General features: G+C 39.1%; 1 pseudogene; it reads right to left on the reverse strand.

Annotated features, from left to right (window-relative positions):
- Window positions 1–25,469: 25,469 nt before the first annotated feature.
- On the reverse strand, window positions 25,470–25,588 carry Gm24850 (annotated as a pseudogene).
- Between the last annotated feature and the right edge of the window lie 46,501 nt (window positions 25,589–72,089).

Consider the following 72,089-nt stretch of genomic DNA (forward strand, 5'->3'; position numbering starts at 1 on the left):
TCAAGAAGCTGAACTCCAGAAATTCAAGTAACCCCATTAACAATTGGGGTACAGAGCTAAACAAAGAATTCTCAACTGAGGAATACCAAAGGGCTGAGAAGCACTTGAAAAAATGTTCAACATCCTTAATCACCAGGGAAATGCAAATCAAAACAATCCTGAGATTCCACCTCACACCAGTCAGCATGGCTAAGATCAAAAATTCAGGTGACAGCAGATGCTGGCGAGGATGTGGAGAAAGAGGAATACTCCTCCATTGCTGGTGGAATTGCAAGCTTGTATAACCATTCTGGAAATCAGTCTGGCATTTCCTCAGAAAATTGGACATAGTACTACCGGAAGATCCAGCAATACCTCTCCTGAGCATATACCCAGAAGATGTTCCAACTGGCAATAAGGACAAATGCTCCACTATGTTCATAGCAGTCTTATTTATAATAGCCAGAACCTGGAAAGAGCCCAGATGTCCCTCAACAGAAGAATGGATACAGAAAATGTGTTATATTTACACAACGGATTACTACTTAGCTATTAAAAACAATGGATTTATGAAATTTTTAGGCAAATGGATGTATCTGGAGGATATCATCCTGAGTGAAGTAACCCAATCACAAAAGAACACACATGATATGCACTCACTGATAAGTGGATACTAGCCCAGAAACCTAGTATACCTAAGATACAATTTGCAAGACACATGAAACTCAAGAGAAGGAAGACCAACCTGTGGATACTTCATTCCTCCTTAGAATAGGGAACAAAATACCCATGGAAGGAGTTACAGAGACAAAATTTGGAGCTAAGAGGAAAGGATGGACCATCCAGAGACTGCCCCATCCAGGGATCCATCCCATAATCAGCCACCAAATGCAGACCCTATTGCATATGCCAGTAAGAGTATGCTGAAAGGACCCTGATATATCCGTCTCTTGTGAGGTTATACCAGTGCCTGGCAAATACAGAAGTGGATGCTCACAGTCATCTATTGGATGGATCACAGGGCCCCCAATGGATGAGCTAGAGAAAGCACCCAAGTAGCTGAAGCCGTCTGCAACCCTATAGGTGGAACAACGATATGAATTAATCAGTATCCCCAGAGCTCGTGTCTCTAGCTGCATATGTAGCAGAAGATGGTTTGGGAAGAGAGGCACCTTGGTCTAGCAAACTTTATATGCTCCAGTACAGGGGAATGCCAGGGCCAAGAAGTGGGAGTGGGTGGGTAGGGGAGCAGGGCAGGGGAGGGTATAGGGAACTTTCGGGATAGCTTTTGTAATGTAAATAAAGAAAATATGTAATAAAATTAAAAAATTGAAAGAAAAAAGAGTTATGTTTAGTGACATAATTAAAAGTAAGGTATGAATTCTGTCCCATGATGCTTGAATACAGTACACATATGTCCATTTTTGTCATTCTCATTAAGCATTGTACAGAATATCATAACCACTGAAGTAAGATTAAAGGGAAATCAAAATTATAAGAAATCAAAGACATAAAATTATTAATAATTTCAGGTACATGATTGAACAGATACAAAATAAAAAGGATAAACCCAAATACAAAAACTGTTGTAGTTTTAAGCAATTTTACTAGAATCTAGGAACATGTAAAAATGTACACAACAGCAAAACATCTGACTTTTAATGCCATCAATAACAGCACTGATATTATTAAAAGCTTATGATCAGGGCTGGTGAGATGGCTCAGTGGGTAAGAGCACCTGACTGCTCTTCCGAAGGTCCGGAGTTCAAATCCCAGCAACCACATGGTGGCTCACAACCATCCGTAATGAGATCTGGCGCCCTCTTCTGGAGTGTCTGAAGACAGCTACAGTGTACTTACATATAATAAATAAATCTTTAAAAAAAAAAAAAGCTTATGATCAAATCTAATACAGGATGTAAGATATTTACATTAAAAACTCAAAATATTGCTGAGAGAAATTAAATATTTAATAAGTAGAAAGATATTAGAAAGTTAGACCATATTATAGAATATGGAGACTCAATTTTGCAGTCCCTTACTTTTGCTATACATTCAGTGCCAACACAATCAAAGTCACACTAGGGTTTTCATGGAAATTGACAACTATATTCTATACACTGTGTAGAAATGTAAAAACTCTAATAATAATGAAGGCAATAATGAAGAAGGAAGATGATGCTAGAAAACTCACAATAGAAAATATTCAATCATCATTAAGCCACACTAATTAGTACCATGTGGTATTAGAAGCCAGTAGAATAGAATAAAGATACTACATGCAGATCCAGATGCAAACATATCTTTTTTACCACCCTGCTGCAACTGTAATTCAATCAGGAAATGATGACTTTGAAATAAGCAATGTTAGGTTATAATTCTACCATTAGATTTATGGCTAAATCAATAAAAGCTAGTTATCAGGCAGAATGTGATTGTGTTAATAGCAATTATAAAAACAAGCATAACTTACTTGTAATTTCAAAACATACATACATACAAACAAGCAAGCAAACAAACAAACAAGAAACAGTAATTTCATTTGGTAAGGACATGTGTGATATTTTGCTTTGAATATAAAATGTCCCCAAAGGCTCTCTTATTGAACACTTGAACATGCTAGTGGCAATATTAAGAGGTACTTTGTTCACAATGATGCAACCTTCATCGGAGGGTTAATCAGTAAGATAAGTTCTTACTGAGTGGACTGTTGGAGAAAGTGGCTCCTTGATGGTTGGTCTTTGTGAAGAATGCATGTCACCTCTGTCTCCTTCCTGTATCTCTCTGCCTGTTTTCTGGCTGCCGTTAGGTGAACCTATGTGAAAACAGAACATTAATAGTTACTTCATACTGTGAATCAAATTGGTTTTAGAAGGATCCTAAGAGACATTGAATAGAAATTCTAAATGTAAACATGGAAAACTATTTCTATGATACCAGAATAGGCAAATATTTTCAAATTTGCTCACACAAAAAAAAATCTTATTTAAAATATTGGGAAGCTATATCTTATTAAAATTTCTACTATGGAAAGAGAGTTCCTAAAAGTATAAGAAAACACTATATAGAAGGTCACAGATCCTATCCATCTAAACATTTGACAAGAGATTCTATCTAAGTCCAGAAGTATGTATATGTATGAATGCTTGTATGAGAGCTTGGAAATTGACATCAGTTGTCTTCCTCCACCTCTCTCTGTGATATGTTCTGAAACAGGACCTCTCATTGATCCTGAAGCTTACTGATGTGGCTAGGCTACCTGGTGCCAGCCTTGGAACTTCTGTAGTCATTGCTCTGTCTTTGGGATTGCAGGCATAGAACACTGCACTCAGCCTTTTACGCGAGTGCTAGGGAACACTCAAGTCCTGATGCTTGTATGGCAAGCATAGACTGAGACATCTCCTGCCGCAGACCTTCTAGGTCCCAGTGTCTGCGTGGAACGGGGTCTCTCGACGCGGGTGGGCAAAGCGTGGATAGATGACAGACAGATACACACGCAGGAGAGTTTGTGTGGAATCTGAATGTAATTTTACAACTCAAGCATCAGACTTTTTATGCAGAGGACAATAAGGAAGTTGGGTGACATATTCGCAAGGTACAATTGAGGTAACCGGAATCTTACATAAAACAGAGGAATGCAAACACAAAAGGTCTATTGGGAACCACCCAGGATAGAATACATTGATAACAGCTGGAATCAACAAGGGCTCCACCTAAAATTTACTAATCTTAGAAGCCAGGGTCAAGGGCTTCGCATCCTTGCCACAGTTCCTATTTTAGTCTCTTGTATAGTCCACCTTCCCCTTAGGCCATTGTAAATACGTGTGTATGGGTGTAACTCTGCTATAGTATCTATTTTGGTTTCTCCTTTGGTCTGAAACTTCCTTCTTTTTAAGTGATGGTAAATCCCTGTGTAAGGGAGTGACTTAGCTTTTACAATCTTGCTGAATTCTAAACCCTTGATCTTGGTCAAGGACACCCTTGGACTGTTGGAACACTGGCGGAAGGCTTTAGCCATGTCAGAGCACTTATAGGAAAATACTGAAAGAGAGCACGTGGATCCATACTCTAGACTAGCGTGGTACTGGAACTCGGGAATGAAAAATTAATGTATGGGTAGAGAACACTAGCCTCCAGGAGGAGAGCTTCCTTGAAACTCTTTTGCCTCATGAGTGACTTTTAAGCCTTTCGGCTTGTCCAGTTGACTCGACCAGAGAGTGTAGCAATCTCCCAAGTCCCTAAGACCAGATTAGGAACCCTTATCAATTATAAGAACATTATTGATAGGGGACATAGTGGCATCAAAAAGAAAAAGCATATTCCAAGTGATTAATGAATTTGTCAATGAATGAATATATAAAATCTTTTTGTTTCTGGTTGTGAGAACCCTCTGCCTCTTCTTTATATTCTTATCTTCTGCTGATAGAGCATACTTCTCAAATACAAATACTTATATCACATGAGAATTAATAAAATCCCCAGTACAAAACTGAGTACTTAGCACCAACAAATATTATTTCCTTGTTTAGACATTAGAAATGCCTTTTATATTGCTAGTGTATGCAATGGTGTCAGCGTTTGGAAGCTGATCATGGGATGGATCTCTGGATATGGCAATCACTAGATGGTCCATCCTTTCGTCACACTTCCAAATTTCGTCTCTGTAACTCCTTCCATGGGTGTTTTGTTTCATATTCTAACAAGGGTCAAAGTGTCCACACTTTGGTCTTCGTTCTCTTGAGTTTAATGTGTTTAGCAAATTGTATCTTATATCTTGGGTATCCTAAGTTTCTGGGCTAATATCCACTTATCAGTGAGTACATATTGTGAGAGTTCCTTTGTGATTGGGTTACCTCACTCAGGATGATGCCCTCCAGGTCCATCCATTTGGCTAGGAATTTCATAAATTCATTCTTTTTAATAGCTGAGTAGTACTCCATTGTGTAAATGTACCACATTTTCTGTATCCATTCCTCTGTTGAGGGGCATCTGGGTTCTTTCCAGCTTCAGGCTATTATAAATAAGGCTGCTATGAACATAGTGGAGCATGTGTCCTTCTTACCAGTTGGGGCATCTTCTGGATATATGCCCAGAAGAGGTATTGCTGGATCTTCCAGTAGTACTATGTCCAATTTTCTGAGGAACCGCCAGACTGATTTCCAGAGTGGTTGTACAAGCTTGCAATCCCACCAACAATGGAGGAGCGTTCCTCTTTCTCCACATCCCCTAGCAAGATTTTGCTGAAAGGACCCAGATATAGCTATCTCTTGTGAGACTATGCCAGGGCCTAGCAAACACAGAAGTGGATGCTCACAGTCAGCTATTGAATGGACCACAGGGCCCCCAATGGAGGAACTAGAGAAAGCACCCAAGGAACTAAAGGGAACTGCAACCCTATAGGTGGAACAACAATATGAACTAAGCAGTACCCCGGAGCTCTTGTCTCTAGCTGCATATGTATCAAAAGATGGCCTAGTCGGCCATCACTGCAAAGAGAGGCCCATTAGACTTGCAAACTTTATATGCCCCAGTACAGGGGAACGCCAGGGCCAAAAAGGGGGAGTGGGTGGGTAGGGGAGTAGGGGGGTGGGTATGGGGGACTTTTGGTATAGCATTGGAAATGTAAATGAGCTAAATACCTAATAAAATATGGAAAAAATGCCTTTTAGATAAGCATTAAGGAAGAATACCTTCTTTAGAGACCATGGGAAATGCTTCTGATATTAACCGAGGATATGAGTCAAGACTTAAAGAGGGGAATGATCCAAGGTAATTCCTGACTTCTGGCCGTCTGGGGTATAGGTTATAGCTAGGTCTCTTCTTTGACAGAGGTAACCTGGATGCGTATTTAGGTATCTGCCACACTCAGAGGGACAAACCTCCCAGGAACTTTTGGGACTTTGGTTGGTGAACACACCTACCATAACTCAAACACAATTCTCAGTTAAAGGTTGTAAGCTCAATCTGATGGAGTGAAGAGCAGAAAGACTGGTAGTGGGGCACAGCTTTAGAAGGGAGATTCTGTGAGGTGTTTAGATCTCCAACTTTGTAGGCTTCAGATGGTATAGCATAGAATAGAGTGTATTTAGGGCATGGGTAGGGGAGTTAAGAGAGTAGCAGAGGCAGAGAAAGGCAGAGAGAAGGAGAGAGTAAAAAAGTAGAAACTTCTTTCCAGCTATATTCTGGGGGAAAAAGTAATTGAAGAAAAAAATAAAAGAAAATGCAGAAGAACCCCAATTATGGGCTTTTTCTGTTTTCTTATTTGATATTTATTTAATTACATTTCAAATATTATCTCCTTTCCTAATTTCCCTCTCCCCAGAAACCAATCCAATCCCCCCTCCTCCTGCTTCTATGAGGGTGTGCCCCTACCCACCCACTCCCTCCTTCCCACCCTTGCATTCCCCTATACTGGGGCATTTAGCCTTCAGGGAACCAAGGGCCTCTTCTCCCACTGATGCCCAACAAGGCAAACCTCTGCTACATATATGGCTGGAGCCATGGGTCCCTCCATGTGTACTCCTTGGTTGGTAGTTTAGACCCTGGGAGTTCTGGTTGGTTGATATTATTCTTCCTATGGGGTTGCAAACCACTTCAGCTCCTTCAGTTCTTTCTATAACTCCTCCATTGTGGACCCCGTGATCAGTTCAATGACTGGCTGCAAGTGTCCGCCTCTATATATTTCAGGCTTCTTTACTAATAAACTTCAGGTAGGAGGAAGGAGCTCCCAACTGGGATGAGCAACCACCCAGCTAGATGTGTGATCTCTAGTGCACAGCAGGAGCCCCTTATCCTTTCTTGCTAGCAGCTTCTCCAGTAACTACTTGCATTCTTTAAATCTCACCCTTTGGGATTCATGGACCATCTAGAAGTATTCTAAACTTTATGGATGGCTAACAGGTAACATTCAATATCTTTGCCAGTTTTCTGAAGAAATGAGCTAAAACACAAGGTTTTTAGACAGATATCAGCATGTCAGTTTAACAATTAAAAAATGTTAATTTGGCTTGGTTTGTAAGCCAAGTAGACCTGCTAAATATGCTCCAGAAATAGGAGGGCTCACCAGCTGTTTTAGTAATTTACTCTGTAACAGACTGCCAGAAATTAGATAAGTTATTTAGAAATTTATTTTTTCACAGTTTTGAAGCAGGAGGTCAGGCTGCAGATTCCAGCTGGGCTCTTTTTGCTGCATCCTCAAAGGGAAGAAGCTGGGAAAGTCAAGATAAGATAAGAAAATGAAGCTAGGCAGTGATGGTGCACACCTTTAATCCCAGCACTTGGGAGGCAGAGGCAGGCAGATTTCTGAGTTCCTGGCTAGCCTGGTCTACAAAGTGAGTTCCAGGACAGCCAGGGCTATACAAAGAAACCCTGTCTTGGAAAAAAACAAAAAAAACAAGCAAACAAAAACAAAAAACCAAAACAAAAAACAAAAAGATAAGAAAATGAAATATAAAGTTTGAAATTTGTTCCAGTAACAAATGGGATCCCTTGCATTGAAATCTACTTAAGGCTCCATCTTTTAGTAATATCACACTGGCAACAGATGACTTTTGGAGAGATCATTTCAAACTAGAGCACCAATAAGCCATGTTATATAGCTCTGGGCTGACTGGACCCCCAGCTGTTGGCACAGAGTTGCTGTAAGTGAATAGATGCTTCTCTGGGTAGTTCAGACTCAACAGGAAGAAAGGTTGTTCTGCCTGTAAAGTTCAAAATATTCTTCCCCATATTAATTTCACAACTGAGATGCTTGGGGAAGAAAAACCAGATAAGCCTATTAAAGAAGGAACACACCAGATTAGAGGAAAAGAGTAGTCCCTCCAACCCTGAGGACTTTTGCTCTAAAAGTTGTAATACTGGATCCCTGTTATATTTAGCTGCTTTATTTTCAATACAAAAACCAATAGTAGTATCTTGTAATCATAGTTCTTAATAGGAAACTTATAGTGACTTTATATTTATATGCTAAAGGGATGAAACAGAACATTTGAATCTGTCTATACTTGGAGGTACTTGAGATGGAGACCTAACTTGGGCCTGATTCAACTGATCTGGTCAGGGATAAAAGGGAGTAGCAGAGAAGGGGCATTGAATTACCATGGTACATAAATAACTATGGCAAAAAAAAAAAAAAACTGGCTTAGAACAATTGCATTTCTGTCCAGTGGGATACCAGAATGGAGAGAGAGAGAAGCACATGATATGCCTCAATGTTCACATATGGAATGTTGGTGGACAAGGTATGAACAGCTTTTCTTAAGTCCCTCTCTTCTTCACTATGATACCAGTGCCCAGCCTGAAGCTATGTTTTCACAGTGAAATAATCAAGGAGCTAAACAAACACTAACGCTTCCCAGCAGAAAGTTTGCCATCCAATTCTTCATCCTCGGCACACCTAGAATCAGCCTTCTGAGGTCCTCCTCATCCGGGCATTGAAAGTCAACTGTCCTCCAAAGGTGAGTCTCTTGGGAGGATAGTCCTCAGTATACAAACTGTGGGCTTGGCTTCCGAGGGTGAATAAAACGCTTAGCTAATTTTACTTGGAAGGAAGCTTTAAGATAGGTATAGCTTTTCTATGGATACTTACCTATTTTTAATAATACTATCTGATATTTTAATTGTTCGACCAGAGCAGCAATGCCTTGATTTTGTTGTTTAAATACCATTGATGCTCTGTCATAACAAATTAGTTTCTAAATGTTGCCAATTTGGCAGACAAAGCTGATTATTTCTTTCAATCACACTGCATATGTGCACAATTAATGATTAAGGTTTCTAGCCATACTTTAATAATAATCTGTCAGTGGTTAGGAGGTGATTAGATCAACTGATGTTTGTGCCCTCTACAGGGCAGAAGCAGGAGAGGCTTTTGAGCTAGAGAGATCTGCTAGCATCAGAGAATCAATGGTTGATTTTTGTTATAAATTTGAAAATTCTGGGGGTGCTATTGACAAAGCTGCCACTGTGGATATTAGAAAGTGTTTATATAGCCTCTATTGGAGGAATGCATTTCCTAATTAGATTGAAATTCATCTGTTGGCAACTTTGCAATCTGTGCTTCCTCTGTGTGCCAGTATGCTAACATGAGGACTCTCAGATGGGTGAAGTAGTTCAGAATTATGTGAGTAAGAGATGGCAAGCTATCAAAGGTGTTTCATCATAATGAAATAAGATTCATCAACTCTCACTAACTTGAATCTATACTTTATAAAATACCATATCTGTCCATATCTTGGCAAAAATGTGGCCAACAAAGGACTGTCCAAAAGAGATGATAGCATTAAAGACTTGAAAATAAAAGAAGGAGGGAACTCAAATTTTTATAAATAAAGTTATGGAGTTATTTTAAAACATAATACAAAACAGGATTTCCAATGTTATTAAAATTTAAAGTGATTCTATGACTAATCTAAAGATTGACCTGAGAGTTATTTCAGATAAACATTTCTATACTATTAGGGCTTTGATCTATTTGCCTTGTATGACTTCCGGTTTAATCCAGATGCAAAGTCTCCTGGGATCTTCCTGAGAAGCTTCCTGCAGTGATGTTGCTCTCTCCCACCTATTTTTTTAATTAGATATTTTCTTCATTTACAGTTCAAATGCTATCCCAAAAGTCCCCAATACCCCCCCTCACCCCACTACCCACCCACTCCCACTTATTGGCCCTGGAGTTCCCCTGTACTGAGGCATATAAAGTTTGCAAGACCAAGGGGTCTCGCTTCCCAGTGATGGCCAACTAGGCCATCTTCTGCTACATATGCAACTAGAGACACGAGCTCTGGGGGTACTGGTTAGTTCATATTGTTGTTCCACTTATAGGGTTGCAGACCCTTTTAGCTCCTTGGGTACTTTCTCTAGCTCCTCCATTGGGGGCCCTGTGTTCCATCCAATAGATGACTATGAGCATCCACTTCTGTGTTTGCCAGGCACCGGCATAGCCTCACAAGAGACAGCTATTATCAGGGTCCTTTCAGCAAAATCTTGCTAGTGTATGCAATGGTGTCAGAGTTTGGAGGCTGATTATGGGATGGATCCCCCCCTGTGGCAGTCTCTAGATGGTCCATCCTTTCCTCTTAGCTCCAAACTTTATCTCTCTAACTCCTTCCATGGGTGTTTTGTTCCCAATTCTAAGAAGGACCAAAGTGTCCACACTTTTCGTCTTCGTTCTTCTTGAGTTTCATGTGTTTTGCAACTTGTAACATGTATCTTGGCTTCTGGGGCAGATCTCCCACCTTCTTGAAGTATCATGCAGTACATAATCCCAAAGCAAATTTCTTTCCTTTTAACTAAAGGGCTGCGATGGTCTACCTTCAGCAGGGACAAGGAGAAGTAGGAGACCCAGTCAACTGACAAGGAACATCTTTTGTTTTGTGCTAATGAAAAATAGAACAACTATTGCCAAGGCTCTGCTTTCAGAACACAGCAGATGAGTCCTGCACCTGAATTCTTAGCTGTGAGTTAGGTGATAGACTGGGATTCTTGACAATCAGATTTTTAAATCAGAGGAGAAACACACACACACACACACACACACATACACACACTGTCTTTCTGTCTGTCTGTGATGGGAAAGAAGGATTTTGATTTGTGTTTGATCTTCCAGTTTGACACAGATGTCAAAATGAGAGAAAGAAATTAGGAACAGATATTTTCTTTCACTCATAGCCAGATTACACAAGAGTATATGCACAGAAACTGGAAACCTTTACCAGGGAGACACAGCTATTGTCTATTCATCTAAGGCTCAAGAGACAAAAGGAGGAGGCCTTTCAATAGATTCACCAGCTGGTAGGACCTATCTAATAGTACTTTTTAAGCTTAGTGAATATTCAGTGGAATATACTCTTCTTAAAGGCTGGAAAAATGCATGGTCACTGAAAATCATTGAAATGTAGATCTTTAAATAAATTATTCTAATTCCATGAATTTCAGAGAACTAAGAAAGTCTGAAGATTTCACTTGGCTTTAGTCATTCAATTAACACTGAACTTTTTACTGGCTGCAGTGTACAAATTGTATAAGGTAATTTTAACTGTCAAAAGATTTGGCAAGGGGGTGGTTCACAGCTTTAGCAGTCATTTTTTAAATAGTATTTCTAGGGTAGCACATTATCTGTTGACAGCATAGCAATTAATCTAGTTCTTCATTAAAGAGAAGGAGATATGTTGGTTTTAAGTATCCTTGGCAATGAAATGATTTATTCCTAATCAAATTGAGATATAATATGTTAGTGATGGATATTATAAGGTTTACTATTCTCATTTGCATTAAGCATTATCTACAGTCTCAAACATCTTATTATGTGTGAAGTAATGTTTACTGAAGTATTGCAGTGACCTTTGATACATTGTCACATCTCGATTAATGGGAAAAACGCTTAATTTAGTTTGATGTGAGTGTATCTGTGCTTATTGTTAGCTTAAGGGCAGGCAGTTGGACTTATCTCAGTAGGAAAATAAGTAGGTAACCAATAAGTAGAATTTAACCAATATTCTGATTTATGTTTCCTATTTTAGAAGTTAGTAAGTTACATTTTAAATGGTGAGCTAGTCCACAATGGTGAAACACACTCAGTAACATAATGACATAAAATGTATTATAATCTCTAGTCATTTCCTCTCCTCTTGATTGGACAAGGGCATTGCAACTGGTTCCCCAAGTCTCTCACTCTGTGACCTGTATCACTGCTGTAAAACTGTGAGAAGAAAATTCATGTTTTACGAGAAAATAATCTTCATCTCTTCTCATTTCTCTCCTAGAAAATAATCCAAGTAGCTTACACCTTAAGTTTCTTTTTCCCCAAGAATAAAACATCTCCCATAGAAATGCATATCGTATCCATTGCTATCTTCACAATTAACCAGGAATACATTGAGGTGGTTTCTCAAAAGCAATGGTAGGTATAGAGCTTTATTCCAGGGAAGTACAGTTGAAAAGTCCTGTGGATTTTGATAGAAATAATGGGTCAGACTTCCCCGAAAATTTTCTATAAATTCATAATTAAATTTCAAACTCAGTCTCATCTACAGCTTGTTTTTGTTACTCTTCCATGGTACCCATTCCACACCTTAACATGTTATGACAATGGTAATAATTGTTTCTTTCAGAACCTTATCTGTTAGTGTTGCCCATGCCAAAATATTTAAATTTATTATAAATGGAGATTATTAGAGTTGTTCTTAATCTTCCTTTCTACCTCACAACTGTCTATTCTGAACTGCAAAATATGTAGAAACCCTTAGTTTCTATCAGCACCTCCTCTCTGCTCTTTTGCAAAAATCTACATTTCACCAGTATTGCTGGCCAGCTCTGTCTGGTACTAATGAACAGATCTGGACTTCACCTTTCTGTCTGTCTGTCTGTCTATCTATCTATCTATCTATCTATCTATCTATCTATCTATCCTTTGATTATTTTTACACTCCAGTCTTTATCCCCCTCCCAGCCCAGCTTCTGACTGTTCTGCATCCCATACCTCCCCCGTGTCTCCAAGAGGATGTCCCCCCACACACACCCTATCAGAACTCCCTACTCTTTGGGGTCTCAAGTCTCTTGGGGGTTAGGTGCATCTTCTCTCACTGAGTCCAGACCTGGCAGTCCTCTGCTATACATGTGTTGGGGGCTTCATATCAGCTGGTTTGTGCTGCCTGGTTTATGGCTCAGTTTCTGAGTGATCTCAGGGGTCCAGGTTAGTTGACACTGCTGGTCTTCCTATAGGGCTGCTCTCTTCTTCCAGCTTTTCTCTAATTCAACCACAGGGGTCACCAGCTTCTGTCCATTTGTTGGGTGTAAACATCTGCAGTTGACTCTTTCAGCTGCTTGTTGAGTCTTTCAGAGGACAGCCATGTTAGGTTCCTGTTTGTAAAGACACCATAGCATCAGTATTAGTGTCAGGCCTTGGGGACTCCCCTTGAGCTGGATCTCAATTTGGGCCTGTCATTGGACCTCCTTTTCCTCAGGCTTTTTTCCATTTTTGTTCCTCCAGTTCTTTCAGACAGGATCATTTCTGGGTCAGAGCTTTTTGACTGTGGTATGGCAACCCCATTACTACACTTTAAATATCTAGATATCTGTCTTTCTACTGGAGGTGGACTCTACAAGTTCCCTCTCCCCACTGTAAGACATTTCATCTAAGGTCCCTCCCTTTGAGTACTAAGAGTCTCTCTCACCTCCCAGGTCTCTGGTATATTCTAGAGGATCCCCTTCACCTTCTATCTCCCTAGGTTGCCTGTTCCATTCTTTCTGCTGGACCTCAGGGCTTCAGTCCTGCCCCCCCATCCTGATACCTGATCATGTTCCTCTCTTCCCCTCCCTGGTCCCTTTCCCACCCAAGTCCCTTCCCCTCACTCCAGTGATTGCTTTTTTCTCCTCACAAGTGGGATTGAGGCATCCTTACTTGGGCCCTTCAGTTTGTTAATCTTCTTGGATTCTGTGGATTGTGTCTAGGTATTCTGTACTTTTGGGGCTAATATCCACATATTAGTGAGTATAACATGCACCTACTTAATGGCTTCTGTCTTCTTACAGTTTTCCCCCATTAAAACCATGAGTAATCCTCCATCTCCTATGACTTCCTTTCCCAAATTTCTTTCAGGTCTCTAAGGCTGACTCCTGACATCTTCTCTTCCCTTGGCTAAAGAAATGTTCTTTGTCTTCATTAAATATATCAGACAACTTCCCTTTGAACTCACTGACCTAAATTCTTTTCTCCCAGGGATCTAGAGGGCTTGCTTTCCTCTCTTTATTCATGATTATGATCAAAAGCATCTCTTCAACAGTCTTTCCTTACCCAGTAATACCCCACCTCCAGTCAGTCTGTTCACTTCGATTATCCTTCCACTACTTTTTACTTGACTTTTTATTATACATTATTTGTTTAGACTTTTGTTTGTTTTAATAAATTGTCTTTCCCCACTCAAATGTAAGCAACCGGAGGTTAGGCATTTTATCTATATTTACTGCTCTCTATCCGTTTCCTAAAATAAGCCCAGGCACAGAGAAGAGGCTAAATAAATACTTGCTAAATGAATTGATGAAATTTAGAATAATTATGCAAACATTCAATATCCTCTTTGGTAAAAGGATTTTGAGATTTGGCAGTAGGTTGTGTTAGATGGAATAAATTAAGAAATCATTAGTTCCCTGCTTGTCTTCTAATTTCGAAGGCAGTCAATTATAAACAAGGGACAAATTAATTTTATCTACAATGTAAAAATTGACTCTTACCTTACTAGCACTTAGAAGATAAGCTGTTACAATGTTTGCATTAAGTCAACTTTTAGCAAATTCCATACTTCATGCATTTGTTTATCATATACTTAAACCATTATTTAGCAATGCATACTTTATTCGAAAAGTTACTTATGAAAAAGACATTTAACAGTTTTAAGCAGCAATGGATACATAATGTGAAGACAACAGAGGAGAACATTTTTATCTACTTAAATCATGTTCTGATAATGCCACAATGCTATCTAATAAAGCTTTGTTCACTGGTTACTGAGGAAAGCATGTGTCCTATCCTATACTTCCATGGCTACTTAGTGCATTCTGTTGCTTTAGCAATACAATTATATCCAAGAGTTTGCGTGGGAACAAAACACCCATGGAAGGAGTTACAGAAACAAAGTATGAAGCTGAGATGAAAGGATGGACCATGTAGAGACTGCCATATCCAGGGATCCACCCCATAATCAGCTTCCAAATGCTGACACCATTGCATACACTAACAAGATTTTACTGAAAGGACCCAGATGTAGCTGTCTCTTGTGAGACTATGCCGGGGCCTAGCAAACACAGAAGTGGATGCTCACAGTCAGCTAATGGATGGATCACAGGGCTCCCAATGGAGGAGCTAGAGAAAGTACCCAAGGAGCTAAAGGGATCTTCAACCCTATAGGTGGAACAACATTATGAACTAACCAGTACCCCTGAGCTCTTGACTCTAGCTGCATATGTATCAAAAGATGGCCTAGTCGGCCATCACTGGAAAGAGAGGCCCATTGGACACGCAGACTTTGTGTGCCCCGGTACAGGGGAACGCCAGGGCCAAAGGGGGGGAGTGGGTGGGTAGGGGAGTGGGGGTGGGTGGGTAAGGGGGTCTTTTGGTATAGCATTGGAAATGTAAATGAGCTAAATACCTAATAAAAAATGGAAAAAAAAAAAAGAGTTTGCAAGGTTGTTCAGATATTGCATAATCTGAATGCTCACTTAAATTTTTTGTTTATTGTAATTTTTAATTTTTAAAAACCATCTATATATTTATGAGCTGCAACATGAAGTTTTGATTAATGCATTTATTATCTTATGATCAACTCAAAGAAATTAGTATATGCTATTTTTACATTTTTATGATCTCTCCATGCTTTGTACGTTCAAAATCTTTTCTATTTTAGGGATACTATGCATTATTATGTTATGTTCACCATCTTCTGTAATAGAATTCCAGCAGTTATTTTTCTTGTCTAATGTTGTACCTACTAACCAGTCTATCCATGTAGCTTTTAAATAATTCAGGAGAGGTATCTTTGGTATGTATGATTATACTGGATTCTACCACATCTTTCCACCTGATCCTTTTCCCTGATTTTCATCTTTTGTCACCCATGAAATTTTTCTTTTCATTTATTTTTTAGTTTTTTAGTTAGTTAATTATTTTGCGGGGCTGGGGGTTGAAATGGGAGCCTTATGCTAGCATGAGCCCTATCATTGAGATACAGCTCTAGCTCTTGTAACTTTGAGGCAGGACCAGGACCTACCTTTGTAGCACTATCTGGTTTTGGTGACACTGCCCTCCTTTCTTTTTCTCTGAGTCCCATGATTATAGTCATGTGTCTAGGTACATTTTAAATTCTTATTTGTGTCAGACAAGCAGTTTTATATCCTAGGGAAGGGAAGTAAGGTATTACTAGTACTTTACTGATTGCATGTTGACCAACTCATGATCTAATATATGCATTTAAAAATGATTTCTAGTGGTAAAATAAAAAGACTCTAAATACTTTAAAACCTCATGTCAGACCTTAAATAGTATTATAAAGCTTTATAATTCAAACCTTACCTTTATGACTTCAGGAAGGAACCTTTGGTATTAAATCAGTATTTCTTCTAAGTTTATCTAATTTAAATGTGATATGCATAAAACTTTCATTAAAACTACAGTGGTCATTTTCTATGATGTTAACAAAGCTACTAATAATTTTCAATTCTTACAGTTGTAAATTGACCCTAACCCAAAAAGGTATCCATTCCTTCCTAGACGTCAAAGTTATTGGTTTGATTTATGTTTAGAACCATCTATGAACACTACCCTAGTTGTCTCTATGCTTCCTACTTGTTATTTATTTTGCTGGCATGATCCAAGCCAATATTACTACTAGTGTTTTAGTAAATACTATTTTTAACTAAAATACATCTGAAGCATTCTATATTAATTACTGTTCTTTTAAATTTAGTTTTTCTTATAGGAAATTGAAATACTAAATAAGTTTTTAAAAGTTTAAAAAATGTCCCTAGGTGAATTAACTATGCCTTTTTATTTTAGTAACCATTAATTAGGACTTTCTGAAGAATCTTTATGATAGATCAGTTCTTCTTTCTCTCCCCACACCTCATTGCTGATATTTTATACTAAAAGATATAACTGTATGCCTATTGCAGTTATGTTCTTATCCTATTTCTGAATTTAGTCTGCCAAAATACCCATAACCGAATTGACTTACAATAAAAGAGTATTGTGGTGTGTATAACTATTCTGAAGATCCAAAGAGATAAAATCATGGAAGCACATGTATAATTCCATGTCCTGTTGCAGCCAGCCATGGTGGCAAACATTTTAATTTCCACACTTGAGAAGCAGGGGAAGACCAGTCTCTATGAGTTCAAGTCTCGTCTGCTCTATATAGCAAGTTCCAGGTCAACCAGGGCTACATAATGAAACCCCATCTCAGAAAACAAAACAAAATCAAGCAAAATTCGCAAAAGAAAAATATTTCCCAATCTTGCTGCTCTACATAGCTTCCACTTTTCCTCTTTATTTTACTCCCTGCCTAGAGAGACTGATGTGGTATCTAATCTGTTACCTTTGATGATGGTTGGGCTTGGTTATTTGGGATTCAGAGTAAGAGAAGGTGATGTAGGTCTTGGTATTGTGCCTATCTACCTCTATTTCTTTCACCTTCCAGGATCTCTTGAATTAAGATAACTAAGATGAGATAATTGCTTCTCTCTGTGCTCCATGCTTCCCTTCTAGCACTGGTAATGATTTCTTGCTTTGGCATGTTTAGCTAGAGGAGTTATAACAATGCATAGATATTACTCTTAGGTCACTACATTTCTTGGCCAGTTATTCACAAAGTGGTGAATTATATTTAGTATAATCTAAGTATGCCATTTACTTTTGGGATTTTGATTGGTACAATTACTTTTGAAACTTTGTATCTTTTGAACATCATGTTAACCTACAGCTTGTGGAAGTCAGTAGAAATATATTATTTATCATACAAGATACTGAATTGATTCTAGGATTAATAAAAATTAAGTGGTTTCACAGTACTTTTTATATAATTTTATGTATTTAACTTTATATTTCTCATATATCTGTGATGCTTAAATCAACCTTTCGAAGCACTCATGGCTGTAAGATTGAGTCATACTTGACTACTAGGCCACCATTCACACATATAGCTGAAATAACAAGAGTACAGTCATATATGCTGTCATGGTCCAGGTTTCACAATTCACTTGTACCCAAAGGTAATCTTATCAAACTCTTGTGAGATACTTTCACTGTCAAAACAGGACCAGCACCATTGGTATAGAACCAGCAGTTGTTCAATCCTAAGCCTTCTGCACAAGGCCCTATAATGGTTTCCTGCTAAACCTCAGAGAGGAGTATCAGATCCAAAGTGTGTTGTTCCACATTCAAGTAATCTACCTGTTTCTAGAAGTTGGTTAATTTTTCTGTATATAATAACAGAAATTAATTTTCCCTTTATAGTATTACTTGTTTTTTTTATTTTGGTAATTCAGCTCTCCTTCTCTCAGCTAATGGTTTCCAAGTTTTCTTTCATACTATTGATGACTGAGTGCAACCTTTGCTCTACTGGAGAGGTGCTAGCTTTTCTACTATGAAATTTTATTAAACTTATTTATATATTTCTTTGTATATGTTTATGTATGCTGTGTCTGAGTGAGTTAAGGAGCCTATACAAATAAATAGCCATAGAAATAAATGGATCCTAGAAATGAATTTATATTGTCAGGGTTGCATGGAAAGAACTTTTACCCACTGATATTCTTAGTCTTTAATTGTGTTTCTAATGAGTTCTGAGTGAAGTGAAAAAAAAAAAAAAAGACAGACTTTAGCTTCTGAAGTAACTCAATACACATTTACTATAAAAACTCTAAGCCCTTTAGTGGTGCTAGTGAACCATCTTGTTATGATTGCCCATCTGCAAAATGAAAAAAAAAAAGTCTAAGTCCAAACACCATTTACTCATTGAGTTGCTAGAAATTTTCCCTAGAGGATGAGGAATGAGACAAAAATGTTTTGTCACCTCTTCTGGTGCTTGCTAGCAAGAGGAAGAGAAAGAGAAAAAGAGAGAAAGATATTCCTTCTTTCATGCCTTTTATCTAGGTTGCCAGCATTAAGTGTGGCCTAGATAGAAAGTGTAGCCCATTTCAAAGCTCTGTATGAGCAGTGGTTCTTCACACTTAAAATGATTTAATTAAGAAAAAGATCCCGCAGGGCTGTGGTGGCGCACGCCTTTAATCCCAGCACTTGGGAGGCAGAGGCAGGTGGATTTCTGAGTTCGAGGCCAGCCTGGTCTACAGAGTGAGTTCCAGGACAGCCAGGGCTACACAGAAAAACCCTGTCTCAAAAAAAAAAAAAAAAAAAAAAAAAAGAAAGAAAAGAAAGAAAAAAATCCCTCAGAGGTGTACCTAGACATTTGGATTTTAGTTAATTCCAGATATACTCAAGTTGACAACCAAGAATAAGGATCACATGGTTATACCTTATTTCTAACTAAGGATTTCTTCCTGATTCAAATTATCAGTTCTATTTCTTCACATTTAATTCAATGACTTGTAACACCCAGATAAAACTGAAAGGAGTTACAATGTCATAGAAAGCCTTAACTATGTCATTATCTGCAATATTTTGGATGATATAACAAATGTCAGTGAAAAGCCGGGCGTGGTGGTGGTGCACTCCTTTAATCCCAGCACTCAGGTGGCAGAGGCAGGCAGATTTCTGAGTTCGAGGCCAGCCTGCTCTACAAAGTGAGTTCAAGGACAGCCAGGGCTATAAAGAGAAACCCTGTCTTGAAAAACCAAAAAAAAAAAAAAAAAAAAAAGAAGAAGAAGAAGAAGAAGAAGAAACAAAATGTCCATAGATAACAGAGGTGTATCAAATCATATGAACCTCTTAAGGTGATGGTGGAATTTAATACAGGTAATTGCAAAAGGAGTCAAAATATATCATAATTCATAATTCATAAATTTTCAGCTGAATGAGGCAAGTGAACTTCCTGGTTTACCTAATTCATATTCAAGCTTGGTTAATAGTCTTGTTTAAAAAAACAAAAACAAAAAATATGCAAAATAGATATAGAAACAAAGAGCAAAATGTACCCATAAAAGCTATTATTATATATGCCTATCAAAAACACTTGCCAAAATGATGATATGAGATATATTTTATGAAAATAGGGTTTGAATTATTATAAATGCAAACATACTCACCTAGAGTCACTGTGTCTCTCCCTCAAGCATCAGGTTGCCCTTGATGTGGCCATTGTGTGTGGCTGTCTCTGTCACTGTGCTAATGGTCCCATGGTATTTGAGAAGTAGGCTGTGGTTTACTCAGAATGACTCTCTGAATCATTCTTCATTGTTTCAAACTTTCTCATTTGTTCCTCTTTTGTTCTGAAGTATCTGGACTTGGGCCTAAGTGTATCCAAATGTTCTATGTGTAACAAAGAACTGTTTTCTGATATTCTATGATAAAATTCATATGGATTATATTGAGGAGGCTATATGAAGAAGAAGCCACAGGCAAATCAGGTGACTGCCTCTCTCCCCTGGATCCACTGTCAAGTCTGTTTGTCATCCATGCTTTCTTTATAAGAAGAAAAAGAATAACAGAAAAATAGAGGGAAATCTTTCATTAGTCCCATGATGGATTAATTTGCTTATTCTCATGATATTTTATCCTAATTTACTATAGAAAGGATCATATTCTCAACAAATATATCTATTCCTAATCATTTCTTAAGATCTGAACATTTTTATTGAGTTATTTACACTCATTCTATATTTCTTTGTGTTTAACATTTCTTTGTATTTTAACACTCTATGTATTCTGCCTCTTGTAAACTCCTTATTGTGTTTCTAAGCACATGCCTAGCTGTTCTTTCCTGTAGGGCCCGTATCTGTTTCCTCCCTATTATTTCACTAGTATTTTCATTTCTACTAGGATGATGACAATATCAAGTGACTAAGGATAATAGAAGTTACTGTAAACCCACGTTAGGGTTTGCAAAAGATCTCAAAATTTTACTTGTCAGATTACAAGTTATGTGTGCATAAATAAAGGGCTGTGAGGAAACATGCCGAGATGGTAACCATGGCTACTGGTGATTAGTATAGTCATTAATAGTTTGTATTTTATTTATTACTTCTTGTACTTTCTATATAATTTTAATCGAAGAGAATAAAGTCCTATCAATGTATGAACAATATTTTGTAATGGGGATATACATACATAGTGTTCCATCATAAATTGAATAATAGTTTGATATTTACTTACAGTAAATGCATATTATCTTAAAAATTCAGAATTATGCTCACTTAGAAATCCATATGTGTTTGTTCTTTTGAAATATGAAATTCTTCAATAAACATAAGGAATAATGAAATCAAGCTCAAAAACACATTTTCATGCTCAAAATGCAACACAAATAGCAAAGTAAATTCCAAGGTAATTTTCACATTCTCAACTGAATATATTATTTTCTTGATCTTTCTGTTATGAAATCTTCCTGTTGCTGAATATCTTACGGAATTATGCTAAGCTTCAGCTGCTCAGCTCTGGTGGCATAATGCTTGCAATCCCTTTCTAAGCCAAACCACCTCTATTATGCTGTTCACTGCACATTAGGTGCCATTAAATATCTATTTCATTTATCACAAATTTCAACATGTCTGCTGCAAATTGAAGACCTGGTTTAAAATTGCTCAATATGAGGCTGTCACTTAGTACTTGGGCTGAGGAAAAGGCAATGAGCTCACACATAAGGACCTCAACAAACAATTTTCCTCTGTGGCTAAGAAAACAGAAATTGGCTGTCATGTTGTGAATTTTAATGAAGAAAAAAGAAATTATGTGGACTTTGCTTCAGAAAAAGTATTTATGGACTAGAGATTCCATTCCTAATTTTTTTGCATGCTGCCATTTGTCAGTTTTCCGAATCAATTTTAAAAGAATTTTGTAAGGGCTAGAAGTGCTGAATAAATCTTGTCTGAAACTCCAGTTTAACTTCATGTATAGTGCATCTGTGGGAGGTAGAGGCACCATGCTTAAATTTTATGTTTGTTGTGTGATTTCATAACAATAACTAGAAATGGACAAAACTGTTAATCCAAATTTTCCATAGGTATTTCAGCTGTCAGATTAACAAGATATGCGCAAGTGAAACGTAACTGTTCATTTTTCTTGTTTATCCTCTAATTATTTCCAGTTCTCCAACCACACTATCTAAAGGGGAAAAAAAGAGAAATATTTGTTCCTAAATTTTATATATTAAGCCTTACTATCCTATAGTCTCTTGAGAAACTTTCCTCACCAAGTTCATTTAATCAAATGCCATCTTTGAGAACTTCCAAGCCCATTGCTTCTAAGGTGCCTATCCCTTCTTTCTGTGATGCTCTGAAATGCCTTTTCCCTCCCTCTTTACCCCCTTCCCTCTGCCCCTCTTTACCTTCCTATTTTATATCAGTGACAATTTATGGATTCAATATTTCTCACATTCTACTTTAAAATTGTTTCTTTATCTAGAGGTTAACTAATTCAGGAGCACAAACCGCCAAATTTTCTCCATTGTTGTATTAGTCAATGTAACTAGATTCAGTACTCTCATAAATCCATCAATATTTGGTGTATAACTGTGTAATCTGAAATCTTGTGGATATAAATGGAATTACTAATTTTCAATAAATCCGAAGTAGTAGGTAATAGTGTAATGGGATCCAGCTCTAATCATCTTAGCTATAATAATTGTAAACTTAGGAGAATCTCGCTCTCTTCTTCTTTTTTTTGGGGGGGGGGTTGGTTTGGTTTTTCTTTTTTTCTTTTTCTTTTATTAGATATTTTCTTTATATACATTTCAAATTTCAAATGCTACCCTGAAAGTTCCCTATACCCTCCCTCCCATCCACCCTGCCCTGCTCCCCTACCCACCCACTCCCACTTCTTGGCCCTTGCAGTCTCCTGTACTGGGCATATAAAATTTGCAATACCAAGGGGCCTCTATTCCCAGTGATGGCCGACTAAGCCATCTTTTGGTTTGGTTTTCAAGACAGGGTTTCTCTGTGTAGCCCTGGCTGTCCTGGAACTCACTCTGTAGACAAGGCTGGCCTTGAACTCAGAAATCCACCTGCCTCTGCCTCCCAAACGCTGGGATCAAAGGCATGTGTCACCACTACCCAGCTTAGGAGAATCTCTTAAACTCATAAAATTTACTGACTAGGGTAGAAAATTCATATATAAAAAGAAAAAATTAATTAAATGAATTCATGTTAGTATTCCGTTTACGAGGGAAATAACAATTAGATTACATTCATAGTTATTTCAGATATGTATCATCATGTATGTTGACAACTTACAATTTACAAATTTACAAAAACAAATTTTATTTTTATCATGAGCATTTTACAACATAAATGTGTCCTTTGAATATTATGAATACCTTTGAAATATATGTGAAGTTCTTATGCTCTTAGAATAGTTATCTAACTATTCTGTTAAATGTTTCAGTGATTTTTAGTAATTGCAATAGATTTTCTTACTTTGCTTTAAAAAGAGGTAATATACTATATAAGCTTGATATTTTTATGCCTTTGGTGAAAGCATACCAATTTATGTAAAGCAAACATTATGATATTGACCATTCATCCATGCAATAAGATAAAGTAAAATTAGTTCCTTGATATTTTCTTGATAATAAACTTTGTAGTTGTTTAAATAACATCTATTAAATAACATCTAGAACAGTATGACTATTGCTATCTTTTTAAAATTTTTTTCTATTTTATTTTTCATTTTTTATTGGTTATTTTATTTATTGACATTTCAAATGTTATACCCCTTCCCAGTTCCCCCTCCACAAAGCCCCTATCCTCTCCTCCTCCCCCTGCCTCTATGAAGGTGCTCCCCCACCTGTCCACCCCACTTCTGCATCAGTGCCCTAGCATGCTCCTACCCTGGTTATAGAGCCTCCACAGGACAGAGGAGCTCCCCTCCCAGTGATCCCCTATAAGGCAATCCTCTGCTACATATTCAGCTGGAGCCATGGGTCCCTCCATGTACTCGTTGGTCTGTGGCCATACCACCCTGAACGTGCCTGATCTCGTCTGATCTCGGAAGCTCAGCAGTGTCGGTACTTGGATGTGAGACTATAACTACCTTTTAAATAGAATTAAATTGGATAAAATGAAATTATTGAGAGTAATTACTTTTAAATTTTTAAAAAAAACTTCCCTCTCATCTCCTCTTCCCCCGTTATACCTGCCCTCCACCCTTGCAACCTCCCCACCAACAAAGAAAAAAAATCAGTCTTCTCATGGAAGTTGTAATGTGTCACATTGTGTCCTACAGTAAACCTTTTTGTCCACATATTTTTGTTTGTAAATGTGTATTGCAGTGATTTATTGGTCTGCTAAGAGGCCTCTGGCTGCTGCTACTTTATCAATACTGGAATCTCACTGGGACTCCTCTTGGATATGCTGTTGTCCTGTGCAGTGGAGATAGTGTAGTTTTGGATCTGAAGGACTGGACAGGACTCTTTATGGACTTCAACAGTTCACTGATGGGGTAGATGTTAGGGTGGGTTAATTCAAAGCCCTAGATCTGTACCTGAGAGGTATCTGACCTGTTCAACCTGCTGGCTCTTCCTCTTTCATGCCCTCTGGGGATGGCTCACCAGCCACCCCTGTTACCAGGGACAGTTCTACTCTGCTGCCCAGGAGAGAAGATGGGCCTGCTCTCCCAAGTGCTGCAAGCAATTGAGGAGCAGGGACAGCTCTCCTGCTCTCATGACCTCCGGCCTAGCTATCCTATCTGCCATTGGGGGTAGGGGTAGGGGAGTTGTAGGGGACCGGACTCATCTCTCCTTCACCCATATCACCTCACAGCGGATATTTTTCAGGGCAAGTTCTTCCAAGCTCACACGCTCAGGGCCAGGTCACTCATGCCTCTACCAACAAGGTCAACTCTACCCTGCTACTGCAGCAAGTGAGGGGCAGGGCCAGCTTCATGGTCTCATGACAACAGGACCAGATATTCTGCCTGTTTCAGGTGATGAGGAGTGAGGGGAAAGGAGAGCATTTCTGCCTTGTCCATGCTACTGCATGAGAAATGAGTGGTAGACTCAGGTCTCCCATGCTCTCATATCCTGGAAAAGGAGCAGCTCACCTGAGAGGCCTAAAACGTGCAGGCAGTTCTCCTGAGTACTAAGGGTGGTGTCAGCTCTTCCGCTCTCATGCCTCCAGGGCCAGATTTTCTACAATGTGCATGTAAGGGGGAGGGCCACTTCTGCACAGCCCTCAGATATCAATAAGTCCCAGATAGAAGCTCAGATTAGGAACCAGATCAGGGATATCATCCTGGCCTTTGGTGGTTAATGACCCTGATGCTGCATGGTCATGGAGCCAGATATTCCCTGGTGGCAGCACAGTCTAGGAACCTACCATAGTCCCAGGTGGCATCACTACTCACATCAGGATGTTCATCACTGCCCTCAAGTCTCCAGTTCTACCTCTCTTCTTTCTGTTTCTTTCTCTTCCATTTCTCTACCACATACTTGTTTTTTAGTGTGACTCAGGGACGCTGAGTGTCTAGGGTCATCCCAGGAGTAACCTCAAGAGGGCTATGACCTGTGTGTGTATTATGGTGCCCAACAGGGTCCTTTCAGGCCTGGTCTGTCTCCCCACCCCAGGTCTGCATGCTGCCCTACTGGTGGTCATCTCAGGGTATCTCCCTGCCCAGGCCCCATGGCACTCAGTCAGGTGGTCACCTTGGGCTCACTTCTTACCTGGTCTGCCTGAATGTTCCCATGTAAGGGTCATCTGTCTTGGACTCACTCCTACCTGAGCCCTTAGTCCCAGGCAGGGTCCTTCTAGTCTCTGGTTTGCTCCCTGTCCTTGGAGCTCATCAGGGCCTGTGTGGCACAGGATTGGTCATCATCTCAGGCTCACTTTCTTCTGAAAATATTAGGCTCCTGATCATTCATATGTTCATAGGTCAGAACACCAAACATAGACATAGCCTTGCTCCTCTCTGCCACCTACTAACTCACATGTCATTTGCAATGCTTCTAGGAAAAGGTTTTCTGTTTTTGTTTTTATTAGATATTTTCTTAATTTACTGTAGTCTCCCCTCTTCCAGCCTGAAACCTGCTTGTTTAGGGGTGGAGCTTCCCGCTCAATCTTTCTGCCACGCCCACTGCTGGAACCTACTTTGCTGTTCTGAAGCCGTCACGTGATCACCCTGCTACTGGACCCCAAAATTATTTGGCGGGAATTGGGCCCCTCCCCCTTCCTTTATAACTGAGTGCCGAAATAGTAAAAATTAAACCTTAAGCAGAGAGCTTTGTCTTGGTTCCTTCCTTATCTCGCACGGCCCAGCCCCTCTTCTCTTCCAGGTTTCCAAAATGCCTTTCCAGGCAAAAACCCAGATTGTGATCTACTGGCCAGACTCAACAATTTACATTTCAAATGTTATCCCCTTTCCTAGTTTCCCCTCCAAAAAAACCCCTATCTACCCTCCACCCCCTGCTCACCAACCCACCCACTCCTATTCCTGGTCCTGGCATTCCCCTATACTAGGGCATAGAACCTTCATAGGACCCAGAGCCTCTCCTCCAATTGATGACTGACAGGCCATCCTCTGCTACATACACAGCTAGAGCCACAAGTTACACCTTGTGTTTCCTTTGATTGGTGGTTTAGTTCCAAGGAGCTCTGGGAGGTGCTGGTTAGTTCATATTGATGTTCCTCCTATGGGGCTTCAGACCCCTTCAGCTTCTTGGGTACTTTCTCTAGCTCCTTCATTGGGGACCTTGTGCTCTGTCCAATGGATGATTGTGAGCATCCACTTCTGTATTTTCCAGGCACTGGCAAAGCAGAGCCCCTCAGGAGACAGCTATATCAGGCTCCTGTCAGCAGGCTCTTGTTGGCATCTGCCATAGTGTCTGGGTTGGTGGTTGTTTATGGGATGGATCCCCAAGTGGGACAGTGTCTGGATGGTCGTTCCTTCAGTCTCTGTTCTGAACTTTAGGGACAGGTATTTATTGAACTAAAATTAAATCAATTCCTTCTCCATTTTCTCTTCCAGCTCTTACAAGGCACCCTCATCAAGCTCTTTTCTATTAGTCCCATTCAAAAGTTGATAAGCTTTTGTATCATTATTATTATTGGTGTGTGTGTGTGTGTGTGTGTGTACAAATTTGTAGATACAGACTACTGAGTTCACTTTTATTGTTTCTGTATATATGGTTTCAGGGTTAACCACTCTGAACTGGACAACCAATTAGGGGACTTGTTGCCAAGAGAGACTAATTCTTCTCCCAGAAACCATTCGTTGCCTATAGTTTTGGGTTTTTTTGTTTTATTTTGTTTTCAGTTTGTCTTGTTTTTGTTTTGTTCTGTTTTGTCTAGGGGTAGAACCCTGTGAGAAATTTCCCCTTCCTCATTAATATGTGTACCAATATCACTAGTGTTCCAATTTTGTTCATGTGGCCATTTCTAGGAGAGACTGCTTCGTGTTTGACTTCCTGGTATTCTTCCTTCAGTCTTTCTGGCCATCTCTCATGATATCCTAAGGTACACATGCAGGAACTCTGATGTAGATGTAGCCACTGGAACTAGACTTCTCACCATTCTTGTTTGCTGTGTTTTATCCAGTTCCACTTTTGTTGTAATAGTCTCTACTTGCTGTAAAGAGAGTAATTTAAGTCTTCATATTTTAAAAAAATATATTGTGAAAGGGCTGGGATTGAATTGATTGTAAACGAATGCTTTTACAATGTAGTGCTAAGATTTTTAAAGTCTTTGGGTTACATAGTATGAATTTGGGATGTTTTTCTTCATTAAGCTTCAAGTGGACAGAAGGTGTTGATTTGTTGTACTTTTGTCTTGTTTTTATAACTAAAATGAAAATGAGCAGTGTACTATAGATTCTAAATCACTATCTTCTCTGTCATCTCCTCTCACATACATGTACATACAACTTTTGATGGAGTTCAGACCTTAATGTTAGGTATCTGGTGGCAGAGTAAGTCTGAGACATCTTCCTTTATGGGAAGCTACTTTTCTCCTTCTCCTTCTCCTTCTCCTTCTCCTTCTCCTTCTCCTTCTCCTTCTCCTTCTCCTTCTCCTTCTCCTTCTCCTTCTCCTTCTCCTTCTCCTTCTCCTTCTCCTTCTCCTTCTCCTTCCTTCTCCTTCCTTCTCCTTCTCCTCCTCCTTCTCTCCTCCTCCTCCTCCTCCTCCTTCAATTATACCATTATTTTTTCTATGCAGCAAACTCAAATTTGTAAGAGATGTGAAATAAGCCGCAGAAAGTAGTCTGTAATAGCTTGGACATAGCTCATTTGATATAAAAACACAATCTGGAAAGTGATCTGGATAACTAGAAGTAATAAAAGGAACTCTCCGCAAAGTAATTTTATTTTACACATAAAGGTCTCTTGAAGTATCGGCAGGAAGATTCATTTAACTGGGTGGTTTGGTGCCCTAATCAAAGTGGAGTACTCTGCAATATGACAGAAGACAGGCTAAAATACAAGGCAGATCACAGCATACTAAAAAGGATGTGAATGTACGCCTTTGCTCCATATAAATATTTATTTACAGAAGACATGGATATGAGAAACACATTCCAACAGCATCTCAAATATGTCATATTCAAGGCATAGAATAGTGGTGTATGGCTTCTGACTGACTCGCTGATGTAGGATTGAGAATTCCAGGGCAAATTCACTACTACCACTTCTAACTTTACCACCAAGTAATGAACTGAAACAATTTAAATTTGGCAGGGTAAGTAACATCCTGTTGACTTTGGGGAAAGGAAAACACAATTTGCTCATTCTGGTGCTAATACTATATTTGGGTATAAGAAAGCCTTTTGCACTTAGAGGACCATATGTGTGAATACCACTTTCCAAACTTTTCACGTGCATGAATTATTCAAGTGTTTATTGGTGCCCAGTCACTTATCTATTTATGTAGTCCTTAACCTTCTTCCACAAGGCACTTGGAAAGCATGATTATCTTTGAATTTGGTAATCTGATTCTACCAAGCTTTTGGAAAGTCCTGCAAAAATTCAGTATGGAAGAGAGATTTCAGCTATGCAGATGTTCTACTAGAGTGGTGCCAAATGCCTGCTGGGAAGGTAGACATCTGGGGGCTTGAAACACAATGCACTCTTCTCATCACATTCCTTTGCGAAGCATACATTGTATCAGTGGCAAGATTTTGTCCATCTGTTTACTTTTCTGGTACACATGAATGCACATAGACAGGGAAAATCGACATATATCTGATTTAAACCAGTATTCTCAAAATGAATGCTTTTAAACATATTTTGAAACTCTTCCTCCAATAACAAAAACTAAGAAAATATATTCAATTCTACACACTGACATAAGAGAATAATTCCAAAAGACCTAATTTTCAGATTTCTTTTTTTTTAGACAGGTTATTTTCTTTGAATTATTATTTTAATTCATGGATTAGTGACAAAAAGAATGTTGGCTATGAAAAGATGCTTCAGTAATTGTACGTTTCCCTACAGACTGAAACAGTGTATCACATTGTACACATAAAAACATGAAAATGCTTTGAGATATTATTATTTTATATTGAGAAACAGTTTAATTATTTAGAACATAGTTTTATTTTCATATGCAGCCAATCATATTCTATTATTAAAAACTGTTGCTATGGTTTCCAGCTTGGAAAATTATATTTATTGTATTATGGCAACATATTGGAGATTTTGCTCCCACATTAAAAAGAAAAATTGTGAATAAAATTATTTTTCTAATAAATTAAATCATGTCATACAGATATATTTATAATTTGATCATATTAAAAATATTCTCTTGGTCCAGTTTACATTTTGAAATTTTTCAGGTTACAGCAAGAAGGAGATTCTTTGTCTTCATGTATTTCTGGTTTAGTTCTGACTCATCTTTCAGCTAGAACATCCAGGAACTCATTGCTGGTGGGATTGCATTAAAGATCCAGGATGGACAAAGGGAGGTCTGCCATGATTCTATTCAGTATAAAGGGAGGAGAGCATGAAAGAGAGAAGAAATAGACTTGGTATTTGTTAACCTGGAAGATCCTTCAGAATGTGCTACTTATGATCCATCTAGCATCAGGGCTTTCCTATGTACCAACTATGTCTCTACTTTACAGAAATGTATAATGAGTATATTATTTCATCTCACTTTAACTAGTAGCTAGTTCATGGGTGAGTCAGAACATGGCTGATGAGATGGATTTTAGATACCCATTTCAGAACCTTGGAAAACACCTTTAAGAGAGGTAGAAACAATTCCCAGAAGTCAGAAACAGTAGGTGGAATTTGACTGGATAAGTGTCTTTTCCTGTGTTAGTTACAATTTTCCTGATGCGTGTCACTCTGATATCCTTTCTTTAGTCAGTGTGAACTTTAATGATATAGATTATTAGGATAAGTGTGATTGTGACCTATTTCTTAATTACATTTTGAATTCTACATTATTTTTCTCATTTTAAAAGATATTTTCCAATTAAGAAGTAGGGATGTTACAGGGAACACATCAGAAATGACAACTCAGACAGTTTACAGCCAATTGAAAGTCTTTATTTTGGCAATCTGAGGGTACACTCAGGTACCCAGCATCACAAGTGTTGCACTGAGAGTCCAGAGCATGGGGATTTTGAGTAAAAATCCATATCTTAGCAACTCGTTCAATAGCGGGGTGTGTGTGTGTGTGTTGGGGGGGATGTTTCCACAAGCAGGCAGTTTTATAGAAGCTAAGATAAGTTTATTGGTGAAGGCTGGGAGTATGTGGTATGTGTGCTGAGTCTGACTGTGGTTCTGTGTGGGATGAAATGATGAGGTGGAGTTGGGGATGGATGGTTTCTTCAGGGTCCTTGTCTGGTTGTTAATAAATTTGGGGTGGGATGAGGTGAGGATGATTGTCAAAGAAAGAACTCTCTGAGACAAGTTTGTACACATACCCCTAGTCAGGGTGGGCTTGTACACATATACTTTATTTGGTGAGAACCAGGGCCACATATATATGAACATTAGCGAATGGGAAGGGGGTTTTCTTAGAGTAAGGTTTCATTGGCTGGAGCTTAAGTTACTGGAGATACCTCATTTACATAGAGAGGCATTCCAGGAAGTTGAAGGTGTAATTTCTCCAGGGATTAAGTGACATTCCACAGAAAGAGTATGGGTCAGGCTCTCCAGAGCCCATAGAGAAGAGGAAGCTCCACTAAGAAAAGAAAGTCCTCTATTTTGCACCAAACTTAGGAAAGCTGTTAGATTACACCTTATTAGTAAGGTGAAACAGGGATGGGGTATATAAGGGTTGGTATGTAGGGGTGTATGGGTGTGTTGGGGTGGGGGTGGAGGTGAAATATGGGTGGTGGTGGTGGTGTTATGGGGTGGCTCTCTGCAACAGGGTTGGGATGTGTAAGGGTGTGGTGTGTAGTAGTGCATGGATGTGTGTGGGTTGGGGCAGTGGGTAGAATTTTGGTGGTAGTGGTGGTGGTGGTTACGGTGGTAGATGGTTCTTCACAAGGCGGCAGCTTACAGACATTAAGATAGGCAGTTAGCTGCTTGTCCTGTACAAGCAGGCAGTTTACAAAAGTTAAGACAAGTTAGCCGGTGCATCTTGACCTTGGGCTCCTAAAATAGAGTTGGGTAATTTTATAAAGGCTTCTCATCAGGGAGATCGAATTCTAGTCAAAGCTTAAAATGGTGGAAACTCTGCACTGTCTGCCCCATCACATTCCCCATTGATTCTGTAGACATGATTCAAATCATTGACTCACCCTTGTATAGGGAGGCATAGTTGCTCCTAAGGACCACTAGCTTAATTGAGTTTATTTTGTTTGAGGTAGTTGACCATGCAATTGAAGATGCAGGACCATTAGTTCCACTTGGATAAGAATCATTAATTCAACTTATGCTGACAGTAAGATGTTCATCCATACACAACTAGTAAACAGAGATTGATATCAATAATCCTTATGCCTCCTTTATTCCCTTTCTTTGAGGTTTTCTCTGAAAATGCAAGGTTTTACATAATTACCACTGAGTGGTTGCATAAATGTCTTAGTTTGGGTCTTATTTCTGTGAATAGACACCAGAACTAAGAAAACTTTTTTAAAAGTTTATAAAAGACAACATTTAATTGGGACTAGCTTACAGGTTCTGAAGTTCAGTGTATCATCATCATGGCAGAAAGCATGGTTGCATCCAGGCAGGTATGGCATTGGAGGAGCTGAGAGTTCTACATCTTTATCCAAAGGAATCCAGGAACAAACTGTCTTCAGGCAGGTAGGTGGAGAGTTTCAAAGCCACCTCCATAGTGGAACACTTCCTCCAATAAAGTCACACCTACTCCAACAAGACCACACCTCCTAATACTGCCACTTCCTGGCCAAGCACCCGCAAATCAACACAGCATTAAAATAGCAAGTTTCTCCTAAGGCAATGAAAAAATTCTGTTTCATAAAATGGAAGTCTAGCCTTCTTTAATTCTATAGTAGTCAACTCTCTCTGTGAGGAAATCAATTTGACTCTTCAGCCTATAAATAACATTCTCCAAAGCACAGCTCTTTGTCTATCTAAGAACTGAGTTCTCTAAAGTGTTTATTCCCAATGATCAATCAAGGCTGAGGTGCCTAGGGCAGTTGCATCAGCTACCCTATCCCTACTAGGATTGGTACCAGTACTGAGCCCTTTTCACCACTGTTAACATTGAGTCAAGGCCAATAAAAGTTTTTACTCTTCTTTGTTATAGGCATATACCTGGAGAATAACATAACTATTATACATATAATGGGGATGTGATTATCCAGTAAATTGGAGGAGAAAATTTAGTCCAACCATTAGCATGAAAAAGCCAGGTATTTGAGGACTTGATGCTGGTATTTTGTCCTTGGAAAAGCATCTATAAAAAAATGTAATCTCTGAAGTCCTTTTTCTAGCCTACTCCAGAATCTGATTTACTATCATTCTTCCCCTAGACCCATTTTATCCCACCCCTGGACCTCTGCTTTCTTAGGTCTGCACAAGAAAGATAGAGTTTCCTATCCCTGTTTTTTTTCTGAATTCTCATGTCCAGGTTCAGGACTGATGGGAATTGTTTATCTTGGTTAGTAAACTCTGGTCAGTCTTATCTTTATGAGGTCTGTGGTGGTTTGAATACAAATGGCACTATTAAGTGGTATGGCCTTGTTGGAGAAAGTTTGTCACTAAAGGAGGACTTTGAGGTCTCAGAAGCTCAAGCCAGGTCTGATGGCTCACTTTCTCTTCCTTGTGCCTATGGATCCATATATAGAAGTCTTGACTCTTTTCCAACATCATGTCTGTCTACATTCCACCATGCTTCCCACTATGATGATAATGGACTAAATCTCTGAACCTATAAGCCAGCCCTATTTAAATATTATATTTTATAAAAGTAGCTTTGACCAAAGTGTCTCTTTGCAGCCATAGAAACCATAACTAAGATAATATCTGTCCAAATGATGGGACCCTGTAGGTACAAGATAGCCCATCTGTTTAAGAGCTTTGGTGATACTGATGGTTTAATTAAAAATAAAATAAAATAAAATAAAAAAGCAAACAAGCTAACTCTGGATCAAAATCTTATGCTCACAGTCTAAAGTCCAAATAATGGTCCATTTGTCATCATTTTTGGTGATCTTTTTTGCTTTTTGCTCTTCAAGAGATACCAGTTACTTTGACAGCAGTTTAGGTGGCATGTTAACTACCCTGGGTCCCTTTCAGACAGGTTCCAAGGTCCAGGCAAGTATCCACTTTATATAAACCAATTTTCCAGGCTGAAACTGGTTGGCAGGCTCAGAGGTGGCAGGTGGCACGATTCTCTTTACGGTCTAGTCAATGTTCTGTCAAGTTTCCTGAAAAGCCTGTAAGAACTAGAGACAGAAGTGATTAGACATTTCTACCTGGAAGATTTCAAAGTTTGGGAAGGATGGGAGGTAGTCTCCCAAACATAATTTCAAAAGGAGTAACCCCTTTTTGGAAATGTACATTGACTGGTCCTTAAGCATAGTAAAGGGGAGGAGATTGGCCCAAACTCTCACCAGTTTCCAGAACCAATTTGGTGTTCTTTATGCTTTCTACCTGGCCTGAGTTCTGTGGCCTCTACACACAATGTGATTTGCTATGGACTGCCCTCAGTTGGGCCCTCGATCCACAAAGGTTCTGGTACAGGTGGGCAGGGAGTCGGTGAAAAGGGTGACAAACAGACATGGACACAAGGGAGTGTTGTGTCTGAATGTAATTTCTCAAACGCAAGCACCAGACTTATAATACGGAAGAAAAACAAGAAAGCTAGAGGAATATATCGCCAAAGTACACTGAGATGCATAATGGTTCTTTACACAAAGCAAAGAAAATGCATACATAAAAAGCTAGGGAGAGGCAGGCAGTGTTTACAACTGAGATAGGAACAGCCCTTATTTAAGATCAGTTAAACACAGGAGCCAGGTGAATGGTCTGATGCAATACTAGTCTATTGTTAAACCCACCACCAGGGTCCTTTAGTAAATACATGATTATGCTATTCCTCTGGGCCTAGTGAAAACATGCACCAGGGGAATTCCATTCTACTCACCCTTTCAAGAATAATACTTCAGTTCCTCCTAAAACCACAACCTACCTTCTACCTAGGCCATTGTAAATTCCTGTGTATGGGAGTGACTTGCCTATTGTACTAAGTATTTACTATGTAGACTAACCCTGAGATTTCTAGCTCTGTTCAAGCAAATTGTAATGCCTGATTTCTTTCACTGTCTCTCTTACAATACTAGAGGTAATTTTGAATGTTACTGAATAGGTAACATCCTTACTGAATTCCAAGCTCAAGGTCGGCTCAAGGACTGCCTAGGACATTGGAATACTGGTAGAGGCTAGTCTAACTTAGCTATATGTCAAAATCAATCCTTAAAGGCACTTATAATAAAACAATACTGAAAGAAAGCACACAGATCCATACACCCAACTAACGTGGGGACAAGTTTGGAGCATTCGGGCTATGGGAATGCCAAGGTTCCAGAAGGCTAAGTTTCTGTGAAACTCTTTGCCTCAGGACTGCATCCAGGCTTGTAGGCCTGTCACACAGAATTCACTGGAGTGGGTATGGCAGTGATTTCCTATTAGTGTTTAATACCTCTGTCAGATTTTGAGACCCTTTGGTTGTCAAGGCCTCAGAATCATTGGACTCCAAAGCTAGGACAGTCCAAACCTAGGAGTAATTACCTGAAGAAGTTTCTTAGTTACTATTATAACAGCCTCTGTTCTGGTGTTTGGTCTCTACTCATTATGAGAATGTGTCTACAAACACCAGCCAATATTTACAGTGAAAACCAGTAAGCATGATTTCAGTAAAACTGAAGCCCAACTCCCAGTGTCCCTAAACCCATTTATCCAAGCCTGGATCCTTTATAGAATCTTCCTTCCCCATTTGGGTATTACCTGAGCTCATGCAGCACATCTAAAACTGGTGTCTTTAATCGGGATTTCTAAATTTGGAATATAATATCAGGTCTGAGGAATTCAGCAGTTTCTGTGGCTCCTCAGTGGGTGGCTTAGTGGAGATTCATAACCAGTAGCCTGAAAGTATCCACCATTGTATCCACCATCCTTGTTTTTACTGTTTAGTCATTTCTTGTTTAGCATAGTCAGCCTAGCCTTGGGAAATCCTTTAAGCTGGGCTCAGTAGGGCCACTAAGAATTTGAATGCCACACAGGTTTTAGGACCACTTCCCCTGTGGTCAAGTCAGGTGCTTGTGGGGAATTCCCTTTCTGGTGCCATTTCTGGTGGACACCCTCTTGGATAACCAGTTAGCTTCTAATAAGAAATTAGATCCTGCCCTGTCCCTTCCCTTCCCTTCCCTTCCCTTCCCTTCCCTTCCCTTCCCTTCCCTTCCCTTCCCTTCCCTTCCCTTCCCTTCCCTTCCCTTCCCTTCCCTTCCCTTCCTCTCTCTCTCTCTCTCTCTCTCTCTCTCTCTCTCTCTCTCTCTCTCTTCTGTTGAGGTAAGCAATTCTCTCCCTGTATAGAGCCTCAAAGGCATGGGCCACGGAAAAATCATATATATGGTGATTCCTTTACTGGAGTGTTTGGGTGAAAGCTGAAAGCTCTGCATATTTATCTGAGGTACCCCTGACTAAGATCATGCCCACATGGTCTTATCTCAAATCACTGACACTGCCTTTTCATACCTGATTCAGTCTTGGATGAAACTGCTCATCAATCAGTGACCAATACTGTTGCCATCAGTGAGACATTAGTCAATTCAGGCCTAATAGACTGGATCAAGTTAGTTACCTCCAGACAATCATGCAAGTGACCCATGGGGTCATCTTCTTCTGGCAGCAGGATTAAGGGCTGATATCCCATGGTATATTAACAGGGCTTGTTTTGTATTGGTACATTCCCCTCAAGAGAACCTCAACAGAATGTGGGGGAAGTCAGGAACAATTTGTTAATTTGTCAGCTTCTTTAAGCAGCATGGGAGGTGGGATCTATGGTCTTTATACCTGCTGGCCATCCAGCTAAAACTGGGTCAAATCTCTTGGACAGATATACTATTGGTCTTTTTCAGGGTCCCAGAGTTTTTGTGAGGACTCCATAGGCAATGTCTCTGGTTTTATCCTCATACAAGTTGAACAGCTTAGTAATGTGTGGGAGAGCTAGGATCAGGCAGACATCAGATTCTTTATTTACCCCTGGAAGGCTCTCTGCTCAGTTTCAGTCAATTCCAAAAGCTGTATACCCCAGTGATAGTATAGAGGGGCCTGACCATCTCAGCAGTACTAGCATCCACAATCAGCAGCATCCAATTGTCTCAGGAAGTCTTAAGTATAAGAGTTCTTTTGACGTGGGGCATAGACTTGGCAGATGGCAGAAACACTGTCCTGGGATCTAACATCTTTCCATCCTTTGTGATATAGCCTACCATATGACCTGAGGACTGTACAATTGAGCTTTCTTGGCTTAACAACTGTACCCAAGGGCTTGCAGGGCTTCTAAAACAGGCCTGTCCACATTCCTTCTTAGTGGTTGGAGTCATTTGTGGGGGGGCTTCTACACACCAAAGTAGGGTACTTTATGGACATTTTCTCTAAATTCCAACAGATTTCCACTCAGGGTTCCATCAAATGAAGCTGGTAGTTACTGGACCCATTCTCTTGGTCTATCATTCCCATTCCTACTCTTGTCTGTTTCCCTAAAGGCAGCAATCACTACATGGGAAAATTTCCTTCTCAGACTGTCGTTGGTTAAATCTTGTCTGCTGTATACATTCTGAGCAATTTCTAAAAGTTTATACCCCCTCATCCTTCCAAATTCCTCTAGTTTTGGGAGAGTTCTTTTTATGTATGGGCCTAATTACATATAAAAGGTATTATTATTGATTTTCTGGTTGGAGGGGGGACAACTGGGTCTATGGAGGTAAATATATAATATGTCTCACAGAGCCTGCTAAGTAACCCAGCAGGTGATTCATCAGATCCTAGAGTGAACTGAATTACCTTAAGTTAGTGTGTATGATTTCTGGCTATCCTTTTAATTCTCCCAATAATGTTTTTTGTTTGTTTGTTTACCCCACTACCACCACCTTGGGTAAAAGCACCCAATGACCTCTTGCCTTAAAACAGACTAATAAGGGCCTGTGGCTCCTCCAAAACTCCTAAAGCCAGCTTTAGGTCTTCTAATTATATGAATCACTGGTATAGAAGTATAAACCACAAACAGGGAAGGAGCTGAACATCAATACTCTTTCTATTCCTTTCACACGTAGCTTTCACTCTACTGGAGTAACTATGTCCCCATTCCTCAGGCACAGCCAGCTGTTTTGCTAAGGCAGGCAGTGGGGAGCAGAGAGAAGGCAGCTTAGGGACCCATTTCTTCTCTCTTTGTGCTCTTAGGCCCTCCTGACCTCCATACAGAGAATAGAACCAGGACCACAGGCTGTAGTCAGGTGTTTAAACAGCCAGTGGTGAGTGTTTGGAATCATGAAGAGGGGAGGAAGATTTTGTCTGGTGGGACTAAGAGAATAGAGGGAGATTTGGGGTTTCTCTGGGTGACCTACCTGGGCCAAAATGATTTGGGTCTCTAATAAGAGAGCACAAAACTTAAACATGCATGTATAGGTTCGTGCATGCATGCATGTATGTGTGCATGTTTGTGTGTGTGTGTGTGTGTGTGTGTGTGTGTGTGTGTGTGTGTGTGTGTGTGTGTGTGTGTTTTACACTAAAGAAAATCATTGGTTATTACAGGGAAACTGGCAGCTACCACTGTAGCTCAGGACCCTCAGGACAGCAACCATCCACCATGATACATGTACTAACTAGTTTTGTGTCAACTTGACACAGCTGGAGTTATCACAGAGAAAGGAGCTTCAGTTGGGGAAATGCCTCTACGAGATCTAGCTGTAAGGCATTTTCTCAATTAGTGATCAAGCAGGGAGGTCCCCTTGTGAGTGGTGCCATCTCTGGGCTGGTAGTCTTGGTTCTATAAGAGAGCAGGCTGAGCAAGCCAGGAGAGGCAAGCCAGTAAAGAACATCCCTCCATGGCCTCTTCATCAGCTCCTGCTTCCTGACCTGCTTGAGTTCCAGTCCTGACTTCCTTCAGTGATGAACAGCAATGTGGAAATGTAAGCTGAATAAAACCTTTCCTCCCCAATTTGCCTCTTGGTCATGATGTTTGTGCAGGGATAGAAACCCTGACTAAGACAGTACACTTGCCACTGGAAGGGAGCTAAACAACATTATTGGGTAGTCTGTCATGGCCTGTGAATCTGTGGAAGATCCTGTGCTGTTTTTCGTGCACAGCTGTGGTTGCAGTCTTAGGACAGTGTATTCCCACCTCTATTTTAGATCTGTTTCTCCAAGCAACAGAACTGACAGAATCACACACACACACACACACACACACACACACACACACGAGAGAGAGAGAGAGAGAGAGAGAGAGAGAGAGAGAGAGAGAGAGAGAGAGAGTAAAGACAACGAGGGGTGGCCACCCATATTCAGAAACCCAAACATACCAAAAGAATGCAGTGATGTCTCACAAAGATCTGGAACAAGGGTTCTATGGTCACCACCAATATTCCCTTATGTGTCCTACCAGATGGTACCTCCTATAAACCAAACTGATCTCTAGAGGTATTCAGACGAGATCACTTTGATTCTCTTCTTCCTTTTTCTTTTGGATGGTGGTGGATTGCCTTCAGAGCTCTCAATAGCAGCAATTGCTCAGAGATTTTCCTGGGGCCCTGGAGCCTCTTATGATGAGCATCCCACAGGAATCCTCTCTACCTTTTTGTTTGTCCCCATTCCTGGGGGTCTTGAAGCCCCTAAATGCCAGAATCAAGTCTCAGGGAATCTCACTGGGGACTCCAAAATGTTATAGCAAGGCTATCATTTAGGCATAGTATATAGCCAAATAAGTTTTTATTCCAGTTGGCTAGAGCTACACTTAGGAATTTGGGGACCAAAAGCACTGATTACCCAGAGAATTGGGTTTTTGAAGGCAGAAACTATGTACTGGCATCTTGCTCAGTAGCTGTAGGGCACAGGGTGCTTTGTACAAGCAGGTAGTTTACGGAAGCTAGGTTAAGCTAAGTTATCCTGGTGTCTTATCCTTTGTTCTTTAAAGAGAATATGGTAATGTTTCAACAGGGTTTTTCATCAAGGAGATAGAATTCTAGTCAAGCCTAAAATGGCTTCAGCAAGAATACAAGATGGAGGAACCTCTGCACCGTCTTGACCTGTCACTTAGAAATACTAAGATGATTGTAACTGATGGAAGACTTTCATGTCAGCAACTGTTCCAATAAGCAAATTAAATAATTAAATTAAATTAAGCAAATAAATAATTAAATCAAAACTATAGAACTGACATTTGAAAACAGGTATCTTTCAATGTTTCCTTGAGCTTTACTGATGCTGACAATGAACACAAATAATTTAATTTTTAATTATTTACAAAATGTGAGACATGATGCTAAGGGTCAAACTATAAGTTAATGTATTCAGTCCATAAAGCAGTATATAAATTTGGCAATGTATTCCTTATAACTTAAAAAAAATCAAGTTTGTTCAGTGAACACTGAGATGGCTCTGTGGATAAACCCAACCTGGCAACTGAATTCAAAAACTGGTAACTGAATTCTGCCTCGAGAAACTATAATTTATCTCAACCAATACACCATGGAATCTGAAGCACACACACACACACACACACACACAGCAATACCATTACATACATAAACATTAGCAGTTTTTAAAACTCATGTTATAAAATCAGTAACAGGCAAGGGTATCTAAACATTGACTTGTATAACTCTGCTCCTTACAGCAAATGTAAAAATGAATAATTAGTCATTTACCTACTTTTTAAGACTAAAAAATTAGATGAGTGCTAAACTGGAAAAATGAATCCATCAGGTCTATCTATTCCACTGTCTTTCTTCAAAGCCATGTAATGGAGCAACTATCCTCTGGGCATACATGGTATTTCCCTCATCATCTGTCAACTGCTGTGACTGCTGAAAGGACTCACACAGGATAGTGGCTGTTGTCTTTCCTCCACTGAAGAAGGAAAGGGGCTTATGATACCCACCTCACTCCAGTGTTACATAGACAGCTAATTTCTGCTAGGGGTAAATAAAGACTTTTTTCCCCTTTCAGTGGCTTCTTTTCAGGAGTTGTGTCCATACCTGAAAATAAGCCTATTTAGACTCACTATTTTATCAGCAGTATTTTACTGCACTCATCCTACCCGTTCCTCTTCTCTCACCTTCGTATCTAAGGTGAGAAAGTGTTTTCCCCTAGTCTTCTCAGAAAAGTGTAACACTTCACAAAATCAAAACAAAACAGCAAAACCAAAACAATAACAGTAGCAACAAAAACAAAACCCAGAAAAGAGAGTTACATTGTGAATGTGAAGAATAGAGTCAGGCTGATAGATATAATATCTGCTACAAAATGCAGTCACTGGGCTTGTCATTTTCAGCTAAGGCAGCTAACCATGACCAATTTGACTTCACAAGACACATTTCTGGAAAGGAACATTTCTCATTTCCCATTTTGGAACCAGCTATGTGTTACAGTAAGACCTGTAGTAAGACCTATGTGTTACAGTAAGACCTGTAGTAACGCCCGCCTCTTCTCCACAGTTTCTGTGATTGTCTACTGCCTTGCAACACCTTAGCTGGAGAGTAGAGAGGCACACTCAGTTCAGGAAACACACTTCTGAAATGTTTCAGAAGAGAATGTACAGAAAAAGGAAGTACAATTTTGGTTACTTATAATTTTGAATTATGTCTGTGAATACTAGTAACCCATAAATCATGATTATATCAATACTTTCTCTGCACCTCACTACAGAAAAGTAAAAATATAGCAGAAATCATGATAAAATTTTCTATGTGAATGTACACAAATAATATATAGTCAACATATTCAATTTTACAAATCATTGCCTAGAATAAAATCAGTAAGGGATTCTAAGATTTCATAATATAAGTATAATGCCTGAAATGCAAATTTATATTTAAAATTCATGAACAAATGGAAGAACAAGAAAATTACTATCCAAGTAACTGGGTGATATGTCAACATAAGGGGAACACAAGGAAGAGAAATCAAATACAAAAAGTTCTTAATTCTGAATGACCTTGAAAATCTACAAAACAAGAAAAATAATGCAGCATTTAAAATTATTATTCTATTTATAGAGGTGTGTTCTGAATCTATACCAACTCTATTTGCTTTGTGAGGTCAAAAGAACAAAAGACAATTGCAGACCAAATTCTCTGTTAAGAGGATGAAGCAAGGTGAAAAGTAATTACAGGTATTTAAGCATGTGTTTTGTTTTGTCTTGTTTTTGTTTTTGTTCTTGTTTTTGTTTTTTGTTTTCATTTTTCTTTTTATTGGATATTTTCTTTATTTTCATTTCAAATGTTTTCCCCTTTTCAGCTCTCCCCTTTGGAAACTCCCTATTCTACCTCCCCTCCTCCTGCCTCTATGAAGGTGGTTCCCCCACCCACCCACCTGATCCCTTCTTCCTGCCCTGACTTTCCCCTACATTGGGGCATTGAACACCCTCAGGCCCAAGGACCTTTCCTCTCACTGATGTCCAACAAGGCCATCCTCTGCCACATATGTGGCCAGTACCATGGGTCCCTTTATGTGTATCCTTTGGTTGGTGGTCCAGACCCTGTGAACTCTGGCCTGTTGACACTGTATCTCCCTCCATGGGGCTGCAACCCCCCTCAGCTCCTTCAGTCCCTCCTCCAACTCTTCCATCAGGGACCCTTCTGCCTCATCCAATGGTTGGCTCCCAAGTCCACCTCTGTATTTGTCAGGCTCGGGCAAAAACCATCATATCAGGCTTTCATCAGCAAGCACTTTGCAGCATCCACAATAGCGTCTGGGTTTGGTATGGGATGAATCCCAGATGGGGAAGTCTCTGGATGGCCTTTTCTTAAGTCTGTGCTCCACACTTTGTCTCCATATTTCCTCCTGTGAGTAATTTGTTCACCCTTCTAAGAAGCACTGAAACATCCACATTTTGGTTTTCCTTTTTCTTAGGCTTCATATGGTATGTGAATTGAATCTTGGGTATTCCGAACTTTTGAGCTAATATCCACTGTTCAGTGAGTACATACTGTGTGTGTTCTTTTGTGACCTCACTCAGGATGATATTTTCTAGTTCCATCTGTTTGCCTGCAAATTTCATGAAGTCATTGTTTTTAATAGCTGAGTAGTATTTCATTGTGTAAATGTACTATATTTTCGGTATCCATTCCTCTGTTGAGGTACATCTGAGTTCTTTCCAGGTTCTGGCTATTATAAATATGGCTGCTATGAACATAGTGAAGCATGTGTCCTTATTAAAAGTTGGAACATCTTATAGGTATATGCCCAGGAGAGGAATTGCTGTATTTTCCAGTAGTACTATGTCTAATTTTTAGAGGAACTGCCAGACTGATTTCCAGAGTGGTTGTACCAGCTTGCAATCCCACCAGCAATGAAGGAGTGTCCCTCTTTCTCCACATCCTTGTCAGCATCTGCTGTCACCTGAATTTTTGATCTTAGCTATTCTAACTGGAGAGAGATGGAATCTCAGGATTGTTTTGATTTGTATTTCCCTGATGATTAAGGATGTTGAACAGTTCTTTAGGTGCTTCTCAGCCATTCAAATTTCCTCAGTTGAGATTTTCTGTTTAGCTCTGCTCCCCATTTTTAAATAGGGTTATTTGGTTCTCTGGAGTCTAGTTTATTGAGTTCTTTGTATATATTGGATATTAGCCTTCTATCAGATGTGAGATTGGTAAAGATCTTTTCTTAATCTGTTGGTTGCCATTTTGTCCTATTGACAGTGTCCTTTGCGTTACAGAAGCTTTGCCATTTTATTAGGTCCCATTTGTCTACTCTCGATCTTAGAGCATAAGCCATTGGTGTTCTGTTCAGGAACATTTCTCCTTTGCCCATGTGTTCAAGACTTTTTCTCTCAGTTCCTGTGTCCTGAGGGTTCTGGGTAGGTTCCTCTGATCAGAAGTGGTGGTCTAACCTGCACTCATAGGCTTGTCAGCACTCCTGGGAGGCCAGCTCTCTCCCGGCTGTATTTGGATACTTAAGTCTGTGTTTTAATGATAGTAAAAAGAAATAAAGGAAAGGAAAGAAATATCATGGGACACAACTGAACTTAACAATGAATATTGGGAACTTCCTGTTTTCTGTAGGTATCTTCAGTTTAGCAGATGTTAAAAATATTCTTATGGTTACATTGTTTACATTGGAAATTTTGGAGGTTCAGGTTTTTTTTTTTAATAATATTCCATTGTATCTTGCTTGTCTGAAGAGAAATCCTTCATGGAACAGTTGTATGGCAGTCATTCTCCCAACACAATGCCATATTAAGATCTGTGAGTCAATTGTGACCTCACAGAACCACGTACAGTTAGACTGTATTTGCAGTTGGAAATATTTTTGATACCCACAGTCTGATTTATAAGAGATGTGATTTAAAGGAGATAAAATATGTCCTCATCCAAAATTTATTATCAAAGTTTTCAATCAACTTAGATTTCAGTGGATCTCAGACAAAGATTTTTTTTTTACCTTAATTCATACCTTTGTGTCAATGGGCAAATATGCTCAAGGAGTTTGGTATCCAAAGAAACGCACTGGTATAAAGAAATTATTAAGTTCCTTTGCAACCCATATGGTTTGAATTTCACATTTGGTGTTAAAAATGCGGTTATTACTGTCCCTTTTTCTTCAGTAGGAGGTCACTTTGGCATTAATGTTGGAATAAATCTTATTTTTAATGTGATGCACAGAGCATCTGAGGACTGAAAGATGGAAAAGTCACCTTTCCCTTGAGCATTTCCACTGTTTACCACCTCTGGGCTTGTGGATATTTTACACATGGAGTTTACTTCTCTAGTTCTTGTTATCTCTCCTTGATCCCTTTCTCTGCATGAAACCTTGGTCAGGTTCAAAGAGAATACCATTAAGGTGGGAATATTCCCATCACTGACCTCAGATAAGTTCATCATGTGGAATGAACACCCTAAAGTTTAAAATAGAAGAAATTGTCTCCAAAAGGAATCCACAAAAGCTTCATAAAACTGAGCAAAATCAATGAAGGAGATACCTCCTTCAATCCTTCTGCAAGCCAGTGCTATTTTCACTGAGGTATGTTAAAGACTGGAGAGGAGGGAATTTGTCTTTGCCAACTCTGACTCTCTGTTGTTATCTAGTTTTACAGCCAACACTCTGCAGGGGGGAAAGTAACCTCTAAACTTTCTGAAAAGATGAAAAAAGAACAAACTATCCACTAAGGTAAACTTCAATAACGAGAAATAACAAAAATAGAGTGAACTTAAAACATTTTTTTAAAAATCTCAATCTGATGCATGCCTGTACATCTGAGGACACGGCAGCTTGTAAATGTGGCATAAAATAAACAGGCTGTCACTTAGAAACAGAATACTTACTAACCCTGGATAAATGACGCAAGTTCAGCCCAAGCACAGGGTCTGGGATTCTGGCCAAGAAAATGATCTCACGGGTCTAAAGCATGATTTGTGTTTCACATAATGTGAACTGGCGTTCATTACCTTGTAATCAATCTGCAGATTAGAAAAAAATTATTTATGGTACAATTAAGTGGGAGGGAAGGTGTACCCTATATGTACATATGGGAGAACTGAGGGTTTCTGACAGGATCATAAAGCATCAAGAGACTCTTGATGGTGGTGGGACCTCAGAGGTAACCTGCTGTGTTGTGAGTTCCTCCAGTATCATGTGTCCATATTTGTAACCGACTCTTGGTTACACTTTTGATATAAACTGTATGAGTTTTCCATTCCAGTACAGAAATGGATGAAAGTGTCTGGACTTTGAAGCATTATTTCTAAAGTGCTTTTAGAAAGTAGATTCTCAGAGATGTGAATGATTAGTTTTGAAATGAGAAGGAAGACTGTTCTACCCTTTAATACTAATACATAGTATGATTTTTGTGGAAAGATAATTATATAATACTTCCTAACTTGTTAATATAAAACTCTCTTAATTTTGGTAAAGAGAAATGAAGGGAGGCAGGTGAAAAGCGAGGAAGGGAGGGAGAAAGGGAAGAGAAAGGAAAAGAATGACTGCTATTTGGCAGAGCTGGTAGGTGGAACTTTCTAGAACTCTCACTCGCACACAGGCACATCACTGCTTTTCAAATGATCTGAGGGTTTCTGTACAAAGGTTACTCCACATATACTGCTGCCCTAGTATCACTGGACAGAGTTGTCCATCTTCAGCCAAAGTCCTTTCAGGAACAGAGGCTTCTCCTCTTCTCAGAGACAGGTCATCAGATAAGGGTCCTTCCCAGTGAGCTAGCTTTCTCAGACCCTGTCCTGCATGTCCCTCACTTAGCAAACCAATTAAATTACTCCATAAACAAGAGAGCTTTGCTATAGTTGCAAAATCCCAAGGCTGGCCCTTCCTACAGAGTCAGGAACTAGAAATCCAGAGCTCAAGTGGTAGCTCCAGTTTCTTTTGTGGAAAAGGCCACTAAGAGATTTGGTAGCTCTTGCTAATACTGGCCTTGCTCTTCTTTGGTGTGACTTATTCATGAAGCTTCCTCTCCTGAATGCTTACCTGTCCCACTCTTGAGACCCAAACAACAAACCTTAAAATATAAAGATTATAGACCTCTAAAGTATACCAACAATCCAAAATTTAGTTGTTAAAAATGGTACTTTCCATTCACTTTAGAAATAAATAATATAGGACTGACAGGTAAGATGTTTCTTTGTCATCTTCTCAAGGCCTGCTTATCACCTCTGTTCCTAAAGGCACGGGATCCTATGATTTTCACATATCACATCAGATTAAATATTTATTTGTTGTACATGTGGGGTGTGCACATACATACACCATGGTGTGCACATGGAGGTTGGAGGGGTGCCTGCTGTGTCATTTGGTTCTTGCTGTTTATAATGACAGCACTTATAGATACTATATATGAATATTTCATGAAACAGAAAGCTAACTAGTTTCTCTCACAGTTGCTTTTAATGTCCTACTCAGATCAACATAGTTCATTTAATAGGTCAGTGGTTCTCTTTTTGAGTAGACTTATTTTTTAATGATATGCATATGTGTAGGTATGTCTAGGTCTATAAGACTATAAAAGCATGCTGGCTCCTCTGAATCAGGAGCCTGATGTGGGTGCAGAAACATGGACTCTTGTCTTTTCAAACAGCCAGATACACTGGTGAGCCTTCTCACCAACCCCATTCTGCTGGCTCTTATCTCTCTTTCTCAGTCCTGGGGATCAAACCCAGGGCCATCTATGTGTCAGTCACAGGCTCTACCACTGACATATCCATAGCTAGATCTAGTGTTTATTATTCTCTGATGTTTCATAGATGAGTGAAGCTCATGAGCTACTTCCTAGAATGAATTATAAGCTTTCTTTACCATGTGATACAGAATTACAAAGGAACTAGCTATGTTAGATATCAAATGCATTATGTCACTGTAATATTAAAAATGACTGAGTAACAAAATCTTATGGTTAATCTCTACTGCTCTCATGTGGAGGGAGTGATGAATGGACATAGGACATATAGATGTTGGTGGCAATGGAAGGATTACCTGAAAAATGTCCATGAGCTCAAAATTCTGGCAGGCCACACCCTCTGCTTTGTTCCTTGACTTTATAAGAATAGAAATTGTTAAATGTTCAGCTGATATTTAGTGATAAAAATGATGAAATTTTATTTCCACTCAAGTACAAGGGACTTCTGATGTATCTGCATCTTCCATAATCTATACTTCCATTAATTACCTATGCGTTGTTCTTCCTGCTTCTAAAGCAAGGCTCATGAACTTTTGATCTAGGAGAAGTTTAAGCTTGTAATTTAGTTACATTATTTTACTGCTTATGAGAATGCTGCCTATCATTTAAAGAAGGACTTTTTTTTTGAATTGCAACTTTTTAAAATTGCATTTTTCACTTCTAGGGTTGATTAAATACATATGAGCAAAGAAGGGACTTAATTTTCTTTTCTGTGGTGCCTTATTTCATGCTCAAAGATAACAATCTGGCATTTTTATTGTACTTTTCCAAGAGCATGTGAAGTTGAAACGTCCTTGATGACACCAGGACTGAAAGCCCCCTTTTTGAGGGGGCCTGCTCTGTCCAAGAATCTGTCCCCCTTGTATTAATGAAATATTTTTTCATTTAAAATTTCTTCTTTCTTGTTGGTTAATTTTCTAATTCCAAAGATGGTGAGCAGTTTGAAGACAAAGATCATACACATTTTTGCTTTTCTCTCTTTTTTCCAGTAATGCTTGGCAAAGTGCTGGTCATATAAATATCTCTGGGTGAAATTTTGCCATAATTGAAATTAATGGGTTATACTTTGGACAATGTATTTTACTTTGAAATGTTTCCCAGTCTTAACAGAAAGTTTAAATCATAACTTACATCTTAGTCTATTCTTTGTAATAGGCTCTACACAATGTTTTAAGCATATGGCATATTTTCCCATTCTGTATTCCAGTATATATTATACCTTCCAAATAATGGCTGTGATTTCTACAAGCTACACTCAGAAACCACACCCTTCTCAGCATGTAAGATAAAACTATCTTCTGCAGGGAAAAGGAATGAGGGAGACCTCTGCTCCCATAGTCCAGCTTGTCACCTGCCTCTGTCTCTAGGGCTCGGTTTTCATGCAGTCAGGACATGCACAGACTATCAGGCTCTGGGGACCCAAGGAGAAACAGGGCTGTCTTGTCATGCTCCCCTTCTCCTCAGCTCAATTAGAGTCCCTCTGGCTTTAAAACTCTGAAAGTGAAAGTCAAGGAAACTTCTTCCATTAATACCCCAAAACACTGCTCAGTGATCTTTGAGCAGCTGGAGATTCTGTGCTATTAATCTGAACATAAGACAAGTGATGTTACTATAAAATATATTATGTTTTCATTTCTCTTAATCAGAAAACCAATTTTTGCTCATTCATAGTTTTTTATTTTTTATTTTAAGGTAATGTTAGACGTACAGATCTTCATACAAATAAAATGGAGTTTCTGCCTCCTCCTTACTTAGTTGCTCCTATTGTCAATGAGAACTAAGGAATGTACACTATAACACAATTAACAGCACTTCCGTGGCTTTCCATCATGCCCTCTTTCTCTTCCCAGATCCTAACATGCATTTCTGTGTAGGATCTCCTCATATGGCTTATTCTTCTGTGATATCACATTTGTACATTAGGGACTTTCATGATCTTGACATTTTTGAATAGGACAGCTAACATATTTTGTTGATGCCAGGTACTTTTCTGTCATTCTCTTGTGATGAGACCAATGTGGGATTTTTACTGAGAATCCAGATCAGATGTCCTACATACTCAGTGGATTATATCACCAGGAGGAATAATAGCCTTTCCTTACTGGTGACTTGAAGATTGTACTACCTGATTTTTGTCCATTAGTTTGTTTGCCTTGTTTATTGTTTGTTGGTTTTTTTAGTGTTAATATTTTTCCATTTTAAAGATACCACAAAATATATTCTGACTGATCTGAGAGATAGTGTGAGAGTCTGAAAATATTTTCTTTTTCCATTGTATTCAGCTTTCATTAGTGAAAATTTCCCTGTATAGTTATTATTACATTATTCTGAGGGTGACTCTATTTCCTTCACTTCTTTTGAATGTTCTTGTCAATGTGGTTTCATTTACAGCTCTCCAATTTTGATCTTTGGGTTGGAACTCAATGTTATAACTACATATTTTATTCGGCTATGTGTTTTCAGCCTTGGCCACTGAAGCTCTATGAGGTAGAGCTTTAAAGTGGCTTTAAAGTGTCCCATTCCTTTGAGAACTTAGTTTGTCATTGTCACAAAATGTTTCAGGCTCATCTGTTTATCAATGAGTTTTTTCCAAATGTCCATTTCCTTTGGTTGGTCAACACCTCTCAGAAATTAAAAGACTTTTAAATATGACAAATATGGCTCCCACTTTGCTCAAAAATACAACCTTTGTATCTGTTCATGACGCAAATAGATGTTGTGAGTCCTACAGTTGCTGCCTCACCCTAATGTTATAACTGAAATACAGTAAGACAACAAGATGGGTATGGTTAAGATAAATTTTATTTACAGAAAAAGGCAGAGGGTTGAATTTGGATCAGAAGACAATAGGTTGCCAACTAGGTTGCTAGAATGACAAGTCATGTGCTGATTTTCACACCTTAGAACACATTTACAAAACAAAAATGCAAATTACTGTTTTCATTGTCACCATGAGAAATGGCCAGATTATACAGATATAGTACCAGGTGGAAATATAAAGAGTTCTGTTTTTAACTTTAAAAATCTTTTTTTTTTCTATTTTCCTATGTTCAAATTATTAAAAAATGACTACAACAGTGATTACTTGCAGAAGATCTGCATAAGATTGTTTTCATCAGCTTCCTGGGAGTCAAGAGGGGTTCATGTGGCCACTCTCCCTGAGGACCTAGCCACACTTACTAGGTGAAGAAAGGGGGAGACATAATCTTCAATGTGGTAAGATGCCCATGTTCTTGTAAATAAAATCTCACCTGCACTTTTGTTAAAAAAAAAAAAAGTATAATAAACTCACTAGATCACAACAACAACAAAAAAGAAGAGGAAGAAGAAAGTGGGGCAGATAAAAAAGCGATAACAACAGAATAACGGGACAAATAAGTCAAACTGTATCACACAGACACACACACATAAGGAATATATATTGTGTGTATGTGAAAATGACATAATGAATTCCATTTTGTATACAATTAATATATGATGATAAATAAGTTAAACTGAAAATATGCTGCTGGATTTCTCTTATCTGAGATCCTTAAAATGTGCTAATTTATTTGATTATATTTTTCCTTTTGATTGGCTCAAGGCAGATTAACAACAAATAAAACTGCACTCCCCTTAGAGTTCCTTAAGTGTCTATGTTGATGAACTAAACAGTTATTTTATTATTGTCAATCCTGCTTTGATAGGTTCTGTTTTATTAAACTATCAAATAGTCCAGAGTCAGGCTTCCTGTCATAAAATTGGAGAACTGTGAATATTTTCTGAAGTGGAAACTTAAGGGTTCTTTGGAAAGTCAGTTGGATGGTGTTTTGTTGGGGTAAACATGTGAAAGAATGTTTTGTTAGAGTGGACACAAGTGTGAAAGATTAAAACATACTCCTAAAGGAACATTGCACTGAAACAGACACAGGAGAGAGGATGATATGCTAAAGCAAGCATGTGAAAGAACACGTGATGAAGGATTCTTTGCTAATGACATGCGTGCATTGTTCTGCCTTGTGTAATTGAGATGGATTTGTCAGGACTCCATAGAGAAATGCACCAAAAACTTCTAGTGGTATGATGAAGTTTCTTTCAGTTTCTGTAGACTTGGTCTGATTGAAGAGTGATGCCTGCTGAGACAGATGCATGTGTTGAGGCAAGATATTGCGGAGGCAAGACATTTCCTGAGAGAGGCTTAGCCAAGTGTTTCTTTTTGTGTTCCTCCTGCTGACTTGTGTCGCGGCTGAGGCCTGGATGTCAATGCTAGGTAGTGTCACAACAACTGATTCGTGTTTGCTATCCCAACTCTATCCATTAAGTGTTTGTGAGTTGATCAAGCTGCCACTGCTAAGCTGTGAACTGTTGATTTCCAGACAACACAGATGAGAGTTGCTCCAAAAATCTTTCTAAAAGGTCCATTTGCCCTTTATCCTTTTTTTCCCCCACTCCCTTTGGTGGGTAATGGGTTACAAGGAAGGTTAAAGCATTTTAAGAACCATCATTAAAAGTAGGTTTTGAAATAATTAAAGTTATAAGTTTCTATATAAACTTGCAGTTGTCAAAAGAGCTAATGATGTCCTTAGGTCACAGTAGCAGGAGACTTTCTGAAGAACAATACTGCCTTCCTTTTCAGCCTAATGTTTTACTCAGCTGTGTCCAGTTTGAGCTGCCTTTACTGCCTGATTTAAGACACCTTTCCTCTCACACTCTGTGGTGGAGACTGATGCTCAGTTGGAAGGTAGCAAGGTCCTTCCAATCATAAGCATGGACAGTTTTCATTCTCTTTTACTCTGAATTCCACAATAATGTTCTCATATCCCATGGACCACACAGCAACAACTCTTCTTGGTTTGTTTGTTTGTTTTTGTTTTGCTCTTGTTGTTGTTGCTTTTTAAAATACTTGGATGTTGTATCTCACTTCTTGCTTAGCTCATATCTTTTTGAGTTGACCTCCTTAAAAAAAAAAAACTTTTTAAAATATAAGTACATAAAACTCAACAAGTTTGCAAAGTCCTATCTTTCTTCAAGACTCTAAGATTCCTTTGAGGCTTGTGGCCCCGAATCCATCACTGGTCTAGCTTCCTGTAGATTCCTATGGCTCTCACTAGATCTCTCACAGATGTTGTTTGCAACTCATTCCCCTATTGCAGTATTCCTGTTCCCTCCAGGAGTTAGGAAGCCCAACCAAGGTAGGAAACAAGTTCTTTCAATCTCAAACCACATTGTGTCAAACTAAAGTGGGCCTAGGGTAAATGTATCTATGAGGAGGACTGAGTCACTCAACCATTCTTTCATCCAAGAGGAATGCCATGGGAGCAAATGGACTACACTGAATTACATAAAATAATTTTGCTCTTCACAGGGATGAGAACCTGTTAAAAAAGCAAATTCCTTCTTCTAAGTTTCATATATTCATATGAGGATACCTATGTAAAACAATGAAGAAACAAGTTAACATGTAGAAAAACAGACTGCAAGTTTTGCATAACAACAGCTAACATCTGTAATGGTAAAGAAGGCAAGGACACAGTCACTTTCAAGTGTGGAATGTATTTTAGAATGAGTGTTAAGTTGGAATGGTAATCTCGTGTAATCTAGAATGCAGTGGCATGAAGACATCAGAAGCTGGTGATTTAAACTTACTGGAAACCTACCCACACTTAAATGCTCAAAATGTTCAGAGATTAAAACATAGGCTTATCTTTTCAGCTTTCATATGTCAGATGTTATCTTTGTGACTCTTTTCTAGATATTTTAATTGTTGGCATGACCTGACAAGGATACCCATAGCAACTGGACCCTTTCTGGAAGATGGACAATCTAGGTATAAATCTCTGTGTGTACCAACAAGTCTACTTCACTTCCATTAGAAGTTCATATACACACATCTGCACTTTAATTTGTAAACTCTTAGAAGTATGGTGAGTAATGTGTGAGTTAAATATTTTAGAAAAATTAAACAAAGGATGTTCTCATTACCTTTCTTGAGCTTATTTATTTGTGGTACAGTTTCTAATACTAGATGTCCTAGTTAGGGACTCTGACTAACCAACTTGGGTATGCAAAGATTTATTTGGATTGCACTTCCATATTACTGTTCATCAACAAAGGAAGCCAGTACAGGAAATTAAACATGGAAGGAACCTGGAGCTGATGCAGAGGCAATGGAAAGGGGCAGCTTACTGGCCTGCTTCTCATTGCTTGCTCAGACTGTTTTTTTTATAGAACCCAGGGCCTCCATCCCAGGAATGGAACTACCCATAATGGGCTTGCCCCTCTCACATTAATCACTAATTAAGAAAATGCTTTACAGGCTTGCTTATAATCTGATCTTATGGGGGCATTTTCCTAATTGAGATTCCCTTCTCTCTGATGACTATAGTTTGTGTTAAGTTGACATAAAACTATCCAGCACACTAGTCTGTTAACACATTCTTTAAGCATCCAGAAAAACAAAAACTGTTGTAAATGATTGTTAGTAAATGCAGAAGGCAGCTGAGAAATGAAAGGAAAGAAACATCTGTACATCTCCATTTATGTACTCAGAATGTGTCAGTGTAGAAAACTTCCTGTAAAGACAATTTCAAGTCCCTAAGAACCATTTGCCTAATCTCTTTTGAAAGGATAACTTTTCTTTAAGGATATCCTATTACATATAGCTCACTTTACCTGTAAAATAAACTTGTCATTTTTACAGTCAACTCTGGCAAAAGGTTCCACACTGTCTCCTTGGAGACCCAGACATAACCCATGCAGTTTCTGGTGTTGACCTGTCTCCTCTGGAAGCCTGGCTGCATGATTTGATAGTCAGAGCTGTCATTATCATCCAGTGTGGCACATGCCTCTGGGGTGTCCCACTGAGCAAGGGTCTGAACTGTGCTGCCCATTCTCTGTCATGCCAATTATAACTTTCACGAAGGTGTAGGAAATGGAGACAGATTTATCAACACCATTTCCAGCCCTATAATGAGGAGGCAATTTTCACATATTATAACTGACTAAATATGTGCAGGCTGACCTTTAGGGCATCCCATCACCTTCTTCCCATCCCTCTGGAAATCAAGACCAAGATTCACTCTTCATTTCAGATTACCATGACTTCCCTCTTGTTTCCTTTATTTTTCTCTTTGCTCCATCTTTTTCTGGGCTGTGATGAATGTCTTTTCTCTTGCTGTGCTTCACTCCATCTCTTGCTTATGTGCTGCACATTAAGGTCTGATTGGATTTCTCATTCCTGGACTTCATCAGTATAAATATACTGCGTGGGGACAAAGTTAAGTGGGCCCTCAAGCCTTATAAATGATCCAGGAATTCAATATGCTGTTCCTTTGCTTTTTTTTAAAAGCCTTTTGCATTTCATGCTACCTTTGAGTTCAATGAATTTATATTATTTGTCTTCACTGTAAGCAGAAACACTGACTTCTGTTGATCTGTTTTCTGTGAGCTGTCAAAACTCATGCCTAGGCACACTGATAAGACAGACAAAAGGACACAAGGATGTCATAATCTTTTCAATCTTTTTATTTTTATTTTTTTTAAACATAGTATCATGTAGTTCAGGCTGGTTTTGAACTGATTAGGCAAAGTTATCCTTAAGTTTCTCCTTTTCCTTTTTCCACTCCCCATGTGTAAGGATTATAGATGTATGGATGGCAGTATTTACTGTTTATGCTGTTATGAGATAGAACCTAAGGCTTCATGCTTCTTAGTCAAACACTCTATAAACTAATTTTCATCTCCACTTCATTTTATGTATGTATACATGTAATATTTTATGTATACATATATGTGATTTCCATACCTCACAGATAATCTAATGACTTCTATAATGTTGGTTTACACTGAAAGCAACATTGACATTTTTTGTGAAATGGAATGCTAAAGGATCTGAGACTTAAAAGCACTTGCAGGCTAATGATTTAGTCAAGCCATTTTCTTGATGTTGGTTAAAGACTTGTGCTACCAGGATCAGGACAAACATCTTTTTTTTTTTTAAATTTATTTTTTATTAGATATTTTCTTTATATACATTTCAAAAGCTATCCCAAAAGCTCCCTATACCTTCCCCCGCCCTGCTCCCCTACCCACCCACTTCTGCTTCTTGGCCCTGGAATTCCCCTGTACTGGGGCATATAAAGTTTGCAATACCAGGGGCCTCTCTTTCCAGTGATGGCCAACTAGGCGATCTTCTGCTACATATGCAGGTAGAGATAAGAACTCTGGGGTTACTGGTTAGTTCATATTGCTGTTCCACCTATAGGGTTGAAGACCCCTTCAGCTCCTTGGGTGCTTTCTCTAGCTTTTCCGTTGGGGGCCCTGTGTTCCATCTTATAGATGACTGTGAGCATCCACTTCTGTATTTGCCAGGCACTGGCATAGCCTCATACAAGGCAGCTATAACAGGGTCCCTTCAGCAAAATCTTTCTAGCATATGCAATAGTGTCTGGGTCTGGTGGCTGATTATGGGATGGATTTCCCGGTGGGGTAGTCTCTGTATAGTCCATCCTTTCATCTTAGCTCCAAACTTTGTCTCTGTAACTCCTTTCATGGATATTTTGTTCCCTATCCTAAGGAGGAATGAAGTATCCACCCATTGTTCTTCCCTCTTCTTGATTTTCTTGTGTTTTGCAAATTGTATCTTGGGTGTTCTATGTTTCTGGGCTAATATCCACTTATCACTGAGTACATATCTAATGACTTCTTTTGTGATTGGGTTACCTCACTAAGGCTGATATCCTTCAGATACATCCATTTGTCCAAGAATTTCATAAATCCATTGTTTTTAATAACTTAGTAGTACTCCACTGTGTAAATGTACCACACTTTCTGTATCCATTCTTCTGTTGAGGGACATCTGTTTTTTTCCAGCTTCTGGCTATTATAAATAAGTCTGCTATGAACATAGTGGAGTATGTATTTTTATTACCAGTTGGAACTTCTTCTGGGTATATGCCCAAGAGTGGTATTGCTGGATCTACCAGTAGTATTATAGGACAAACATCTTAATCATGGCAGATGGCAAAACTTGTAGACCCTCCTCATAGGTTCTAGTATGTGACAAAGAGGGTCCCAGTTGAAAGCTGCATGTGATTTATGTCATAGCCAAGTAAGCCAAGTAAAGTGAGTTAGGGAAAACAAAGCTAAAACAACAATAACAACAACAAAAAAGTTTATTTTCGATGTTATTTGTCATATAAACATACTTGAAAACATAATTCCAGAAAAAATGAAAGTTCATTCTTCATCTTTTTCTTCCACGATGTGTAGACAAGACTTACAAGAGTCAAGGATCAAGATGGACAAACACATCTTCTCTTTATGCATTTAATCTTGCTGTCCTAGCTTCTGAGTTCTAAATGGTCTTTTAAAATTATTAATGATTATGGCTGTTTTCTATACAGACATTCAGGCTTTCTTTAGGTAGAGGAAGCTTTATTTCTGATATACATGCACCTTAAAATTTACTTTTCTTTTATTATTGTATATAACTGAACTCCTATGTGCATGCATACACACACACACACACACACACACACACACACACACACACACACACACACATATATATATATATATATATATATATATATGTATATTTCTCATAATGTTAGCTTCAGTTTTTAAAACACGATAAAACAGCCAGTTAACTATTTTTAAATGCTTACATCAGTACAGTCAATTCAGCTTCAATATTTTCACTATCCTTCTTAACTATTTCCAACCATTCTTAATTTCCTAAAATACTCCATATATAAGTACTAGGCAGTCAGATAACAAGGTCTGCAGAATGTTTTTAATGTTTTATAGTAATATTTTAGAGTAAAAGATTATAAAATATATAGAAACAAAATGTCAGGGAATAGGGGAAAGCCATGAGTTTGGAGACTGAAAGCAAAAAGAGTTGTCTGAAAAGAAACTGAGAAACAGTTGCAACTATATGAAGAAGTTTTTTTTTTTTTTTTATGTCTGAAGCTTTCTTTTAAGGCATATTAGATATTTTCTTCATTTACGTTTTAAATGCTATTCCCAAAGTCCCCTATACCCTCCCACGTGCTCTCCTACCCACACACTCCTGCTTCCTGGCCCTGGCATTCCCCTGTACTGGGGCATACGATCTTCACAAGACCAAGGGCCTCTACTCCCATTAATGGCTGACTAGACCATCCTCTGCTACATATGCAACTAGAGACACAGCTCTGGGGGGGTACTGGTTAGTTTATATTGTTGTTCCTCCTATAGGGTTGCAGATCCCTTTAGCTCCTTGGATACTTTCTCTAGCTCTTTCAGTAGGAGCCCTGTGTTTCATCCAATAAATGACAGTGAGCATCTACTTCAGTATTTGTCAGGCATTGACATAGCCTCACAAGAGAGAGCTATGTCAGGGTCCTGTCAGCAAATTCTTTCAGGCATATGCAATAGTGTCTGGGTTTGGTGGTTGTATATGAGATGGGTCAGTCACTGGATGGTCTTTCCTTCTGTCTTAATTCTGAACTTTGTCTCTGTAACTCCTTCCATGGGTATTTTATTCCACATTCTAAGAAGGAGTGAAGTTTCCACACTTTGGTCTTCCTTCTTGAGTTTCATGTGTTTTGCAAATTGTATCTTGGATATTCTAAATTTCTGGGCTAAAATTCACTTATCAGTGAGTGCATATCATGTGTGTTCTTTTGTGATTGGGTTACCTCACTCAAGATGATATCCTCCAGATGCATCCATTTCCCTAAAATTTTCATGAATTCATTGTTTTTAATTGCTGAGTAGTACACCATTGTGTAAATGTACATTTTCTGTATCCATTCTTCTGTTGAGGGACATCTGGGTTCTTTCCAGCTTCTGACTATTATAAATAAGGCTGCTATGAACATAGTGGAGCATGTGTCCTTATTAAAAGTTGGAACATCTCTAGGTATATGCCCAGGACAGGAATTTCTGTATCTTCCAGTAGTACTATGTCTAATTTTCAGAGGAACTGCCAGACTGATTTCCAGAGTGGCTGTACCAACTTGCAATCCCACCAGCAATGAAGGAATGTCCCTCTTTCTCCACATCCTCATCAGCATCTGCTGTCACCTGAATTTTTGATCTTAGCCATTCTGACTGGTGTGAGGTGGAATCTCAGTATTGTTTTGATTTGCATTTCCCTGATAATTAAGAATGTTGAATATTTTTTCAGGTGCTTCATAGCCATTCAGTATTCCTTATTTAAAAATTCTTTATTTAGCTCTGTATCCCATTTTTAATAGGGTTATTTGATTTTCTGGAGTCCATCTTCTTGAGTACTTCATATATATTGGATATTAGTCCCCTATCTGATTTAGGATTGATAAAGATCCTTTCCCAATCTGTTTGTGACCTTTTTGTCTTATTGACAGTGTCTTTTTTCCTTACAACAGAACCTGAGGAAATCCAAAATATCATTAGATCCTACTACAAAAGGCTATATTCAACCAAACTGGAAAACCTGGATGAAATGGACAAATTTCTAGACAGATACCAGGTACTAAAGTTGAATCAGGATCAGATTAATGACCTAAACAGTGCCATATCCCCTAAAGAAATAGATGCAGTCATTAATAGTCTCCCAACTAATAAAAGCCCAGGACCAGATGGGTTTAGTGCAGAGTTCTATCAGACCTTCAAAAAAGACCTAATTCCAGTTCTCCTCAAACTATTCCACAAAATAGAAGCAGAAGGTACTCTACCCAATTCATTCTATGATGCCACAATTACTCTGATACCTAAGCCACATAAAGACTCAACAAAGATAGAGAACGTCAGACTAATTTCCCTTATGAATATTGATGCCAAAATACTCAATAAAATTCTCACTAACCAAATCCAAGAACACATCAAAACAATCATCAATCATGATCAAGTAGGCTTCATTCCAAGGATGCAGGAATGGTTTAATATATGGAAATCCATCAATGTAATCCACTATATAAACAAACTCAAAGACAAAAACCACATGATCATCTCCTTAGATGCTGAGAAAGCATTTGAAAAAATCCAACACCCATTCATCATAAGTCTTGGAAAGATCAGGAATCCAAGGCCCATACTTAAACATAATAAAAGTATTATACAGCAACCCAGTAGCCAACATCAAACTAAATGGAGAGAAGCTGGAAGCAATCCCACTAAAATCAGGGACTAGACAAAGCTGTCCACTTTCTCCCTACCTATTCAATATAGTACTTGAAGTCCTAGCCAGAGCTATTAGACAAGAAAAGGAGGTCAAGGGGATAAAACTTGGAAAGGAAGAAGTCAAAGTATCACTATTTGCAGATGATATGATAGTATATATAAGTGATCCTAAAAGTTTCACCAGTGAACTCCTAAACATGTTAAACAGCTTCAGTGCAGTAGCTGGATATAAAATTAACTCAACTAAATCAGTGGCCTTTCTCTATACAAAGGATAAACAGGCTGAGAAAGAAATTAGGGAAACAACACCCTTCACAATAGTCACAAATAATATAAAATATCTTTGTGTGACAAGGAAGTGAAAGATCTGTATGATAAGAACTTCAAGTCTCTGAAGAAAGAAATCAAAGATCCCAGAAGATAGAAAGATATCCCACGCTCATGGATTGTCAAGATTAATATAGTAAAAATGGCTATCTTGCCAAAAGCAATCTACAGATTCAGTGTAATTCCCATCAAAATTCTAACTCAATTCTTCAATGAATTAGAAAGGGCAATTTGTAAATTCATCTGGAATAACAAAAAACCTAGCATAGTAAAAACTCTTCTCAATGATAAAAGAACCTCTGGTGGAATCACAATGCCTGACCTAAAGCTGTAGTACAGAACAATTGTGGGGGGGGGGGGGGGAATGTGCATGGTACTGTTACAGCGACAGCCAGTTAGACCAATGGAATAGAATTGAAGACCCAGAAATGAACCCACACACTTAGGTCACTTGATCTTTGACAAGGGAGCTAAAACCATCTAGTGGAAAAAAGACAGCATTTTCAACAAATGGTACTGGCACTTCTGGCGGTTATCATGTAGAAGAATACAAATTGATCCATTCTTATCTCCTTTTACTAAGGTCAAGTCTAGTGGATCAGGGAACTCCACATAAAACTAGAGACAGTGAAACTTATAGAGGAGAAATTGGAGAAAAGCTCAAAATATATGCACAGGGGAAAAAAAATTCCTGAACAGAACAGCAATGGCTTGTGCTGTAAGATTGAGAATTGACAAATGGGACCTCATAAAATGAAGAAGATTTTTAAGGAGAAGCAAAAGTGCAACAGAATACAAAAAAAAAAAAAAAAACCAAAAGAAAAACATGTTTGTAAACAACACAGTCTTCAGGGGATACTCTTCTGGAACATGGAAATGAGTCTCAACTTAATTAGTTCTTAATTTTTACTTTTAGTTGGCCTAATGAGATGGCTCAGAAGCTCAAGGTACTTTTCTTCAAAACACACATGGTACAGAAAACGAATTACCATCTCCAAGTTGTTTTCTGCCCTCTACAAATGCACACATGCATGTGCATCACATGAACGTCTCTCAAATGCAATTAATTAAATGCAAAAACATATTTCTAAAAAGGTATGTTGAGGGAGGGACCCTGATACCAATACTGAATATTCAATAACCCTGAAGGAAATAAGTTAATTGGGAAATATTCAATTTCTAAATTGGTGGTTAAAAGAAAACACTGGCAAGGTGATGTCACTTCCTTGATTGAAAAAAAAAAATCTCTTCTACCTCTTGGAATAATGCATTTTATAATACTGTGCTTCATTGTATCCAGGCTTCCAAAGCTATCTTGCTCTTCAACATCAAGCTAGGTACTGAGGAAAGGTCTCTGTGTTTGCTGTTTTAGCTCTCTAAACACTTCTGTTTGTTTCACATGGTATCATCCAAGTTTACCTGCCATTTCCTCTGAAGGATCTCTGATCATGCCAGCAAATACAGGAACTCTTATTATCACATCTATGAGTATCTTCACTTGATTACAATGCAAATTGACATCATTGTTTATTTAGTTAAAGTTCTAGGTCTCAAAACACATACATAACCTTTGTGAGGGTCTGAAGACAGAGGCAGTCTCCTAAACAGAAAACACAAAAAAAGTTTTCTTTGTACTTGTACTGCATATCTAAATACTAGAAAATTAAAAATTAGACATTTCATCATTGTTTTCAGTGACAAAGGTTTCTTGGTCACAACATGAAAAAGCATGTTAACTAGAAAGCAAAATAAAGAGACATGACGCTTACTTTTTACATGATGAGGCTCTGCATGTCTGTTTAAAACACCTCTCACCATGGGCTACTCAAAGCTACATTCTGTCTTGTCTAGTCTGTAGATGTAGCTCTCTTCCCAGAATACCATGATTTTTCTTTATGCACATTCTACCTTTAATTTCAGCTTTCTATCTAGTTCATCTTTTATGCCTTTTCCTAAATACTAGGTCTGATTGTCCTTAAGAATCATTTATTTATCATCAGTACTCACTGAATATCATTTTGATTTTTCATTTAAAATCAGCATCTTTCCTAGTTGAGAGAATCATGTATTGTTTTTTCTTCCACCACATAGTGAATCACTTTAGAACACAGAAGTCATCTTTACTCATTTGTCATATTTGAGCCCGTGCCTCACCTTCAGTGGGTATCCCACATCTAAGAAAACTGAATTGCACTCCATCCAGGGAAGCAGATAGCCTAACTGAGGAGCTATACCTTTCCCACCTCTCCTCTAAATCCATTACTCCTTGCAGCAGACCTGCATAGTCTCCCTTTTCTTTCTGCCCCATATCCAGTGAATCACATAGACTTTCTGCTCCAAACTTGCATTTCAATTACCCTGTTATCCCAATCCCCAACTCCAGCAGGTATTCCTTGGGAACTCAGCACTATTTCTGGCAAACAATCTAACAAACGAACAACAAACAAACAAACAAACAAAACCAAGTAGGCTAGTAAAAGCAGATAGGTAAGTTTTAAATCTTTGCTCTCTCTCCTATTCTGTTTTCAATGATAGTCTGATACCCAGAACTACAGCAGACTACCTGTTATGGCCTTTTCTTACTCCCTACCATCCTTCCAAGGATACTAAGCAGATCTTGGTGGAATACCCTGCTTTCATTTCTTCTAAGGACCCTTTCAGCTCCTCTTCTAGTCCATCCCCATTTCAAAGTGTCATGATCAAATACCTAAAAACACAATTTATCAGGAAAACCCAGAAGCCAGGCATAGCAGGGTCCCAGACCCCTTGATCCCTAACTATCAAGGAACACACAGTCTGTACACACTTCTAAGAATCAAGAGGACAACAGGATCCATGGAACAACAGACTTATCTAACAAAGACAAGAACAGATATTAGCACCTATAATTACAATCACCAAAAACCAGATGCCTAGACACCAGAGTAAAAACAGAATAAATAACATTAAGGCCAGTATGTCTCTATTAAAACTTATCAACCCAATCAAAGCCAGCCCTGATATATGCAATAAAGCTGAAATGCAAGACAAAGATAATGTAAAATCCTTTATAGATATAATAGAGGTCATTAAAGAGGAAGTAGATACATTCCTAAAAGAAATCTATGGGTTCCTGGATTCGGCCCAGACTGGTCTGCATGCAGGTGAGTGTGTGGACTGCAGAGGCTAACAGCTTCTGGGACAGGCAGAAGCCACAGAGCTTCTGGGGCAGACCATGTTTCAGGCTCCAGACACCCTGGCACCTTCCCTGCCAGAGGAGAGGTGTCCACCCCACCTGGGAGGACTTTTCCACAGCATCTGGGGAAGCCACCTTGGTTCCAGGATTCCACTGAGACTAGTCTGCGCAGGGGAGAGTGTGGACTACAGAAGCTAACAGCTTCTGGGTCAGGCAGAAGCCACAGAGCTTCTGGGGCAGACCGCTTTTCAGGCTCCAGACATCTGGGCACATTCCTTGACCAAGGAGAGGTGTCCGGCCCGCCCAGGAGGGCTTTGTCACAGCATCTTGGGGAGACATCTTGGTTCCTGGATCCCACCAAGACTACTTAGGGCAGGTGAGAGTGTGGACTACAGAAGCTACACAGATTCTGGGACAAGCCCAGTTTCGGGTCTTCAGCTTCTGCCAGGAGGCAGGTCCGAACACCAGATATCTATCCACCTTCCCTGCAAAAGGAGAGCTTGCCTGCAGAGAGTGCTCTAAACACTGGAACTCAGGAGAGATCTAGTCTTCCAGGTCTGCTGATAGAGGCTAACAGAATCACTAGAGGAATAAGCTCTAAACAGAGACAACTATAACAACTAACTCCAGAGATTACCAGATGGCAAAAGGCAAACATAAGAATCTTACTAACATAAACCAAGACCATTCACCATCATCAGAACCCATCACTCCCACCTCAGCCAGGCCTAGGTACCCCAACACACCCAAAAAGCTAGACCCGGATATAAAAGCATATCTCATGATGATGGTAGAAGACATCAAGAAGGACTTTAATAACTCACTTAAAGAAATACAGGAAAACACTGCTAAAGTGTTACAAGTCCTTAAAGAAAAACAGGAAAACACAATCAAAGAGGTGGAAGTCCTTAAAGAAAAACAGGAAAACACATCCAAACAGGTGATGGAAATGAACAAAACCATACTATACCTAAAAAGCGAGGTAGACACAATAAAGAAAACCCAAAGTGAGGCAATGCTGGAGATAGAAACCCTAGGAAAGAAATCTGGAACCACAGATGCCAGCATAAGCAACAGAATACAAAAGATGGAAGACAGAATCTCAGGTGCAGAAGATTCCATAGAGAACATCTGCACAACAATCAAAGACAATGCAAAATGCAAAATGATCCTAACTCAAAACATCCAGGAGATCCAGGACACAATGAGAAGACCAAACCTACAGATAATAGGAGTAGATGAGGATGAAGATTTTCAACTTAAACGGCCAGCAAATATCTTCAACAAAATTATAGAAGAAAACTTCTCAAACCTAAAGGAAGAAATGACCATGAACATACAAGAAGCCTACAGAACTCCAATTAGACTAGACCAGAAAAGAAATTCCTCCTGACACATAATAATCAGAACAGCAAATACCCTAAATAAAGATAGAATATTAAAAGCAGTAAGGGAAAAAGGTCAAGTAACATATAAAGGCAGGCCTATCAGAATTACACCAGACTTTTCACCAGAGACAATGAAAACCAAAAGATCCTGGATGGATGTTATACAGACACTAAGAGAACACAAATGCCAGCCCAGGCTACTATAACCAGCCAAACTTTCAATTACCATAGATGGAGAAACCCAAGTATTCCACAACAAAACCAAATTCACATATTATCTTTCCACGAATCCAGCCCTTCAAAGGATAATAACAGAAAAAAAAAAAAACAATACAAGGACAGAAATCAAGCCCTAGAAAAGGCAAGAAAGTAATCCTTCAACAAACCTAAAAGAAGACACCCACAAGAACAGAATGCCAACTCTAACAACAAAAGTAATAGGAAGCAACAATTACTTTCCTTAATATCTCTTAATATCAATGGACTCAATTCCCCAATAAAAAGACATAGGCTAACAGACTGGCTACACAAATAGGACCCAACATTTTGCTGCTTACAGGAAACCCATCTCAGGGAAAAAGACAGACACTACCTCAGAGTGAAAGGCTCGAAAACAATTTTCCAAGTAAATGGTCTGAAGAAACAAGCTGGAGTAACCATTCTAATATCGAATAAAATCGACTTCCAAACCAAAGTTATCAAAAAAGACAAGGAGAGGCACTTCATACTCATCAAAACTAAAATCTTCCAAGAGGAACTCTCAATTCTGAATATCTATGCTCTAAATGCAAGGGCAGACACATTCATTAAAGAGACCTTAGTAAAGCTCAAACCACACATTGCACCTCACACAATAATAGTGGGAGACTTCAACACCCCACTTTCATCAATGGACAGATCATGGAAACAGAGACTAAACAGGGACCCAGTGAAACTAACAGAAGAGTTATGAAACATATGGTGTAGCTACAGTCTCTGACCAGCAGAAAAGAAGCGACGAAACCAATGTCCTTCTCAAGCCAGTTTATTCAGGAACTTCATAATGTACAGGAAAAAGAAGAATGCCCCGACCTCTCTTGGCCATCACCCTTCATGCCCTCTCGTCCATTCCCCATCACCCCAGCCCACGTAGGCACAGTTCATTGGCTCAGGACTACATTCGTCACATCATCCAATATTACATCATGGTGCATCTGAGCAATGCAGCTCAAGGTACGTGGCTATCTTGAGGGATATGAGGAAGTCAGGTACCATTCATAAGACTTGGCAGCAGTCCCAGGCACCATCTTGGTGCCAAGGCCACACCCGCTCCTCAAAAAATGAATTTATCACACACATATCTACAGAACATTTTATCCTAAAACAAAAGGATATACCTTCTTCTCAGCACCTCATGGTACCTTCTCTAAAATTGACCATATAATTCGTCACAAAATAGGCCTCAACAGATACAAAAATATAGAAATTGTCCCATGCATCCTACCAGATCACCGTGGACTAAGGCTGAGCTTCAATAACAACATAAATAATAGAAAGCAAACATTCATGTGGAAACTGAATAACACTCTTCTCAATGATATCTTGGTCAAGGAAGGAATAAAGAAGGAAATTAAAGACTTTTTAGCGTTAAGTGAAAATGAAGCCACAACATACCCAAACTTATGGAACAGAAATGAAAGCATTTCTAAGAGGAAAACTCATAGCTCTGAGTGCCTCCAATAAGAAACTAGAGAAAGCACACACTAGCAGCTTGACAACACACCTAAAATCTCTAGAACAAAAGGAAGCAAATTCACCCAAGAGGAGTAGAAGGCAGGAAATAATCAAACTCAGGGGTGAAATCAACCAAGTGGAAACAAGAACTATTCAAAGAATCAACCAAATGAAGAGCTGGTTCTTTGAGAAAATCAACAAGATAGATAAAGCCTTAGCCGTGAGGGCACAAGGCAGCATCCTAATTAACAATACCAGGAATGAAAATGGAGACATAACGGCAGATCCTGAAGAAATCCAAAACACCATCAGATCATTCTACAAAAGGCTATACTCAACAAAACTGGAAAACCTGGATGAAATGGACAAAATTCTAGGCAGATAACAGGTACCAAAGTTAAATCAGGATCAAGTTAATGATCTAAACAGTCCTATATCCCATAAAGAAATAGAAGCAGTTATTAATAGTCTCCCAACCAAAAAAAAAAAAAAAGCCCAGGACTAGATGGGTTTAGTGCAGAGTTCTAGAGTTCTATCAGACCTTCAAAGAAAATCTAATTCCAGTTCTTCACAAACTATTTCACAAAATAGAAGCAGAAGGTACTCTACCCAATTCATTCTATGAAGCCACAATTACTCTGATACCTAAACCACAGAAAGACCCAACAAAGATAGAGAACTTCAGACCAATTTCCCTTATAACTGTTAATGCAAAATTACTCAATAAAATTCTAGCTAACCGAATCCAAGAACACATCAAAACAATCATCCATCCTGACCAAGTAGGTTTCATCCCAGGGATGCAGGGATGGTTTCATATATGGAAATCCATCAACATAATCCATTATGTAAACAAACTCAAAGACAAAAACCACATGATAATCTCCTTAGATGAGAAAGCATTTGACAAAATCCAACACCTATTCATGATAAAAGTCTTGGAAAGATCAGGAATTCAAGGCCCCATACCTAAACATGATAAAAGCAATCTACAACAAACCAGTAGCCAACATCAAAGTAAATGGTGAGAAGCTGGAAGCAATCCCACTAAAATCAGGGACTAGACCAGGCTGTCCACCTTCTCCCTACCTATTCAACATTGTACTTGAAGTCCTAGCCAGAGCAATTCGACAACAAAAGGAGATCAAGGGGATACAAATTGGAAAGAAAGAAGTCAAAATATCACTTTTTGCAGATGATATGATAGTATATATAAATGACCCTAAAAATTCCACCAGAGAACTCCTAAACCTCATAAACAGCCTCAGTAAAGTAGCTAGATATAAAATTAACTCAAGCAAGTCAATGGCCTTTCTCTACACAAAGAATAAACAGGCTGAGAAAAAAATTAGGGAAACAACACCCTTCTCAACAGTCACAAATAATATCAAATACCTTGGTTTGACTCTAACTAAGGAAATGAAAGATCTGTATGATAAGAACTTCAAGTCTCTGAAGAAAGACATTAAAGAAGATCTCAGAAGATGGAAAGATCTGGCATGCTCATGGATGGGCAGGAACAATATAATAAAAATGGCCATCTTGCCAAAAGCAATCTACAGGTTCAATGCAATCCCATCAAAATTCCAACTCAATTCTTCAAGGAATTAGAAAGGGCAATCTGCAAATTCATCTGGAATAACAAAAAACCTAGGATAGCAAAAACTCTTCTCAAGGATAAAAGAACCTCTGGTGGAATCACCATGCCTGACATAAAGTTGTACTACAGAGCAATTGTGATAAAAAGTGCATGGTACTGGTATAGCGACAGACAAGTAGAAGAATGGATTAGAATTGAAGACACAGAAATGAACCCACACACCTATGGTCACTTGATCTTTGACAAAGGAGCTAAAACCATCCAGTGGAAAAAAGACAGCATTTTCAACAAATGGTGCTGGCACAACTGGCAGTTATCATGTAGAAGAATGCAAATTGATCCATTTCTATTTCCTTGTACTAAAGGTCAAATCTAAATGGACCAAGGAACTCCACAAGAAACCAGAGACACTGAAACTTATAGAGGAGAAAGTGGGGAAAACCCTCGAAGATATTGGCACAGGGGAAAAATTCATAAATAGAACAGCAATGGCTTCTGCTGTAAGATCAAGAATCGACAAATGGGACCTCATAAAATTGCAAAGCTTCTGTAAGTCAAAAGACACTGTCAATAAGACAAAAAGGCCACCAACAGATTGGGAAAGTATCTTTACCTATCCTAAATCAGATAGGGGACTAATATCCAATATATATAAAGAACTCAAGAAGGTGGACTCAAAAAAAATCAAATAACCCCATTAAAAAATGGGGCTCAGAGCTAAAAAAAAGAATTCTCAGCTGAGGAATACTGAATGGCCGAGAAGCACCTGAAAAAAATGTTCAGCATCCTTACTCATCAGGGAAATGCAAATCAAAACAACCCTGAGATTCCACCTCACACCAGCCAGAATGGCTAAGATCAAAAATTCAGGTGACAGCAGATGCTGGTGAGGATGTGGAGAAAGAGAACCACTCCTCCATTGTTGGTGGAATTGCAAGCATGTACAACCACTCTGGAAATCAGTCTGGCAGTTCCTCAGAAAATTGGACATAGTACTACTAGAGGATCATGCAATACCTCTTCTGCGCATATATCCAGAAGATGTTCCAACGGGTAAGAAGGACACATGCTCATCTATGTTCATAGCAGCCTTATTTATAACAGCCAGAAGCTGGAAAGAACTCAGATGCCCCTCAACAGAGGAATGGATACAGAAAATGTGGTACATTTACACAATGGAGTACTACTCAGCTATTAAAAAGAATGAGTTTATGAAATTCCTACGCAAATAGATGGACCTGGAGGGCATCATCCTGAGTGAGGTAACCCAATCACAAAAGAACTCACATGATATGTACTCACTAATAAGTGGATATTAGTCCAGAAACTTAGAATACCCAAGATACAAGATACAATTTGCAAAACACATCAAACTCAAGAAGAACGAAGACAAAAGTGTGGATACTTTGCTCCTTCTTAGAATTGGGAAGGAAACACCCATGGAAGGAGTTACAGAGATAAAGATTGGAGCTAAGACAAAAAGACGGACCATCTAGAGACTGCTATACCCGGTGATCCATCCCATAATCAGCCCTCCAAATGCTGACACCATTGCACACACTAGAAAGATTTTGCTGAAAGGACCCTGATATAGCTGTCTCTTGCAAGGCTATGCCAGGGCCTAGCAAACACAGAAGTGGATACTCACAGTCAGCTATTTCATGGATCACAGGGCCCCCAATGGAGGAACTAGAAAAAGTACCCAAGGAGCTAAAGGGGTCTGCAACCTGATAGGTGGAACAACAATATGAACTAACCAGTACCCCCCAGAGCTCGTGTCTCTAGCTGCATATGTATCAGAAGATGACCTAGTTGGTCATCAGTGGAAAGAGAGGCCCTTCGGTCTTGCAAACTTTATATGCCTCAGTACAGGGAAACGCCAGGGCCAAGAAGTGGGAGTGGGGTGGAGGGGAGTGGCGGGGAGTGTTTGGGGTACTTTTGGGGTAGCATTGGAAATATAAATAAAGAAAATACTGTGAGGAGCCACCCTTGCAATCGCCATTACAAGATGGCGCTGATATCCGGTGTTCTAACTAGTAAACAATTAGTCTGCGCATGTGCTGGGGTATTTTTCCATGCCTTGTGCCCTGTCTGTCCTGTGGCGTCATCTGGGCTAATGGTGAGCAGCTAATCAGGAGCTGACACGTCTCCAACTGCTCTTTGTGGGTTATAAAAGGACTGAGTTTCCTGTATTCGAGGTCTTCCTGAGAAGTAAGCAATAAAGCTTTGCCGTAGAAGGATCTGGTTGTCCGAGTGTGTTTTGCTGACGAAACATTACAAGGACAAGAAGTGGCACTGATAACCCGGGAACTATATCATCACCAGGCACTGATAGGAGACCCCCCCCCCCCCGTTTCACGGGTCAGATTCAGAACTATGGGACAATACAAATTTACAAGGTATGGCCTTGAACTTTCTCCAGTGTTAGAAGCCTTTCTGTTCCTTTTCATAGGGCTCGTTCTTTTTCTTTAGATTGCGTACAGTTTCCACAGGAGGAATTGCTCACTAGTGTTCAGTAGAGGTCAGGCAAGGTTAGAACAAAGGTAAGAAGATAGCATGGGAGCCTCCCACTCTGTGGTGACCACCTTACAGTCGGTCCAGAGGCAGCATGGCTTGAAAGTCTCCACCAAGACACTAGAAGGCTTTGTAAAAGAGATAGATCTCATAGCACCGTGGTTTGCATGCTCAGGGTCCTTAACTATCCTCTCTTGGGAGAAACTCAGGGGTGATTTAGTTAGGGAGCAGGAGAACGGCAAACTTAAAGCAGGAACTATGCCATTATTGAAGCTGGTAAGATCGTGCTTAAAGAACGAGGAATGTCAACAAGTAGTTAAGGCAGGGCAGAAAATTCTGGACGAAATTCAAGAAAGCCTATCAGAGGTAGAACGGGGAGAGAAAGTAGGAGCAAAGGGGAGACATGGTGCACCAAATAAGCATACAGGCCTCTCCACGGGTCTTGAACCTGAGGAGAAGATAATGTCGGGGAAGGATACCCAGGGAGAGATAAGAAGAAAGGAGGAGAAAAAAACAAAAGAAAAAAGATCAATCAGCGGAGGTCCCTAGAAGAGGGAGCCTATACCCGCTGCTAGATGAGTTTAAGGAGTTAGCTCTTAGCAGCTCAGAATCAGATGAAGAACTTAGCCCTTCTGAGGAAACAGATTTGGAGGAGGAAGCAGCTCGTTATGAGAGAGAAAAGTACCAGCCAGATAAAATGCGAGCTAATCAGTCAAGAAAAAAGCCAAAAGCGGCTGCTTGCTGCTCGGCCTCCGGGCTCTCGGCTTCAAGGTCATAGTGCACCTCCACCCTATGCGGAGCTCCCGCCCTGCGTAGTGCATCAGCCCTGCGCAGAGTGGCAGTGCGCATTCCAAGAGAGAAACAAAGAAAGATGCAACAAGCATTTCTGGTCTTTGAAGGAGCCGAGGGTGGGCGTGTTCACGCTCTGGTAGAGTATATACAGATTAAAGAGCTTGCCGAGTCGGTCCATAACTATGGAGTCAGTGCTAATTTCACTGTGGCACAGGTCGGTCGAAAGGCTTGTGGCCTTGGCAATGACTCCCGGGAACTGGATAATGGTGATAAAAGCTGTGGCTCCAAATATGGGAATGTATCTTGAATAGAAAGCATTGTGGCAAGATTTCTGCCAGAAGCAAGCAAGGGCTAATGCTACCATGGAGTGAAAAAGAAGAAAAGAGGAAAACAAAAGATAATATAAAATATAAAGATACAAAAAGATAATATAAATTATAAAGATACAAAGGATAAAAATTAAAATTAAGTCAATTTACCCTCCTCTCGAAGACTTTGACTAAAGAGGCAGCTTTCATTAAAGGCTTAGAGATAGCTCTCAGTGTCACTGCGCCTCCTTTCATTCACTGGCAGTATTCCCAGAAGAAGGAGATAAGGAAGTAGAGTCTGAACATGAGGGAGAGAAAAATAAGTTTAAAAAAAAAAGCAGTTATCCCCTGTTTGGGATCTTTTAGCAAAAAAGAGAAAAAATGAAAATAAGCTATTTCAGAGCGCTCCTAGGGAACAGAAGAAAAATGGGAGACGTCCTGTTTTTCTCTCTGACTCCCATGGAGATTTTCTTAGCTTTGGTTAAAATATCTGTGTCCTTTGAGACACCAAGTTCTATTCCCTGTCTGTCTATTGTCCGTTTTTGGAACACCAAAACAAATTGTCCATATACCTGTCAATTCATGTTTGGTTTTGTTTTGTGGTTTGAATGGTTATTGTTCTGTGTTTCATGTTTAAAAATATAAATGGATAAACTTGTTTTAAAAGCAGCTTTAATTTACACAGTACAAGCTGATAAGTTAGCTGCACTGTGGCTGGGAGCCAAGTCCAGCTGAAAAAGCTTGCTGAGAGCCGATTACAAATGGAGCTCTTAAAGGGGCAGGCAGCCTTTTGCTTGTAACAGAAAGTTAGCTTAAAGTTGGGAACTCAAGGTTAGAGTCTTTCTAAAGAACATGAAAAAACACAAGAAAACACGTCTTTAAGGATACTTCAACATAGAGATAATCTTTGAACCAAGACTCTGGCAGAGTGTTTAGATTGAAAAAAGTTTGCATTTGGGTTGAGGCAGAGCTCAGAGGGGAGCAGCTTCAGCTCGGCTTGTGTGGCACTTCTTAGAGTCTTATTACAGACCTAGCCAGATGTTGTTCTAAATAAAATTTAAATTCAAAAGTTTATAATAGACACAATAAAAAAAACCCAAAGTGAGGCAACGCTGGAGATAGAAACCCTAGGAAAGAAATCTGGAACCATAGATGCCAGCATCAGCAACAGAATACAAGAGAAGGAAGAGAGAATCTCAGGTGCAGAAGATTCCATAGAGAACATCGGCACAACAATCAAAGAGAATGGAAAATGCAAAACGATCCTAACTCAAAACATCCAGGAAATCCAGGACACAATGAGAAGACCAAACCTACGGATAATAGGAGTGGATGAGAATGAAGATTTTCAACTCAAAGGACCAGCAAATATCTTCAACAAAATTATTGAAGAAAACTTCCCAAATCTAAAGAAAGAGATGCCCATGAACATACAAGAAGCCTACAGAACTCCAAATAGACTGGACCAGAAAAGAAATTCCTCCCAACACATAATAATCAGAACATCAAATGCACTAAATAAAGATAGAATACTAAAAGCAGTAAGGGAAAAATGTCAAGTAACATATAAAGGAAGGCCTATCAGAATTACACCAGATTTTTCACCAGAGACTATGAAAGCCAGAAGAGCTTGGACAGATGTTATACAGACACTAAGAGAACACAAATTCCAGCCCAGGCTACTATACCCAGCCAAACTCTCAATTACCATAGATGGAGAAACCAAAGTATTCCACGACCAAACTAAATTC

The sequence above is a fragment of the Mus musculus genome, chromosome 11, assembly GCF_000001635.26.
Source record: "Mus musculus strain C57BL/6J chromosome 11, GRCm38.p6 C57BL/6J".
NCBI lineage: Eukaryota > Metazoa > Chordata > Mammalia > Rodentia > Muridae > Mus > Mus musculus.